Source organism: Dendropsophus ebraccatus, chromosome 6 (assembly GCF_027789765.1).
Source record: "Dendropsophus ebraccatus isolate aDenEbr1 chromosome 6, aDenEbr1.pat, whole genome shotgun sequence".
Taxonomy (NCBI): Eukaryota; Metazoa; Chordata; class Amphibia; order Anura; family Hylidae; genus Dendropsophus; species Dendropsophus ebraccatus.
Window position 1 is genome coordinate 152,657,931 of NC_091459.1, and position 63,142 is coordinate 152,721,072.

The following is a 63,142-nucleotide window of genomic DNA, read 5'->3' on the forward strand; positions in this document are numbered from 1 at the left end:
GTACTATACTATACTGTGTGGCTGATATCCCAGGTACTATACTATACTATACTGTGTGGCTGATATCCCAGGTACTATACTATAATATACTGTGTGGCTGATATCCCAGGTATTATACTATACTATACTATACTGTGTGGCTGATATCCCAGGTACTATACTATACTGTGTGGCTGATATCCCAGGTACTATACTATACTGTGTGGCTGATATCCCAGGTACTATACTATACTGTGTGGCTGATATCCCAGGTACTATACTATACTATACTGTGTGGCTGATATCCCAGGTACTATACTATACTATACTGTGTGGCTGATATCCCAGGTACTATACTATACTATACTGTGTGGCTGATATCCCAGGTACTATACTATACTATACTGTGTGGCTGATATCCCAGGTACTATACTATACTATACTGTGTGGCTGATATCCCAGGTACTATACTATACTATACTGTGTGGCTGATATCCCAGGTACTATACTATACTATACTGTGTGGCTGATATCCCAGGTACTATACTATACTATACTGTGTGGCTGATATCCCAGGTACTATACTATAATATACTGTGTGGCTGATATCCCAGGTACTATACTATACTATACTGTGTGGCTGATATCCAGGTACTATACTATACTGTGTGGCTGATATCCCAGGTACTATACTATACTATACTGTGTGGCTGATATCCAAGGTACTATACTATACTATACTATACTGTGTGGCTGATATCCCAGGTACTATACTATACTATACTGTATGGCTGATATCCCAGGTACTATACTATACTGTGTGGCTGATATCCCAGGTACTATACTATACTATACTATACTGTGTGGCTGATATCCCAGGTACTATACTATACTGTGTGGCTGATATCCCAGGTACTATACTATACTATACTGTGTGGCTGATATCCCAGGTACTATACTATACTGTGTGGCTGATATCCCAGGTACTATACTATACTATACTATACTGTGTGGCTGATATCCCAGGTACTATACTATACTATACTATACTGTGTGGCTGATATCCCAGGTACTATACTATACTATACTGTGTGGCTGATATCCCAGGTACTATACTATACTATACTGTGTGGCTGATATCCCAGGTACTATACTATACTATACTATACTGTGTGGCTGATATCCCAGGTACTATACTATACTATACTGTGTGGCTGATATCCCAGGTACTATACTATACTATACTGTGTGGCTGATATCCCAGGTACTATACTATACTATACTATACTGTGTGGCTGATATCCCAGGTACTATACTATACTATACTGTGTGGCTGATATCCCAGGTACTATACTATACTGTGTGGCTGATATCCCAGGTACTATACTATACTGTGTGGCTGATATCCCAGGTACTATACTATACTATACTGTGTGGCTGATATCCCAGGTACTATACTATACTGTGTGGCTGATATCCCAGGTACTATACTATACTATACTGTGTGGCTGATATCCCAGGTACTATACTATACTGTGTGGCTGATATCCCAGGTACTATACTATACTGTGTGGCTGATATCCCAGGTACTATACTATACTATACTGTGTAGCTGATATCCCAGGTACTATACTATACTATACTGTGTGGCTGATATCCCAGGTACTATACTATACTATACTGTGTGGCTGATATCCCAGGTACTATACTATACTATACTGTGTGGCTGATATCCCAGGTACTATACTATACTATACTGTGTGGCTGATATCCCAGGTACTATACTATACTGTGTGGCTGATATCCCAGGTACTATACTATACTATACTGTGTGGCTGATATCCCAGGTACTATACTATACTGTGTGGCTGATATCCCAGGTACTATACTATACTATACTATACTATACTGTGTGGCTGATATCCCAGGTACTATACTATACTATACTATACTGTGTGGCTGATATCCCAGGTACTATACTATACTATACTGTGTGGCTGATATCCCAGGTACTATACTATACTATACTGTGTGGCTGATATCCCAGGTACTATACTATACTGTGTGGCTGATATCCCAGGTACTATACTATACTATACTGTGTGGCTGATATCCAGGTACTATACTATACTGTGTGGCTGATATCCCAGGTACTATACTATACTGTGTGGCTGATATCCCAGGTACTATACTATACTATACTATACTGTGTGGCTGATATCCCAGGTACTATACTATACTGTGTGGCTGATATCCCAGGTACTATACTATACTATACTATACTATACTGTGTGGCTGATATCCCAGGTACTATACTATACTATACTGTGTGGCTGATATCCCAGGTACTATACTATACTATACTGTGTGGCTGATATCCCAGGTACTATACTATACTATACTGTGTGGCTGATATCCCAGGTACTATACTATACTGTGTGGCTGATATCCCAGGTACTATACTATACTATACTGTGTGGCTGATATCCCAGGTACTATACTATACTATACTGTGTGGCTGATATCCCAGGTACTATACTATACTATACTGTGTGGCTGATATCCCAGGTACTATACTATACTATACTGTGTGGCTGATATCCCAGGTACTATACTATACTATACTGTGTGGCTGATATCCCAGGTACTATACTATACTATACTGTGTGGCTGATATCCCAGGTACTATACTATACTATACTGTGTGGCTGATATCCCAGGTACTATACTATAATATACTGTGTGGCTGATATCCCAGGTACTATACTATACTATACTGTGTGGCTGATATCCCAGGTACTATACTATACTATACTGTGTGGCTGATATCCCAGGTACTATACTATACTGTGTGGCTGATATCCCAGGTACTATACTATACTATACTGTGTGGCTGATATCCCAGGTACTATACTATACTATACTATACTGTGTGGCTGATATCCCAGGTACTATACTATACTATACTGTATGGCTGATATCCCAGGTACTATACTATACTGTGTGGCTGATATCCCAGGTACTATACTATACTATACTATACTGTGTGGCTGATATCCCAGGTACTATACTATACTGTGTGGCTGATATCCCAGGTACTATACTATACTATACTGTGTGGCTGATATCCCAGGTACTATACTATACTGTGTGGCTGATATCCCAGGTACTATACTATACTATACTATACTGTGTGGCTGATATCCCAGGTACTATACTATACTATACTATACTGTGTGGCTGATATCCCAGGTACTATACTATACTATACTGTGTGGCTGATATCCCAGGTACTATACTATACTATACTGTGTGGCTGATATCCCAGGTACTATACTATACTATACTATACTGTGTGGCTGATATCCCAGGTACTATACTATACTATACTGTGTGGCTGATATCCCAGGTACTATACTATACTATACTGTGTGGCTGATATCCCAGGTACTATACTATACTATACTATACTGTGTGGCTGATATCCCAGGTACTATACTATACTATACTGTGTGGCTGATATCCCAGGTACTATACTATACTGTGTGGCTGATATCCCAGGTACTATACTATACTGTGTGGCTGATATCCCAGGTACTATACTATACTATACTGTGTGGCTGATATCCCAGGTACTATACTATACTGTGTGGCTGATATCCCAGGTACTATACTATACTATACTGTGTGGCTGATATCCCAGGTACTATACTATACTGTGTGGCTGATATCCCAGGTACTATACTATACTGTGTGGCTGATATCCCAGGTACTATACTATACTATACTGTGTAGCTGATATCCCAGGTACTATACTATACTATACTGTGTGGCTGATATCCCAGGTACTATACTATACTATACTGTGTGGCTGATATCCCAGGTACTATACTATACTATACTGTGTGGCTGATATCCCAGGTACTATACTATACTATACTGTGTGGCTGATATCCCAGGTACTATACTATACTGTGTGGCTGATATCCCAGGTACTATACTATACTATACTGTGTGGCTGATATCCCAGGTACTATACTATACTGTGTGGCTGATATCCCAGGTACTATACTATACTATACTATACTATACTGTGTGGCTGATATCCCAGGTACTATACTATACTATACTATACTGTGTGGCTGATATCCCAGGTACTATACTATACTATACTGTGTGGCTGATATCCCAGGTACTATACTATACTATACTGTGTGGCTGATATCCCAGGTACTATACTATACTGTGTGGCTGATATCCCAGGTACTATACTATACTATACTGTGTGGCTGATATCCCAGGTACTATACTATACTGTGTGGCTGATATCCCAGGTACTATACTATACTGTGTGGCTGATATCCCAGGTACTATACTATACTATACTATACTGTGTGGCTGATATCCCAGGTACTATACTATACTGTGTGGCTGATATCCCAGGTACTATACTATACTATACTATACTATACTGTGTGGCTGATATCCCAGGTACTATACTATACTATACTGTGTGGCTGATATCCCAGGTACTATACTATACTATACTGTGTGGCTGATATCCCAGGTACTATACTATACTATACTGTGTGGCTGATATCCCAGGTACTATACTATACTGTGTGGCTGATATCCCAGGTACTATACTATACTATACTGTGTGGCTGATATCCCAGGTACTATACTATACTATACTGTGTGGCTGATATCCCAGGTACTATACTATACTATACTGTGTGGCTGATATCCCAGGTACTATACTATACTATACTGTGTGGCTGATATCCCAGGTACTATACTATACTATACTGTGTGGCTGATATCCCAGGTACTATACTATACTATACTGTGTGGCTGATATCCCAGGTACTATACTATACTATACTGTGTGGCTGATATCCCAGGTACTATACTATACTGTGTGGCTGATATCCCAGGTACTATACTATTGTCACAGCCGCGGCGGCGTCCCGCGTTCCGGGCCGCCGCCGCGACCGCTTCCTGCCCCATGCAGCAGCCGGTGTCCAGAGTCGGGGACCCGGCGCTGCTATCACCTCGGCCCCGGGGGGCGCCTCACCTCTCCACGCTCCTGTCTCCCGCTGTGCCGGCCGGCGCGCGCGTCCCCGCCTCCTCGGGCGCGCGCGCGCCGGCTGTCTCAGATTTAAAGGGGCAGTGCGCTCCTAATTGGTAGTTGCACCTAATCACTTCCCTATAAATCCCAGCATGCCCTGTCCCCTGTGTTGGAGCCTCTACATGCTTCCCATAGCGTTTGGCCCAGCTCCCTGTTGTTCCTGTGTCCTGTCCGTTACCTGGTCCCAAGTCCCTGTTCCTGAGTCCTGTCCGTTACCTGGTCCCAAATCCCTGTTCCTGGTTCCTGTTCCCCTGTCACTCCACCTGTTCCCGTGTCCAGCCTGTCACGTGCTCTCTCATCTGCAGACTATTGCCTGTGCCATCTCCTGCCACGCCTCGCCTGCCGACACCAGCAACCAAGCCAGGGGTAGCGACCTGGGGGTCGCCTGCCGCAGCAAGTCCATCCCGCCTTGCGGCGGGCTCTGGTGAAAACCAGCGGCCCCTTAGACTCCGCTCCCTGGTGAGGTTTGTGCCATCGCTGGTGCCGGTCCAGTGGATCCACTACTCCGGGCGTTACAGTAGGCTCCAACCATGGATCCCGGCGAGGTGCCTGATCTCCGTGACGTCGCCAGAGTGGTCGCGCAACAGGCTCAACAAATCCAGCAACAGTCGCAGCAAATCCAGCAATTGACTGCCGCCCTACAGCAGCATGCTACAGCCCAGCGCTCACCACCACCAGCAGCTACCTCGAGACTTCGACTGGCCCTCCCGACTAAATATGGAGGCGATCCCAAGTTGTGCAGGGGATTCCTGGCTCAGTGCACCATGCATATTGAACTTTTAAGTAGTCAGTTTCCCACCGAGCGCTCTAAAGTGGCTTTCATCATCAGCCTATTAGAAGGTAGAGCCCTGGCCTGGGCCACGCCACTGTGGGACCGTGATGATCCAGTTGCTGCCAATCTCCGGGCCTTCCTATTTGAGTTTCGCTCCGTCTTTGAGGAACCTGCCCGTGCTTCTTCAGCCGAGACTGCTCTCCTCAATCTCTCTCAAGGCAGCTCCTCTGTTGGTGACTACGCCATCCAGTTCCGCACCCTGGCAGCCGAATTGGACTGGAACGAGGCCGCCCTATTGGCCACCTTCAAGAAGGGCCTGTCTAGTCGTGTGAGAGACGTGCTCGCTGCCCGAGACCTGCCTACCTCCCTGAACGAACTCATTCTACTGGCCACCCGAGTTGATACTCGTTTTTCGGAGAGGGAGGAGGAGGTTCGGCATGAACATTTACTAACCCGTTCCCGTCGCCATCCCCAGCTGGCGCCAGTTTTCCAGAATCCTGACCTTTCGATGTCCCAACCCTCTCCTGAGATTCCTATGCAGGTGGAACGGGCTCACCTGACGCCTGATGAAAGAATCCGGCGCCTGGAGCAGAATCTCTGTCTCTATTGCGGTGGTTCCGATCACTTCCGGCTGGGATGTCCCCTACGTCCCCAAACATCCGGAAAATGCTCGCACCTAGGTCCGGTGGGACAGGTGTCCCTAGGTGTGAATGCCACCATTCCAAGTCTGTCTATGCCAGTTTCCATCCGGACTCCCTCAGGACAAAATCATCAGACTACTGCCTTCCTCGATTCTGGGTCAGCAGGCAGTTTTATTGCGGCAACATTGGTCCAAAGATGGCGGCTACCCGTGACCCGACTAGCCAGGCCCCTGACTATCTCCTCGGTCACAGGCGAAATTCTTACCGACCGTGTGTACTACCAGACCGCACCTTTAGTCCTCCAGGTGGGTCCTTTACATCAAGAAGAGATATCCTTCTACGTCCTGCCCCATTCTTCCCCCGCGGTCCTCCTGGGACTCCCGTGGCTGCAAGAACATGCCCCTCAACTGGACTGGAGAACCGGGGAGATTCTCAGTTGGGGTCAGGACTGTTCCAACCAGTGTCTCAGGTCACCTCAGACCAAGTGTACTATGTCGTTTCCTGTCCCAGCCAAGCCTCTACCCGACCTACCGGCAGAAGACCAAGACTCGGCGGATGCCTTCTCTGCCGAGGTGTACCCTCTCTCCGTACCCAAGACTAAGGTCGTGTCCTGTCACCACCGGGAGAACTTACAGAAGGTCCTCGTCCACAGACCCACAGTCCCCTGCCATGTTTTACCGCCTGATCGCCTAGCACCAGTCGTCACCTCCTCGCTTCGGAGAGTACCCCCCGGAAAGACTCATGTTCACCCTGCGCTTCGAAGAGGTATTTTGAAGTGGGGTCATTCCTCGTTGGAGGCCGGGCACCCTGGAGTCCGTAAGACCGGCCAACGGATCTCTCGCCACTACTGGTGGCCCAGTCTGTTTCAAGATGTCAAAGACTTTGTGGCTTCCTGTGCCATCTGCAGGCAAGAAAGAGGGGGAGGCCAAAGGGGGGGGGTACTGTCACAGCCGCGGCGGCGTCCCGCGTTCCGGGCCGCCGCCGCGACCGCTTCCTGCCCCATGCAGCAGCCGGTGTCCAGAGTCGGGGACCCGGCGCTGCTATCACCTCGGCCCCGGGGGGCGCCTCACCTCTCCACGCTCCTGTCTCCCGCTGTGCCGGCCGGCGCGCGCGTCCCCGCCTCCTAGGGCGCGCGCGCGCCGGCTGTCTCAGATTTAAAGGGGCAGTGCGCTCCTAATTGGTAGTTGCACCTAATCACTTCCCTATAAATCCCAGCATGCCCTGTCCCCTGTGTTGGAGCCTCTACATGCTTCCCATAGCGTTTGGCCCAGCTCCCTGTTGTTCCTGTGTCCTGTCCGTTACCTGGTCCCAAGTCCCTGTTCCTGAGTCCTGTCCGTTACCTGGTCCCAAATCCCTGTTCCTGGTTCCTGTTCCCCTGTCACTCCACCTGTTCCCGTGTCCAGCCTGTCACGTGCTCTCTCATCTGCAGACTATTGCCTGTGCCATCTCCTGCCACGCCTCGCCTGCCGACACCAGCAACCAAGCCAGGGGTAGCGACCTGGGGGTCGCCTGCCGCAGCAAGTCCATCCCGCCTTGCGGCGGGCTCTGGTGAAAACCAGCGGCCCCTTAGACTCCGCTCCCTGGTGAGGTTTGTGCCATCGCTGGTGCCGGTCCAGTGGATCCACTACTCCGGGCGTTACAACTATACTATACTGTGTGGCTGATATCCCAGGTACTATACTATACTATACTGTGTGGCTGATATCCCAGGTACTATACTATACTATACTGTGTGGCTGATATCCCAGGTACTATACTATACTATACTATACTGTGTGGCTGATATCCCAGGTACTATACTATACTATACTGTGTGGCTGATATCCCAGGTACTATACTATACTATACTGTGTGGCTGATATCCCAGGTACTATACTATACTATACTGTGTGGCTGATATCCCAGGTACTATACTATACTATACTGTGTGGCTGATATCCCAGGTACTATACTATACTGTGTGGCTGATATCCCAGGTACTATACTATACTGTGTGGCTGATATCCCAGGTACTATACTATACTATACTGTGTGGCTGATATCCCAGGTACTATACTATACTATACTGTGTGGCTGATATCCCAGGTACTATACTATACTGTACTGTGTGGCTGATATCCCAGGTACTATACTATACTGTGTGGCTGATATCCCAGGTACTATACTATACTGTGTGGCTGATATCCCAGGTACTATACTATACTATACTGTGTGGCTGATATCCCAGGTACTATACTATACTATACTGTGTGGCTGATATCCCAGGTACTATACTATACTATACTGTGTGGCTGATATCCCAGGTACTATACTATACTATACTGTGTGGCTGATATCCCAGGTACTATACTATACTATACTGTGTGGCTGATATCCCAGGTACTATACTATAATATACTGTGTGGCTGATATCCCAGGTACTATACTATACTATACTATACTGTGTGGCTGATATCCCAGGTACTATACTATACTATACTGTGTGGCTGATATCCCAGGTACTATACTATACTATACTGTGTGGCTGATATCCCAGGTACTATACTATACTATACTGTGTGGCTGATATCCCAGGTACTATACTATACTATACTGTGTGGCTGATATCCCAGGTACTATACTATACTGTGTGGCTGATATCCCAGGTACTATACTATACTATACTGTGTGGCTGATATCCCAGGTACTATACTATACTATACTGTGTGGCTGATATCCCAGGTACTATACTATACTGTGTGGCTGATATCCCAGGTACTATACTATACTGTGTGGCTGATATCCCAGGTACTATACTATACTATACTGTGTGGCTGATATCCCAGGTACTATACTATACTATACTGTGTGGCTGATATCCCAGGTACTATACTATACTATACTATGTGGCTGATATCCCAGGTACTATACTATACTATACTGTGTGGCTGATATCCCAGGTACTATACTATACTGTGTGGCTGATATCCCAGGTACTATACTATACTGTGTGGCTGATATCCCAGGTACTATACTATACTATACTGTGTGGCTGATATCCCAGGTACTATACTATACTGTACTGTGTGGCTGATATCCCAGGTACTATACTATACTATACTGTGTGGCTGATATCCCAGGTACTATACTATACTGTACTGTGTGGCTGATATCCCAGGTACTATACTATACTATACTGTGTGGCTGATATCCCAGGTACTATACTATACTATACTGTGTGGCTGATATCCCAGGTACTATACTATACTATACTGTGTGGCTGATATCCCAGGTACTATACTATACTGTGTGGCTGATATCCCAGGTACTATACTATACTGTGTGGCTGATATCCCAGGTACTATACTATACTATACTGTGTGGCTGATATCCCAGGTACTATACTATACTATACTGTGTGGCTGATATCCCAGGTACTATACTATACTATACTATGTGGCTGATATCCCAGGTACTATACTATACTATACTGTGTGGCTGATATCCCAGGTACTATACTATACTGTGTGGCTGATATCCCAGGTACTATACTATACTATACTGTGTGGCTGATATCCCAGGTACTATACTATACTATACTATACTGTGTGGCTGATATCCCAGGTACTATACTATACTATACTATACTGTGTGGCTGATATCCCAGGTACTATACTATACTGTGTGGCTGATATCCCAGGTACTATACTATACTATACTGTGTGGCTGATATCCCAGGTACTATACTATACTATACTGTGTGGCTGATATCACAGGTACTATACTATAATATACTGTGTGGCTGATATCCCAGGTATTATACTATACTATACTGTGTGGCTGATATCCCAGGTACTATACTATACTATACTGTGTGGCTGATATCCCAGGTACTATACTATACTATACTGTGTGGCTGATATCCCAGGTACTATACTATACTATACTGTGTGGCTGATATCCAGGGTACTATACTATACTGTGTGGCTGATATCCCAGGTACTATACTATACTATACTATACTGTGTGGCTGATATCCAGGGTACTATACTATACTGTGTGGCTGATATCCAGGGTACTATACTATACTGTGTGGCTGATATCCCAGGTACTATACTATACTGTGTGGCTGATATCCCAGGTACTATACTATACTGTGTGGCTGATATCCCAGGTACTATACTATACTATACTGTGTGGCTGATATCCCAGGTACTATACTATACTGTGTGGCTGATATCCCAGGTACTATACTATACTGTGTGGCTGATATCCCAGGTACTATACTATACTATACTGTGTGGCTGATATCCCAGGTACTATACTATACTATACTGTGTGGCTGATATCCCAGGTACTATACTATACTATACTGTGTGGCTGATATCCCAGGTACTATACTATACTGTGTGGCTGATATCCCAGGTACTATACTATACTGTGTGGCTGATATCCCAGGTACTATACTATACTATACTGTGTGGCTGATATCCCAGGTACTATACTATACTGTGTGGCTGATATCCCAGGTACTATACTATACTGTGTGGCTGATATCCCAGGTACTATACTATACTGTGTGGCTGATATCCCAGGTACTATACTATACTATACTGTGTGGCTGATATCCCAGGTATTATACTATACTGTGTGGCTGATATCCCAGGTACTATACTATACTATACTATGTGGCTGATATCCCAGGTACTATACTATACTATACTGTGTGGCTGATATCCCAGGTACTATACTATACTATACTGTGTGGCTGATATCCCAGGTACTATACTATACTATACTGTGTGGCTGATATCCCAGGTACTATACTATACTATACTGTGTGGCTGATATCCCAGGTACTATACTATACTGTGTGGCTGATATCCCAGGTATTATACTATACTATACTGTGTGGCTGATATCCCAGGTACTATACTATACTATACTGTGTGGCTGATATCCCAGGTACTATACTATACTATACTGTGTGGCTGATATCCCAGGTACTATACTATACTATACTGTGTGGCTGATATCCCAGGTACTATACTATACGGTGTGGCTGATATCCCAGGTACTATACTATACTATACTGTGTGGCTGATATCCCAGGTACTATACTATACTATACTGTGTGGCTGATATCCCAGGTACTATACTATACTATACTGTGTGGCTGATATCCCAGGTACTATACTATACTATACTGTGTGGCTGATATCCCAGGTACTATACTATAATATACTGTGTGGCTGATATCCCAGGTACTATACTATACTATACTGTGTGGCTGATATCCCAGGTACTATACTATACTGTGTGGCTGATATCCCAGGTACTATACTATACTGTGTGGCTGATATCCCAGGTACTATACTATACTATACTGTGTGGCTGATATCCCAGGTACTATACTATACTATACTGTGTGGCTGATATCACAGGTACTATACTATAATATACTGTGTGGCTGATATCCCAGGTATTATACTATACTATACTGTGTGGCTGATATCCCAGGTACTATACTATACTATACTGTGTGGCTGATATCCCAGGTACTATACTATACTATACTGTGTGGCTGATATCCCAGGTACTATACTATACTATACTGTGTGGCTGATATCCAGGGTACTATACTATACTGTGTGGCTGATATCCCAGGTACTATACTATACTATACTATACTGTGTGGCTGATATCCAGGGTACTATACTATACTGTGTGGCTGATATCCAGGGTACTATACTATACTGTGTGGCTGATATCCCAGGTACTATACTATACTGTGTGGCTGATATCCCAGGTACTATACTATACTGTGTGGCTGATATCCCAGGTACTATACTATACTATACTGTGTGGCTGATATCCCAGGTACTATACTATACTGTGTGGCTGATATCCCAGGTACTATACTATACTGTGTGGCTGATATCCCAGGTACTATACTATACTATACTGTGTGGCTGATATCCCAGGTACTATACTATACTATACTGTGTGGCTGATATCCCAGGTACTATACTATACTGTGTGGCTGATATCCCAGGTACTATACTATACTGTGTGGCTGATATCCCAGGTACTATACTATACTATACTGTGTGGCTGATATCCCAGGTATTATACTATACTGTGTGGCTGATATCCCAGGTACTATACTATACTATACTATGTGGCTGATATCCCAGGTACTATACTATACTATACTGTGTGGCTGATATCCCAGGTACTATACTATACTATACTGTGTGGCTGATATCCCAGGTACTATACTATACTATACTGTGTGGCTGATATCCCAGGTACTATACTATACTATACTGTGTGGCTGATATCCCAGGTACTATACTATACTGTGTGGCTGATATCCCAGGTATTATACTATACTATACTGTGTGGCTGATATCCAGGGTACTATACTATACTATACTGTGTGGCTGATATCCCAGGTACTATACTATACTATACTGTGTGGCTGATATCCAGGGTACTATACTATACTGTGTGGCTGATATCCCAGGTACTATACTATACTGTGTGGCTGATATCCAGGGTACTATACTATACTATACTGTGTGGCTGATATCCCAGGTACTATACTATACTATACTGTGTGGCTGATATCCCAGGTACTATACTATACTGTGTGGCTGATATCCCAGGTACTATACTATACTATACTGTGTGGCTGATATCCCAGGTACTATACTATACTATACTATACTGTGTGGCTGATATCCCAGGTACTATACTATACTATACTGTGTGGCTGATATCCCAGGTACTATACTATACTGTGTGGCTGATATCCCAGGTACTATACTATACTATACTGTGTGGCTGATATCCCAGGTACTATACTATACTATACTGTGTGACTGATATCCCAGGTACTATACTATACTGTGTGGCTGATATCCCAGGTACTATACTATACTGTGTGGCTGATATCCCAGGTACTATACTATACTATACTGTGTGGCTGATATCCCAGGTACTATACTATACTATACTGTGTGGCTGATATCCCAGGTACTATACTATACTATACTGTGTGGCTGATATCCCAGGTACTATACTATACTATACTGTACTGAGGACATTACAGGAGATATAAGAGGAGGACTATAACTTCCAGCATCCCCATTGTTGCTAGGAAACTACAGCACAGCATCGATCATTGGTTACAGCTTAGCTCCTCCCCTAAGCCTTGATCACATGATTGTGACATCACCGCAGGTCCTTCTTGCCCTGCTTTGCTCTGTAATCCTGAGCTCCGCCCTCTGTTGGTGACGTCACTGCAGGTCCTGTGCTCGTTCGGTGTTTGTGTTGTAGCGGATAACAGAGCGCGGGGGTCAGAGGTCACCCGGGACGAGGTATCGGTACAGTCATGTGTCTATATACCCGCTGTATGATAGTGGGGAGGCCACAGTCATGGGTCCATGTACCTTACAGTATATATATATACCTGCTCTTCCAGGTGCATGGGGAGACAATGGATGCGGCCGCATAGACGTCACCCGGTCTGCTGTGCGGAGGAGACGAGGGGGGGTGATGTGAGGAGACGCGGGGTGATGTGAGGAGACGAGGGGTGATGTGAGGAGACGCGGGGTGATGTGAGGAGACGCGGGGTGATGTGAGGAGACGAGGGGTGATGTGAGGAGACGCGGGGTGATGTGAGGAGACGAGGGGTGATGTGAGGAGACGAGGGGTGATGTGAGGAGACGCGGGGTGATGTGAGGAGACGCGGGGTGATGTGAGGAGACGCGGGGTGATGTGAGGAGACGCGGGGTGATGTGAGGAGACGCGGGGTGATGTGAGGAGACGCGGGGTGATGTGAGGAGACGCGGGGTGATGTGAGGAGACGAGGGGTGATGTGAGGAGACGCGGGGTGATGTGAGGAGACGAGGGGCGGGTGATGTGAGGAGACGCGGGGTGATGTGAGGAGACGCGGGGTGATGTGAGGAGACGCGGGGTGATGTGAGGAGACGAGGGGCGGGTGATGTGAGGAGACGAGGGGTGATGTGAGGAGACGAGGGGCGGGTGATGTGAGGAGACGCGGGGTGATGTGAGGAGACGAGGGGCGGGTGATGTGAGGAGACGAGGGGTGATGTGAGGAGACGCGGGGTGATGTGAGGAGACGAGGGGTGATGTGAGGAGACGCGGGGTGATGTGAGGAGACGAGGGGTGATGTGAGGAGACGAGGGGTGATGTGAGGAGACGCGGGGTGATGTGAGGAGACGAGGGGCGGGTGATGTGAGGAGACGAGGGGCGGGTGATGTGAGGAGACGCGGGGTGATGTGAGGAGACGAGGGGCGGGTGATGTGAGGAGACGCGGGGTGATGTGAGGAGACGAGGGGCGGGTGATGTGAGGAGACGCGGGGTGATGTGAGGAGACGAGGGGGGGGGGTGATGTGAGGAGACGCGGGGTGATGTGAGGAGACGAGGGGCGGGTGATGTGAGGAGACGAGGGGTGATGTGAGGAGACGCGTGGTGATGTGAGGAGACGCTGGGTGATGTGAGGAGACGAGGGGCGGGTGATGTGAGGAGACGAGGGGTGATGTGAGGAGACGAGGGGTGATGTGAGGAGACGCGGGGTGATGTGAGGAGACGAGGGGTGATGTGAGGAGACGCGGGGTGATGTGAGGAGACGAGGGGTGATGTGAGGAGACGAGGGGGGGGTGAGGAGATGCGGGGTGATGTGAGGAGACGCGGGGCGGGTGATGTGAGGAGACGCGGGGTGATGTGAGGAGACGCGGGGTGATGTGAGGAGACGCGGGGTGATGTGAGGAGATGCGGGGTGATGTGAGGAGACGCGGGGTGATGTGAGGAGACGAGGGGTGATGTGAGGAGATGCGGGGTGATGTGAGGAGACGCGGGGCGGGTGATGTGAGGAGACGAGGGGTGATGTGAGGAGACGCGGGGTGATGTGAGGAGACGCGGGGTGATGTGAGGAGACGAGGGGGGGTGATGTGAGGAGACGAGGGGCGGGTGATGTGAGGAGACGAGGGGTGATGTGAGGAGACGCGGGGTGATGTGAGGAGACGCGGGGTGATGTGAGGAGACGAGGGGTGATGTGAGGAGACGAGGGGCGGGTGATGTGAGGAGACGCGGGGTGATGTGAGGAGACGAGGGGCGGGTGATGTGAGGAGACGCGGGGTGATGTGAGGAGACGCGTGGTGATGTGAGGAGACGAGGGGTGATGTGAGGAGACGAGGGGCGGGTGATGTGAGGAGACGCAGGGTGATGTGAGGAGACGAGGGGCGGGTGATGTGAGGAGACGCGGGGTGATGTGAGGAGACGCGGGGTGATATAAGGGGGGGTGATGTGAGGAGAAGAGGGGTGATGTGAGGAGAAGAGGGGTGATGTGAGGAGAAGAGGGGTGATGTGAGGAGAAGAGGGGTGATGTGAGGAGAAGAGGGGTGATGTGAGGAGACGAGGGGCGGGTGATGTGAGGAGACGAGGGGCGGGTGATGTGAGGAGACGAGGGGCGGGTGATGTGAGGAGACGCGGGGTGATGTGAGGAGACGCGGGGTGATGTGAGGAGACGCGGGGTGATGTGAGGAGACGCGGGGTGATATAAGGGTGTGTCATCTGAGGAGACGCGGGGTGATATAAGGGTGTGTCATCTGAGGAGACGCGGGGTGATATAAGGTGTCATCTGAGGAGACGCGGGGTGATATAAGGTGTCATCTGAGGAGACGCGGGGTGATGTGAGGAGAAGAGGGGGTGATATAAGGGTGTGTCATCTGAGGAGACGCGGGGTGATGTGAGGAGAAGAGGGGGTGATATAAGGGGGTGTCATCTGAGGAGACGCGGGGTGAGTAGAGGAGAGGAAGGGTGATGTGAGGAGAGTTGACGCGAGATATCATCAGTGTGGGGGGGGCATTTGAGGAGACCCAGGGCGATCTGAGAAGACGCTGGGTGATATCAGGGGGAGGGCCATCTAAGGAGACATGGGGCGATGAGAGGAGAGGCAGTGTTATCTGAGTAGACGGGTGATATCAGGGGGAGGGCCATCTAAGGAGACACGGGGCGATGAGAGGAGAGGCAGTGTTATCTGAGTAGACGGGTGATATCAGGGGCGCGGTGATGTGAGGAGCCATAACGCGGGGTGATATTGGGGGGCAGGGGGGTCATCTGATGAGATGCGGGCGAGTAGAGGAGGGGTGATCTGAGGAGATGCTGGGGGCGGGAAGATCTGAGGAGACAAGACGTGGTGTGATGTAAGGGACGGTGATCTGAGAAGACGTGGGGTGATGTGAGGAGAGGAGGGATGATCTGATGAGATGCTGGGTGATCTAAAAGGGAGATGCCACGCAGGGTGATCTGTGGAGATAAAATGCAAGTTGATCTGACGAGATGCGCTGCTGGGTGATTTAAGGTTACAAGACACGGGGTGATCTGTGGAGATGCTGAGTAATCTGAGGCGATACACGTGATCTGAGGAGAAGCGGCGTGATCTGAGGAGACGAGATGCGGGGTGATCTGAGGAGACGAGATGCGGGGTGATCTGAGGAGATGAGATGCGGGGTGATCTGAGGAGCGGGTTGATCTGAGGAGAAGCAGAGTGATCTAAAGAGATGAGACCCGGGGTGATCTGAGGAGACGAGACGCAGAGTGATCTGTGGAGACAAGATGCGGGGTGATCACATGATGTGAATCGATCTGTGGAGTAGGGATGCACGATGCACTGAAAAATCGATACTACTATCGATTTTCAGGGGCAAAAAAACGGTTCGATACCAGGATTTCCTGGTGTCGATACTTTGTTAAACTACAAAATAGCGTAGTTTAACATATAGTGCCGAGAACATGACAGGCGGCTACCTGAGCACCTGTCATGTTCTCTCTGTGCCACCCCTGCGGACACAAACCCGGGACCCTGCGCGCTCACTCGGGCCCAGATCATCCACCTACCATGCAGCTGCCGCCGGCAAATTTAAGGTCGCCGCTCCTGCCTCTGACATCGCCAGCCCCGGGACACGTGTGTGTCACTGCGGGTCCTATGGGCTAAGATGAGGACCTTCCCCCCCCCCTCCACAGGCACCGAGCATGAGACACAGCTGGGCCGGTGAGTGTCTGACAAGGGCAGAGGGGCAGCACAGGGTCGGCGGCAGGAGAGGGGGGAGATCGGCTGAGAGCTGCACGGTCCGGGAGAGGAGAACGCAGGAGAAGGCTGGAGGTGGGGGAGGCGAGGAGGAGATCTGACAGGAGTTAGCTGTGAGGCCCGGCCGTCAGGACATCCCCGGGGCCGGCATCAGCAATGTGGGGGGTGAACAAAAGGTCGGCCTGGCTGCGACTGTGAAGGGAAGGGGGAGGGGGGCGGTAGCCTGCACATTACTCTGCCGCCCGAATCCAGCTGGAATATTGCAATTACAACCCTCATCATCCCCCCGATAGCTGGTGTGTTACATGACTACAGTTCCCATCATCCCCCTGATAGCTGAAGTGTGTTACATGACTACAGTTCCCATCATCCCCCTGATAGCTGAAGTGTGTGTTACATGACAACAACCCCCATCATCCCTGATAGTTGAAGTGTGTGTTACATAACTATAACCCCTACCATCGCCCTGATAGCTGAAGTGTGTGTTACATGACTACAGTTCCCATCATCCCCCTGATAGCTGAAGTGTGTGTTTCATGACTACAGTTCCCATCATCCCCCCTGATAGCTGAAGTGTATCACATGACTACAGTTCCCATCATCCCCCCTGATAGCTGAAGTGTTATTGTGCATATTATAAGATTATCACCTTCCTGATGACGCACGGTAAATGGTGCAAGCGGAGAAACCACCAAATTCGGTACCACATAAAAACGTGCTACTAAATAAAACTACAGATTGCCCCATAGCCATGTTAAGAATCAGAATGGGGCTATTTTTTTAAGAACATTTATTTTAAATAATGGAAACTTTATTTATAAAGTAATATGGTTCGTACAGACCTGACAGTCGGGGGCGGGATCTCTACTCTTGTGTTTTTTTAAAAAAAAATATATAATTTATTAAGTATCGAATTGGTATCGAGCATTAAAAAAAAAAAAAGTTGGTATTGGTATAGAACTCAAAATTCTGGTATCGTGACATCACTACTGTGGAGACAAGATGCGGGGTGATCACATGATGTGGCGGTGATTTGCAGAGACAAAACACGGGTTGATTTGCAAAGACAAGATGTGGGGTGATCTGTACAGATGAGACGTGAGGTGATCTGAGGAGACGAGGCACAGGGTGATCTGCGGAGTTGAGATGTGCAGTAGAAGTGATCTCAGAGTTGGGAGGGAAGATGCGGGATGGAGGTGATTTCGGAGGTTAGAGAGTTGGGAGGGGAGGTGCAGGTTGGCGGTGATCTTGGAGGTTAGAGAGTTGGGAGGGAAGATGTGGGATGGAGGTGATTTCGGAGGTTAGAGAGTTGGGAGGGAAGATACGGGCTGGAGGTGGTCTTGGAGCTTAGAGATTTGGTCCCTATTACATGAAACAATTATCGGACCAGATTATTAGGCGTTCAGGCTAGGGCTGGGCGATAATGGCCTAAATCAATATCGCGGTTTATCGTACATGTAGCCGCGGTAACGATAAATTGAACGATAATTATGACACGCCCCTTTTAAAAGCCACACCCGTTTTGAAAACCCTATTTTCCGATGGTAATACAAACGTGAATTTATTCCATATAACAATGTGCAGCAAACTTCACAAGTAATATACAACGTTTTGGCCTCTCCTACACCATTTTCAAATGCCACTTGAAAATGGTGTAGGAGACGACGAAACATCGTATATTACTTGTGAAGTTTGCTGCACATTGTTATATGGAATAAATTCACGTTTGTATCACCATCGGAGTGCTGCAGAGTATTTTTTACTAGCTGACTTGGTATTCGACTGCTGGCCTCCACAGTTTGTTTAGTGTGCTGCCTATATTGTTTGCTTTATCTATCTATGTATCTATCTATATATACAGTGTATATGTGTGTATATATATATATATATATATATATATATATATATATATATATATATATATATATATTAGTGTGTGTGTGTGTGTGTATGTATAGACAGATAGGAGACAGATAGTATAGGAAAATCCACAGCACTCCTAATGCAATTCAAGGTGCGATTTATTGAAAAAGCAAGTGCAGCATACAGACACAACGTTTCAGCAGCTATTCGCCGCCATTTTCAAGCTTGAAAATGGCGGCGAATAGTTGCTTAAACGTTGCGTCTGTATGCTGCACTTGCTTTTTCAATCAATCGCACCTTGAATTGCATTAGGAGTGCTGTGGATTTTCCTATACTATTTAAATACGGTCTCAGGTCTTGACTTCTACCTCTCTTGAAGTGCTGCTACTATTTTCCCATGATTTAGATAGATAGATAGATAGATAGATGATAGATAGGAGATGGATGATCTTCTATCTTCTATCTCTCTCTCTATCTCCCTATCTACCCCCAGTCACTCAGTGGCTGCAGGGGTCAGGTATGGGGTGGACACCTCCTTGCTCCCCCGGGCACCGCTCTCTCTCTCTCCCGCACAGGAATCCTCGGCCCCTGTCACGCAGTGCTGTAGCACATGTATCTGTGTTCCGGACTGAGCGTCGCACACGGCCGCTTCCAGCACTGACAAAACATAACGGGGCTCCAAGGATTCCTGTGCGGGGACAGAGTGCGGTGGCCAGTGAAGCATGGAGGTGCCGACCCATACCTGACCCCAACTATATATGCGGGAGAGGGGGGCAGGGCTCACCGTGCAGCTTCCAGAGAAGCTAGGAGAAGTGAGCCGCCCGGCAGCAGCAACGCTGAGCTCACACTGGAGGGGACGCTGCTGTCTGTGTGCAGCCTGTCACATCTCCAGCCTTCCTCTCCAGCCCACACAGCAGGATCTTCCATCCTCTGCCCTGCAGCAGTGTATGTGCGTCCTGGCTCGGGAGGTAAACCGGAGCATCAGCTTTCCAGCCCCCACCTCTCCACCCGGCACCCCTGTCTCTCCCTGCACCAGAGCATGCGGCCGCCGGGTGGGTGGGGGGAATACCGCAGATACCGTCCTGGCATAGTTGAGGTCGGTTAACCGACGCCAGTGACGGTATCGGTATTTTTGCGGTATACCACCCAGCCCTAGTTCAGGCCGATATTTGCTTAGTGTAGTAGGACATGTTAAAAGGCATTAAGGTTAACATGTTGAAAGATCCTAATCATGTCCGTGATAGTCTTCTGCTCATTGCTCCGTGCAACAGGAGCAGCAGTAACAGACCTCAATGACTGACTTCCATGAGCAGACCGATCAATCTAAGGATTATTCGGGCTGCCCCTTTTGCTGCTCCCCACTTAATGTCTGTGCGTGTAATAGCACAGGCAGCGACTGGGGAACAAGGGGAAAGCAAGCACTGAACTGACAGATCACCACTCACTTCTTGATAAACGCACAGCATAATACAACCTTTAGAAGTGAAGGTGTGGGATGGAGGTGATCTTGGAGGTTAGAGAGTTTGGCCCTGAATGGGGCTGATCTTGGAGGTTGGAGAGTTGACAAGGATGGTTCAGCATGGCGTTGATCTCAGAGTTAGAAAGTTAGGAGGGGCTGTGCGGGATGGAGGTTGTTTTGGACCTAAGGGTACCTTTACACAGAGAGATTTATCTGACATATTTTTGAAGCCAAAGCCAGGAAAAGACTATACTCCAGAGACAGGGCATAAAGGAAAGACTAAGATTTCTCCTTTTTCAAATCCATACCTATGCTTGGCTTCAAAAATCTGTCAGATAAATCTCTCTGTGTTAAGGCACCCTTAGGGTACTATTACACGGAACAATAATCAGCCCGATTCAGCTGGCAGGACTGCCGCAGCCAGTGATTGGCTGAGTGGCCTGTCAGCTGACAGGCCACTCTGAAGCTGGAGCGCACGGGAGCCGGGGTGAAGTACAGAGGAAGAGGAGCCCTGCAACCTGGACAGGTAATGTATAACGTTTAAACAAGGGCAAGGGCTTTCTCAAGACAGCAGATGTATGGCTAGATTACCAAATAACAGGGAAAGGAAACTACCTTGGTGTGTTCCGCTAACAATGTCCATTTGGGCTGTATTTTTGGCACTAACCATTAGTGTTGTGTCGGCTTCTTCATGGTAAATTATGCAAATTTATAAAGCATGTTACAAGCCCAGTCCTGTAGGTTCTTGTATAAAAACACTTGGTAGAAGGCCTTTCTTGTGACAAGGCTGAGCAACATCAGTACAGGTGTATTGGAGCTTAGGGCTCCACCAGTGGCCGCTATTATGCATAATGTCAGGCTATGTGTGTCACATATGCTGTGGCCCCTGTATGATTTAGGGCCCCTGGTTCTGCCATAAAGGTCTCGAGAGGACTAGAACCTCCTTATGTTCCATTTGTCTCCTCTTCTCCAGGTACTCCTTCGCCTGAATGAACCCCCAAGGATGGAGAAGAACAGGAGTGAGATCAGTAAGAGAATATTACACGTCACCTTGGAGATCATCCGCCTGCTGACCGGAGAGGTAACTTCTCTAGATTTCTATCCTTATTATTGTATAGAAGGAGGAATATATAGTAAGAAGAGTCCAGTTTTCTGTATAACAGCCTTGAGATCTTCAAGGTGATGTATTGAGTGACAAGCAGAAAAGGTGAAGGTCAAACAATATGATCAGTCAGGGATTATGGGAACCAGTGGAGCAGAAGTAATGTTATAGGAGCAATGAGAGTGACAGGTTGGCAGTACAGATGAGCGAGTAAAACTCGAGGTGCAAGAGTACCAAAAAATGATCAAATATTGCACTATTCGACATATTCGTTCTCAATTGAGTAGCTGGGTGAAAACGCAGTAAAATTTCCAAACGCCTCCCACTGTGGTGGGTGTTTTTCAAGCCAAGAACCATGCAGGGAGGCTGTGACGGGCCCTAGGACACTCAGACATCGCGAGAACAGTGTCTAAGTTCATTGGACTTACGTCAACTTGAACTATATCACCTCAGCTCCCGTTGCTCGACATCAGATGCCATCTTGATCCTAGTGAGGGAGAGACCTTGGAGTAGGGACAGTTAGGATTTTAGCTGATTTTAGGCAGGCAAGACCCCAAAAGCCTTTCTAAGGGCTACTGCACAGCATATAGCTCGCCGCCATGGCGCTTCACAGCTCCATGCAAACAGTGAATAGGCCGACTACCAGCATATCATCTACTTAGGCTGGCTGGTGCAGTCCTGTAAAAAGAAAAATCACACAGTTTTACGCCCAAGCCGCTGCCATACATGAAAGGTGCTAATTCTCCTGAATATACCTGTGTTGACCTATTTGCTGTTACATGCTAATTGTCACAGGAAAGGTTTTTGCACTCTGTGGTACTTTAACAAAAATAATAAATAAAACCGCACCGTTTCACGCACAAGCTCCTGCTTTATGCAAGGGAGCCTGTTTCTATGTCGACTGTGCAGGAGGAGGAGCAGAGTGAGGAAGTGGAAGAGGAGGTGGCAGATGAGTGACCCAACTTGGCCTGGTGTCATGTCTAGCAGGAAAAGCAGTGCAGAGGAGGAGGCATATGCATCACCGCAATAGACAGGAAGAGGCAGTGGGGTGGCCAGAGGCAGAGGACAGTCCATACAGAGAAGGCAGGCTAAAGCCAGCAGGCCTGCAGCTCCTTCCCTTAGCACCCCCTTGCGCAAAGCTCCCCATTGAGGCCTCATTCTTTGTCGGTGTGGAGATTTGAAAGTATGCAGAGACAACAAATTGAGCTCGGTTTGCACACTGTGCCATTCAGAATTAAGTAGGGGCTCTGAAAAAAACATCCTGACCACCTCGATCATGCGGCAACACCTGGAAGCTAAGCACTGGACTAGGTGGGAGAAAGCAAGCAAACAACAACCTGTGCCAGTGGGTGACACCACTGCCTCTTCCCCTGTAGTACCCGTCCACTCACCCACATGCTTGTAACGCCTGGAGTAGTAGATCCACTGGACCGTCACCAGCGATGGCACTAACCTCACCAGGGAGCGGAGTCTAAGGGGCCGCTGGTTTTCACCAGAGCCCGCCGCAAGGCAGGATGGACTTGCTGCGGCAGGCGACCCCCAGGTCGCTACCCCTGGCTTGGTTGCTAGTGACGGCAGGCGAGGCGTGGCAGGAGCAGTAGGCAGGAGATAGTGCAGGCAGAGGATAGTAGACGTGCTCGCAGGTGGCGGACAGGACTCAGGAACAATGGGAAGGCAGCGGGCAAGGACTAGGGACAAGGTTTGAAGACAGGAACAAGAACAAGGACTAAGGTCAGGAACAACAGGGAGCTGGGCCAAACGCTATGGGAAGCATATAGAGGCTCCAACACGAGGGACAGGGCATGCTGGGATTTATAGGGAGTGATTGGGTGCAACTACCAATTAGGGACGGACTGGCCCTTTAAATCTGAGACAGCCGGCGCGTGCGCGCCCTAGGAGGCGGGGACGCGCGTGCCGGCCGGCCCAGACGGAGACCGGAGCGGGACGAGGTGAGGCGCCCCCCGGGGCCGAACAGACCGCAGCGCCGGGTCCCTGCACAGGGACCCCGGCAGCTGCGTGGGATAGAGGGCGGTCGCGGCGGCGGCCCGGAGCACGGGACGCCGCCGTGGCCATGACAATGCTCAAGCATTAAACATCCACATTTCCAAACTGCTGGCATTAGAGACGTTGCCATTTAGGCTTATGGAAACAAGCTGTTGGCGGTGGCCATCGTTCAGTATTTAGTCCCTAGCCGTCACAATTTTTCACACTCTGTGGTCCCCACCTTGCAGTAGCATGGGCCTCAAACTCTATTATTGTGGCCTCACCTCAAGGGCCTTAAAATTTTTTTTTTTTTAAGTCTAAATTTTATTCATTTTTTTAAAATGTATAAAAACTGGTAATACAACACGCATCTAAAAGATGCAAAACACAGGCCATCCATCACAATGCAACAGTAGTTAGGGAACACAGAAAATACATATTCATTCCAGGTCTGCTAGATAAATGAAAATAATTCACGGCATCCCTGAATCTGAGAATGAGAGCACCAACAAAGGCTCAAACGAACACAGAACCAAAACAAAAAGTAAAAACCAAAAAAGGAAGGAAAAGAAAGAGGGGGCTCCTCGCTGAGCCATGAGGGTTTGATATTCATCCGTGTAAATTGATGCCAGTAAAACCAAGTGGCAAGAAATGGGTAGCACTACCATGTAGTTGTGCAGTGAGGTTTTTAATGTGCTTCATATCCTCAACTTTCCGAATCCACATGGAGGTCTTTGATGGTGCAGGTTGTCGCTACTGTACAGGGATACATGCAGCATTGTTCAGATGTCGGAGGACAGAATGACGGTAACTTCTGAGGGTAATGTCTGAGATATGTAGGAGGAAGAGTGCTGGAGAAAATGGAAAATGGTGATCTGTGAAGGATGAGGCGATACACCACACCTCCTTCCAGAAAGGGACCAATTAAGGGCAGTTTCAGAACGTGTGTAGGAGAGAACCCTCTCCACTACAGTTCCTCCAGCAAAGCGGAGATACCTCAGGGAAAATCTGATGAAGACAGGTATGAACCCGTTACCATAGAGAGAGGACTTTGTACCCTGCCTCCTGGAGACGAGAAGAAATGGGAGAGGAGTGTCTGCAGGAATACACCCGCTCAACTTGTGGAGCAGAAGAGGTGATGTAGAGATCCTCTTCCCAGGCAAGAAGGAAGGGAGGAGGTGGTTGCTCCAGTGGAGAGCCCAACATGGCGTAAAGAAGACGAAGAGGACCAGAGCCAAGACGAAGAGGACTAGAGCCAAGACCAAGGGAGGCATTTATTAAGTCCGGCGTTTTTTACGCCGGACTTAAAAATGCCCCCGCAGCTCCGGCGGTACGGGGATTTATGTAGAGGCGGACTGCCTGTACATAAATCCTGTGCGCGCCGGTGCGCACCGCCGAAAACCTACGCCAGCTGAGGACTGGAGTAGGTTTTCGGCATACATTTGGGCGGAACGGATGATAAATCGCGCGGACTCTGAGTCCGCGCCCTCCGTTCCGCCCACTTCCCGCCTACTTTCCGCCCCCTTTCCGCCCCCTGGCGTACTCGGCGGAAAGTGCCGATTTGCGATTATTTTATTCGCAAATCGGCCATTTGCGTATAAAATAATACGCAAATCGGCACTTTCCGCCAAAAATCATCCGTCCGCCGGATGATACATGTGGCCCCAAGAGTTTAAAACTGAGTAGGAGTCCGAGAGAAACAAGGAGTAGGAAGAGAAAGGAGAAAATGATGGATGTTGTAAGGCTCTCCAGAACCCAAGAGAAGTGCCAGGAAGGTCCTTGAGGTCAGAAAGGGAAACCCATGTAGAACCACCGAGAAAGGTCGTTGCCCGGAAGCTACCAGCTCGGAACCAGGCACGGAAAACTCCCAATCTGGCAGGAAAGGATGGGTTTCCGAGAACAGGTAATAGGGGGAGGGGTGGGGGTGCAAGAGAACCTGAGCAGAGGTGTTTATGCCAGATTTGCAAGGTCGGGGTGATAGTGGCATGAGAGCCAGCAAACCGAGCTGAGGCCAGAATCCATGGAGCAGCAAGCAGAGGGAGGGGAGAAAGCGCCCGTTACAGGCCAACCCATAACTTAGTAGAGACATGGCGATGCCAATCCAGCATACTAAAAAGATTAGCAGCGGAATAGTAGTGATAGAGATTGGGAAGGCCTAGACCCCCGCGTATTTTTGGGCGATACAAAACAGACTTTGCTAAATGGGGCTGCTTATGGGCCCAAATAAATTGACTAAGAAGCGAGGAGAAATAAGACAGGGGCACCGCAACCGAAAGGCCTTAAAAAGGTATAATAGTCTGGGAAGGATGTTCATTTTAAAAATAGAACAGCTGCCGAACCAGGTGAAGGTGCCCCTGTGCCATCTCAGCAAGTCCGCCTCAATCTTCCTAAAGTGTCACTGTCGTTTAAATTTTTTTGTAGAAATCAATAGTACAGGCGATGTTAAGAAACTTTGTAATTTGGTTTATTAGCCGAAAAGTGCATTTTTATCATGAAAAAGCAGTTTGAAGCTCTTCTTCCTGTCTTCGTGGTTCTCTTATGGAGAGGGGAGGGGTTGAGGGAGATGAGGCACCAAAACAGGACAACAAAGAGTTAATTTACAGTTACATCAACGGGCCATCTTTGACCTCTGAATAGCAGCTTTTACACAGGTCCCACTGTGTAATCCTTTGTTCTTTGTTGCCCACTAATCTCCCTCCTCCCCCCTTCCATAGGTTACACAGGGCGACTGATGTAAAAGAGTTAAGATTTCCTGATGAGCAGTGAATGAGAGAGGAGGGAGGGGGAGGGGGGACATGGGGAAAGTCTTTTAGAATGTAGATAATGCCATATTTGCCTAATAAACCCAATTACAAAGTTTTTTAAAATCACCTGGACTATTGATTTCTGCAATACGACAGTGACACTTATGGGTGGGAAGTTCACTTTAAATAAGTCAGAGGGGGAAGGTGTAAGTTGGACCCCCCAGGTAAGACAGGGAAATGCGTGACCAGCAAAAGGGAAAGTAAGACTCATCTAAGTAGGCAACTTAGTGCTTCTAACTTCGGTAGGTTTATCTTATATTGAGAAAGGGCTTATAACCTCGATAGTTGAGAGAGAAGATTTGGAAGGAAGACAGATGGCTGCGGAAGAAAAGAAGGTTGTCTGCGTAGGCCGCGACCTTATGATCACTATAACCCACCTTGACCCCAGAGATATCTTGATTCTGACACACATGACGAAGGAAGGGTTCGAGCATCAGGATGAAGGTGAGAGGGGAAAGGGGGCAGTCCCGTCTCGTCCAATTAGAAATAGGGAATGAAGACGAGAGAAGGCCGTTGACAGACCTGGGCCGAAGGGTGTGAAAATAAAGATCCGACCCATGCCAGCATATGGGGCCTAAGGGCAAGGTGCTGAAGCGTGGCAAAGAGGAAAGACCAACTGACTCTGTCAAAGACCTTCTCTGCGTTGGTGGAGTGCAGCATAGTCGGAAGAGCTTTGGAACAAACATAATAATGTTAATGGCTCTAGTAGTTGTGTCTTGCGCTTCACACAGGGGCATGAAGCCAACCTGATCTAAATGTACAGTGGTTTGCAATAAATTAGAATATCAACAAAGTTTTTTCTTTTTCAGTAATTCAATTCAAAAAGTGACCTCATAAATTCTATAGAGTCATTACATACAGAGTGAATTTTTCAAGCTTTTATTTCTGTTAAAGTTGATTATGGATTACAGTCAAGAACACCAAAAGTCAGTATTTCATAAATTAGAATAATTTAAGCCAAAACACCTGCAGTGGCTTCCTAAGTGTTTATAAGGGTAGCTTCACAAGTACCGTATCGCTGCGTTAATAACGCTGCGATTCGGCTAGGTCCTGGCAGATCACTTTCACTACATACACACAGGGGTCTGAACGACCGCTGCGTGTATGTAATTCTGCCGGCTGCTTAACCCCTTCAGCTCCCGCCCGGCTCCCGCTCCCACTCCGCTGTATACATTACCTGTCCTCGCTGCACGGGGTCCCGGCGTACTGCTCTCCCGCCCGGCCAATCAGTGGCTGCGGCAGGGCAACACACTGGCCGGGACCCCGTGCGGCGAGGACAGGTAATGTATACAGAGCGGCAGCTGAACGGGTTAAGCGTCCGGCAGAATTACATACACGCAGCGGTCGTTCAGACCGCTGCGTGTATGTAGTGAAAGTGATCTGCCAGGACCTAGCCGACTCGCAGCGTTAAATCAGCGATACGGTACATGTGAAGCTACACTAAAAGGTCCCCGTTCCAGTTCAGTATGCAACACAATCATGGGGAAGACTGCTGACTTGACAGATGTCCAGAAGGCAGTCATTCACACACACACTCCACAAGGAGGGTAAGCCACAAAAGTTAATTGCTAAAGAAGCTGGCTGTTCTCAGAGTGCTGTATCAAAGCATATTAATGGAAAGTTGAGTGGAAGGAAAAAGTGTGGTAGAAAAAGGTGCACAAGCAACCGGGAGAACCGCAGTCTTAACTGGATTGTATTGAAAATGCCATTCAAAAATTTGGGAGAGATTCACAGAGTGGACGGCTGCTGGAGTCAGTGCTTCAAAAGTCACATGCACATACAGTCGTCTGCAGGACATCGGCTACTAGTGGTGCATCCCATGTGTCACTCCTGACCAAGATACAAGGCCAGAAGTGTCTTATCTGGGCCAAGGAGAAGAACTGGACTGCTGATCAGTGGTCCAAGGGGCTGATTTCAGATGAAAGTAAATGTTGCATTTCCTTTGGAAATCTCGGTCCCAGAGTCTGGAGGAAGAGTGGAGAGGCACAATCTAAGCTGCTTGAGGTCTAGTGTGAAGTTTCTACAATCAGTGATAGTTTGGGGAGCCATGTCATCTGCTGGGTAGAATCACTGGGTTTTATCAGCACCAAAGTCACTGCTGCCGTCTACCAGGACATTTTAGAGCACTCCATGCTTCCCTCTGCTGAAAAGATTTTTGGAGATGGAATTTTCATCTTCCAGCAGGATTTGGCACCTGTCCACACGGCCAAAAGTACCAATACCTGGTTTACTAACCACAGCATCACTGTGCTTGATTGGCCAGCAAACTCACCAGACCTTAACCCCACAGATAATTTATGGGGTATTGCCAAGAGGAAGATGAAAGACACCAGACCCAACCATGCAGACGAACTGAAGGCCGCTATCAAAGCAACATTGGCTTCACTAACCCCTCTGCGGTGCCATCAGCTGATCGCCTCCTTGCCACGCCGCATTGATGCCGTCATTCATGCAAAAGGTGCACCAAGTATTGAGGGCATTTGGTCGACATTTCTGTGTTAAAATCATTTTTGTTCTGTTGGTTTTATATAATATTGAAATTTTCTGAAATACTAACTTTTGGTTTTTTCTTGGCTGTAATCCATAATCATTAACTTTAACAGAAATAAACGCTTGAAAAAAGTTCACTCTGTATGTAATGACTTTATAGAATATATGAGGTCACTTTTTGAATTGAATTACTGGAAAGAAAAAACTTTTTGTTGATATTCTAATTTATTGCAAACCACTCTATAATGGGTTGGAGAAGAGGGGTGAGGTGGGCGGCAAGGATTTTGGAAAAGAACTTAAGATCAAGATTCAGGAGGAAAATAGGGCGATAATTTTGACATTGGGAGGGATCTTTGCGGTCCTTGGGGATGACAGTAATGTGTGCTCAGAGAGAATCTAGGGGAAAAGAAGAACCTGTAGAGAGAATTAAAAGCTGACAGAAAATGATCGCGAAGGAGAGGGTCAGATGTTTAATAATAGAATAGAGTGAGCCCGTCAGGACCTGGGGCCTTGCCCGAAGGAGAGGACTTGATCGCCCAATTCCATTCCAAAAAGGTGATGGGGGATTCGAGCAAGGAAGTATCTCCTCCGGCAAGGTGTGAAGGCCAGAACTGGAAAGGTAAGAGGAGATAGAAGAAGGAAGGGACCCTGAGTTGGGAGAGGTTAACGCTGGCGACAGACCGTAGAGACCCTCAAAGTAAGAGCAAAAGGTGTCTGCAATTTGGGATGAGAGACAATTTGGTACCTGAGGACGAATAGACATGGGGGAATAAATGAGCTTTCTCTAGACTGAGAGCACGAGCTAAAGTCTTGCTTGTTACCAAACTCAAAATAATGACGACAAGAGAGGCCCTGGTGTCAGCAAAGGTAAGATCTCGCAAGTTTCCACGTAGAGCGGCCAACTCAGCACTTGTTGCTAGCGCAAGGGTCCTCTTGTGTTGCTTATCCAGGTCCGCAATCTGCGAGACCAATGACAATATCTTAGTCGAACGCTCCTTCTTGAGACGTGAAGCTAACTTAATGAGCGTGCCCCTGATGTAGCATTTATGTGCCTACCAGACCACCAGAGGGGAAGAGTTGGGAGTAATATTGGAAGAGAAGTAAGAGGACAGTTCTGTCCTAAGTTCGGCAAGAAACCCTGGGTCTCTCAAGAGGGTCTAATTCAGGCACCAGCACCAAGATCTGGGTTGAGAGGGGTTGAAAGACAAAGAAAGGGACATCAGTGCGTGGTCGGAGAAAGAAATTGGATCAATGGAGGCAGTGAGGACATGGTTTAGATGGATGTGAGAAAGAAACATATAATCGAAACTGGAGTAAAGATTATGAGAATGTGAAAAGAAGGTATATGGGGAGATTTATCAAACATGGTGTAAAGTGAAACTGGCTCAGTTGCCCCTAGCAACCAATTAGATTCCACCTTTCATTTTCCAAAGAGTCTGTGAGGAATGAAAGGTGGAATCTGGTTGCTAGGGGCAACTGAACCAGTTTCACTTTACACTATGTTTGATTATCTCGAGGATAGGAAAGTCGCCAGACATCCATTAATTGAAAAGTGTGTAAAGAATGCTTGGTGTAGAGAAGATAAAGAAAGAGAATAGTGACCAGAAGAGGAGTCTAGTAAGGGGTCAAGAGTCATGTTGAGATCTCCACCGAAGACGACCAAGCCCTCAAGAAAGTCCTCGACCTCAGAGAGACAGCGATTTAAGAAGGCTGGTTGACCAACATTAGGAAGATAAACCGTACCAAAAGTACAGAGGGTGCCAGCCATCTTACCCTTCACAAAGAGATACCGTCCTTCTGAGTCCGACCTCTGATCTAAGAACTCCCATGGAGCTGGCAAACAGAATAGACACTCCCTTGGTTTTGGAGTCTGGGGAGCAGCTATGAAAGACCTCTGGGAAGTTACGCATCTGCATCTGATCCTTGCTCAAGTGTGATTCTTGGATAAAGGCCAACGAGGCACGTTTAGCCAGAAAAGATGCAAAAGGGAAGAACGTTTCTCAGGTAGGTTCAGGCCCTGTGCATTAAAGGCGTTATCCAGCGCTACAAAAACATGGCCACTTTTCCCCCTCTCTTGTCTCCAGATTGAGTGGGGTTTAACACTCCGTTCCATTGAAGTAAATGGAGCTTAATTGCAAACCACACCTGAACTGGAGACAAGAGAGGGGGGAAAGTGGCCATGTTTTTGTAGTGCTGGATAACCCCTTTAACCCTTAGAGCAGGGTTACTCAACCTGCGATACGCGTACCCCAGGGGGTACGCGCCGCAGGCTGAGGGGATACGCTGCTCTCATATCCTTCCCCCAGCAGCAGCTCAGCAGCGTTCTGTGGGGAACGGGGCTTGGTAAGGCTGCTGGGGGAAGGATGAAGTCGGAGGATTGTGTAGCAGCGTCCAGCCGGGGGCTCCAGGAGGATATGCGGCAGTCTGGGGACGAGCCTGGGGGCGGAGAAGAGATGCGGCGGCGGCAGGCTGATGTCTCCGGAGGCGGCCGCCAAAGAAAGTGGCGAGGGGGGTAGTGGTGCGTGAGGCCATCCCGCCCGGTCAGGGAAACAGGTCAGCGAATCTTTCCTCCACCTCCTCTCTCCCCCCTCATCCGTTCTCTTGTCCTCTCCCCATCAGTTGCTCTTTCTCTCCTCCTCTCTCCCCCCTCACCCCCTTGACCTTCTCTCTCTTCCTCTCCCATTACCTCCTCTCTCCTCCATCACCTCCTCTCTCCCCCTCACCCCTTTTTCCTCCTCTCTCCCCCTTACCCCCTCTATCCTCCACTCCCCCATAACCTCCTCTTTCCTCCCCCCTTCACCTCATCTACCCTCTTTACCTCCTCTCTCTTCCTCTTTCCCCTTCACTTCCTCTCTCCCCCTCTTTCCTTCTCTTCCCCCTCGGACCTCACTCTACAGCGCCAGGCCTGGACATGATTTTTCCCATGGCTCAGAGGCTGGAGAAGGGAGGAAGACCCGCTCCATGCCCAGATTATGCGAGTACGACTTTTTTGTGTTATGGTGGACGTGGGGGGAGTTGAACAGTGGGTAATGCTATGGGGGCAGGGCCAGTATTATGTGTATCATCAGGGGGATCTGGGACGGATGGAGAAGAAAACATGGGGAGGTATCTGGCTACATGAGGACATATTTGGCTGCAATGGGGGGAGGTATCTGACTACATGGGGGAGGTATCTGGCTACATAGGAGGCATCTTGACAACATGGGGATATATCTGACTACATGGAGGAGGTATCTGGCTACATGAAGGGGTTCTCTAGCTACATGGGGGGAGTTTTCTGGCTGCAGGGTGACATGTCCAACTCCATGGGACAGATCTGGCAGCAAGAGGCATATCCAGCTTCAGAGAACAAATCCATCTGGAAGAGACATATCCACCTACAGGGGACATACCTTACCTAGCTACAGACAGCATCTGGCTGCAATGGGTATTCCTGACTCCATGGGACATACCTTGACATACCTAGCCAAAAGGGGTGTATGTGGCTGGAAAGGATGTATTTGGCTGCAAGGGACATATCTGGCTCCAGGGGCGTACTTAGCTGAAAGGGACATATCATGCTTACCTGCCCGCACTCCCACCTACTTCTCTGGCTCAAGGCTCACTGACAACCTGCTCAGTACGCTGTCCTGCTGCAGCCACTGATTGGCTGGGCGGGCCGTCAATGACCCACAAGACTGAAAAGCTAGTAGGAGTGCGGGCAGGTAAGTATGATCTGTTTAAGGCCAGGAAGCTAACTAGTTAAATAGGCAATGGCTACATTCTCGCAGTGGAATGAAAATCTGCTGTGAGAAGGCGGAGCCATAGGCCGTAACAGTAGATAGGCAATGTTATTGATGGCATCCTTGGGGGTACTCGGCTGGAGCAGCTTGTGACATGGGGGTACTTGGCTTGAAAAGCTTGAGAAACACTGCCTTAAAGGACCGGGCCAATTTAAATTTTTGCGTTTTTGTTTTTTCCTCCTTGTGTATATAAGGCCATAGCACTTGCATTTTTCCACCTAGAGACTCACATGAGCCCTTATTTTTGGCGCCACTAATTGTACTTTGCAATGACAGGCCCTGGGGTAAAACTGACTAGTTATCTATGTTTCTCAAGTCGTAACGATTACAACGATATGTTACAATAAAAGTTATACATGTATCTGATGGCCTGTAAAAAATTCAAACCATTGTTAACAAATATATGTTCCTTAAAATCGCTCCATTCCCAGGCTTATAGCGCTTTTATCCTTTGGTCTATGGGGCTGTGTGTGGTGTCATTTTTTTGCGCCATGATGTTTACTTTCTATCAGTACCAGTATCAGACTTTTTGATCGCTTTTTATTACAATTTTTCTGGAATTGATGCAACCAAAAATGTTCAGGCGATTACGCATGCGGCGATACCAAACATGTTTATTTATTTATTTTTATTTATAACATGGGAAAAGGGGGGTGATTCTGACTTTTATTAGGGAAGGGGGCTTTTTATTGATAACACTTTTCTTTTTCACTTATACTAGAAGCTCCCATGGGGTTAGGGATATTCCCCTGGGGTTAGGGTTATTCCCCCCCCCCCCCCCCCGGGGTTAGGGTTATTCCCCCCTGGGGTTAGGGTTGGGTTATTCCCCCCCTGGGGGACTTCTAGTATAAGTACACTGATCTCTCATTGAGATCTATGCTGCAATCAGACTGTGCCCGCTAATAGCCGCGGTCCCGGGCTACGAGCGGCACCCGGGAACGCAGCGGTTCAGAGCGCGGCCCCACTCTAAACACATACAGGTGGCCCTGGACGTACAGGTACGTCCAGGGTCGCCTAAGTGTTAAGAGAGAGAGACAGGAGAGATGCCATAGCTCAGGGAGGAGCAACCTAAGAAAAAAGCGGAAAGAGAAAGGGGACGAAAGGAGGGGGTGGGTGGGTGAAAACACCCAAACACTAGAGAGGTCAGGGACCAATAAGGCAGCCGACCGAGAACCTGTGCAGAAGATGTGGAGAGGGCGAAAGAGCTGACCAAGGGTCTCAGCCAAGGGGTGCAAACTTAATTATTATTGAGGCCTCACCTCAAGGGCCTCAAACTCAATTATTCTTATGGTCTCACCTCAAGGGCCTCAAACTTAGTTTTTGGAGAGCTCACCTCAAGGTCCTCAAACAGGATTTCCATGAGACCCACATGCCTTTATGTGTAATGAAGGGCATATGGAAGTGTCAGATGAGTTTCAAAATTTAAACAGGACGTGTCTGACCACATCACACACACACACACATTGACAGTTACGGGTGGCTGCTGTTTGATTTCCCCCTTGCTTATGCCATCTGTGGTTGTCATAGGCAACTACAGACTTAAAGTGGTGCAGGAAACATTTTTTGCTTACAATTTGGCTTTCTGGCGTTTTTTCCACTTGTGTTGTGTTATTGAGAGGCTGTGATAGTGGAGTAATACTGTGGTTTGAGCCAGTGTTGACTCATCTTCGGTTTCAATACTCGATCGAACTGTCAGGCATTATGGAGTATTCAAATCAAAAATCGAGCCTTCAAGTATTTTTGGTATTTTCTCATCTCTAGTAGGCAGGTTATACCCAAGAGGTGAGGAGCAGGAACAAGACGATTTGATGGTGGAGTCTGAAGGAGAAGATCAGGGACAAGAGGATGAGATGGTGGAGTCTGGAGGAGGGGAGCAAGAAGAGATAGAGATGGGGGAGTCTGGAGAAGAGCAGCAAGGAGCAAGAGGATCAGATGGGGAAGTCTGGAGGAGAGGAGCAGGAATAAGAGGATCAGATGGTGGAGTCTGGAGGAGAGCAGCAGGAATAAGAGGATCAGATGGTGGAGTCAGGAGGAGAAGAGCAGGAATAAGAGGATCAGATGGTGGAGTCTGGAGGAGAGCAGCAGGAATAAGAGGATCAGATGGTGGAGTCTGGAGGAGAGCAGCAGGAATAAGAGGATCAGATGGTGGAGTCAGGAGGAGAGGAGCAGGAAGAGGAAGATGAGACGGTGGAGTCTAAAGGAGAGTAGCAGGAACAAGAGGATCAGATTGGGGGGTCTGGTCTGAAGTAGAGTTTTTCTGTGACATTGATGTCCATGTAAACAAAAAAACGACAAAGGATGACCTGGAGATTGTGCTCACCACCAGAAATATTGTAGAAACAGATGTTCACACGAAATGCGATTTATTCAGTCCAATAGTAACGCGTTTCAGGGCTATGACGCCCCTTCGTCAGATTAAGGACAGACATAGTATGCTCATGACACAGAGATGGCAGCAGAGAACACTTTGTCAGACTGGAAAGAATACATCTCTTCAGGCACAGTCTTTATGTAGTCCCCTCTGGGACAGGCGAGAGTGGCGGCGGCTCCTTGTATAAGGAGCCCGGTCTGGACCTGTTGTGAAGACTGCTGCTCCCCCGATCCCCGGGAGGTGTGTTGGACACATCATTACATGTGCTGGTGGGTGTTGTGGCTCTAATTCTACAACCCCAAAAGGCGAGCAGTGATTTCACATTTATCTTTGATCACTATTTAGATCCAGAGGTACTATTCTATGAGGCGCTCTGCCTTTGTTTTTGTTCTTTGTTTCTAATTGATGTCCATGTGTCACTGTCAGAAGAAGGCATGCCGAACATAAAAGGAGTTCTTTATTGTAAGTGCTTTGAGAGTATGGATGATGGTGTTGTGGGGAACTTACTTCAAAAGGTATCAGCGTCCTGAATGTTTTTTTTTAGCTTAATAAGATGATTTTTTTGCAGTCTTGAGAGTCTCCAGATGAATGGTTGCTTCAGGGATTTATTCTCGTTGTCAGATTTAAACTGGAGAAGGATTCTTCACTCCCTAATTGTCTCTCTCCATCCCCAGGATTACACAATAGTGAAGACATGGGGGGAGGGTGTGGCCTTCCCCCAGGAGTCAGGAGGGTGGAGCAGGGCCTGGGGCCCCATCACGGAGCCTCCATCACTGATACATGAGCAGAAGATCCTAGAACTCACCCACAGGATGACTGAGCTGCTGACTGGAGAGGTGACACTGGGGAATGCTGGGAGATCATAGAGTAATCCAGGAGGCAGCAGGCTGGGGGGGATGACTGTGTGATCATTGTGTGTGTCAGGTTCCTATAAGGTGTCAGGATGTGGCCGTCTATTTCTCCATGGAGGAGTGGGAGTATGTAGAAGGACACAAGGATCTGTACCGGGGGGAGCAGCCGCTCATGATGGAGGATCAGCCGCCCGGCCTCACAGCACAAGGTAAGAGGAGACCTTCCTGATGCTAGAGAGCAGGGGGGAGGGGCCCCTACATCCTCCTCCTCCTCCCATTCTCCTTCTCCTCCCCCCATTCTCCTCCTCCCATCCTCATCCTCCTCCCATCATCCTCCTCCTCCCATCTTTCTACTCCTCCTGATGACATGTAGCAGTGTATAATGGACAGTCTCCCTGTGTGTTCCCTACAGATGGAGGCAGTGACAGGAATCCACCAGAGAGGTGTCCCCGTCCTCTGTATTCCCAGGACTGTCCAGAGGGAAATGTCCCAGCAGACAATCAGCAGGTAGATGAGGCTGATGCTATAGCACTATATCTCTATAGCGCCCCCCGCTGGTGGTTTTTGCTCCTGCACTCATCGATGTGATGAGGCTGATAGATACATTTTGCTGGTTTCTTATGTTGATGTGTTAGATTTTCCCTCCTGTCTGCTGGATTGTACTGAATTGTTCTATATGTCCCATCAGGGGGGAGATCAGGTGACTAATATTAAAGTGGAGGATGAAGCAGAAGAAGAGAGGATGAGGGGCGATCCCAAATGTATGAGTGAGGTGAAGGAGGAGATGCCGGGAGCTGCTATACCAGGTAGGGGAGGATGGAGTTACACAGGGATATAACAGGGGGCTCCACCTTACAGCTACATTACAGCTGTGGCTGGCACTAGCACTTAATTTATTATAGTTTATACCCGGAAACGGCTGTAATCCATGGCTGAGATCTGTACCCGTTCTAGATGTCATTTTTTGTGCATGTTTTACGTTCGTAAATCCATACGAGTACGCCTCTTAGTATATGTGGCTTGGGGGGGGATTTATGAGTACACCTCTTAGTATATCTGGTGTGGGGGGGGGCTTTATGCGAGTCCACCGCTAAGTATATCCGTCGGAGGTGGGGGGGGGTCCATATGAGTACGCCACTTGGTAAATCCGGCTGGGGGGGGGCCTTCATATGAGTACACCTCTTGGTATATCAGGCGGGGAGGCAAAACAACAGTGGTAAGGTATGGAACTAAAGCACAGTTTCTTCTAAACTACAAATGGCGGCCTCTAGTGGTCAAATCATAAAATATCAGGATCCTGACATTATTCCCTCCTTAACAGCGGCCTCTGGACTGTGCATGACTTGGTTAATCTGGGTATCTCTTGTGAAATTCCTTAATCAGCCTAGGAGCATTGATATTGGCCAAAGGTTCCCATGAATTTTCCTCTGGCCCATATCCTTGCTATTTAATCAGGCACTGCAACCGATTTCTGAAAATCCTGGAGTCCATGATCTTCTCAACGGTATAATGTTCTTGTCCATCAACTTCGATTGGATCAGGGAGAGACACAAGGCGACCTGGAAATGGATTAATAACTGGTTTTAGAAGAGGTACGTGGAAAACTGGATAAATTCTCATCGTCCTGGGAAACTTGAGGCGAAAGGCTACTGAGCTTATTTGTCCAATAATCTTTAATGGACCAATAAATCTTTGACCCAATTTAGCTGAGGGTAAAAGGAGGTTTAGACTCTTAGTGGAGAGCCATACTTCATCCCCCACCTTGAAGTTTGGAGATGGTCTGCGAGACTTATAAGCTGCTTCTTTGTATCTTTTTTGGGCGATCCCTAACGTGTCCTTTAGCACTTCCAGATTCTGATGAAATGATTGTATGTTGTCAGAGACTGCAGGGATAGAAGTTTCTCTTGGAAAATTAGGAAGGATACTTGGGTGGTAACCCAAATTGGCAAAAAATGGTGTCTGTTTGGTGGAGGCATTCTGAGAATTATTATAAGAAAATTCTGCCAAAGGATGCAAATCAACCCAGTCATCCTGTAAATAGCATATGTAGCATTGAAGATATTGCTCCAGGGTCTGGTTTGTACGCTCTGTTTGCCCATTAGACTGGGGATGAAAAGCAGATAACAAATTAACATCAATGTCCAGCGCTAAGCAAAAATTCCTTCAAAATCTTGAGGTAAATTGTACTCTGCGTTAGGAAACAACCTCCTCAGGTACTCCATGAAGGCAAAATACATTCTGAATGACGAGATCAGCAGTTTCTTCAGTACTACAGAACCCAGCGCATGGGATGAAATGTGCCACATTTGTGAACCGATCAACAACACTAAGATGGAATTCTTTCCTTTGGAGACTGGTAGGTCAACAATAAAGTCCATTGAGATAGATCTCCAAGGATGAGATGGAATTGACGGAGACTGCAACAGTCCCATAGGTGAGGCACAGGGAGTCTTGCATCTGGCACGTGCTACAGGAGGAAACATATTTCTTTACATCTCTAATAATTGGGCCACCAAAAGAAACATGACAAAAGTTCTTGTGTCTTCTGAATACCTTTGTGACCTGCTAATCTGGAATCTTGAATTAGTTTTAACACCTTCAATCTGGCAGATTCTGGAACATAAATGCAGTGCTTGTATGTCCACACTCTATACCACATCATCTGGTGGATTCTGAAGAACTGGGTCTGTCTCATATGCTTCTCTTATCTCTTCAAGCAAGTTCTTGTTGTGAATTACCCCAAGGAATTTGGATTCAGAAAGGATGGTTGTTGGTTGTGTTGCCATGGAAGAATCGTTAGAGAACAGTCTAGATAAGGCATCAGCTTTACCATTTCGTGAACCAGGCTGGTAGGAGATCACAAATTTGAATCGATTAAGAAACAAACTCTACCGTACTTGGCGAGGAGACAAACATTTGGCAGATCTGATGAATTCAAGATTACGATGGTCAGTCAGAACCACTATTTGCTGTGCTGCTCCTTCTAAATGATGTCTCCATTCTTAGGAGGCAGTAATGATAGCTAGAAGTTCTTTGTTCCCCGCATCATAATTCCTCTCTGAAGAAGTCAGTCTACGAGAGAAGTAAGCATAAGGATGTAACAAGTCCTTATCTCCTGTTCTTTGGGATAGAATACCGCCTATTTCAGAAGCATCCACTTCAACAATAAAAGCATATTCAAGGTCAGGATGAATTAGTAGAGGAGCTGTGGTAAAGCTGGTCTTTAGACTGGTAAAAGCATTCTGAGCCTCAGGAGACCAAACAAAGCGATCACGCTCCAGCGTGTCATTAACTTCTTAAATGCTGCAATCGCAGCGTAGCCGCGGTGTTTAAGTGTGACAGGGAGAGTCCCCTGTCACTTACCGATCGGGACCCCCGCAGTGTGACTGCGAGGGTCCTGATCGTTAAAACGGACCGCCGGAGGTCTCTTACCTGCCTCCGTGTGGTCCGATCTGCTCCCTGAGCCTATGGCATAGCAATGATCAGTGGGGAAATAAAAGTAATTTATGTAAAAGTCCCCTAATTTATGTAAAAGTCACTAATACACTATCCAAAAGGCCCTCCCCCAATAAAATTTGAAATCGCCCCCCTTTCCCATTCTATAAATACAACATATAAAAATAAATAAACATATAATATACCGTAGCGTGCGTAATTGTCCGATCTATTAAAATATAACAAGCATCATTGTGAACGGTGAACTGCGTAGACAAAAAGAGGGAAAAAAGTGGGCGGATTACAAATTGTTACATTATACATTAAAAAAAATTAATAATGATCAAAACGTCCGATCTTCACAAATGTGGTATTAATAAAAACTAGAGATCATGGCGGAAAAAATTACATCTCATACAGCCCCGTAGGTGAACATTAGAGAATCTGTGTAAACCTGCATATGGTTGTGTTCGGGCTGACCTATAGAATAATGGTATCATGTCGCTTTTACCATATAGTGCATTACGTAGACACAGGAACCCCCCAAACGTTACCATATTGCATTCTTTTTTTACAATTTCACCTATTTATATCTTCATAAAGAATAACTTTGGGGGTTCCATCATACATGTTATGGTAAAATGAAAGACACCATTACAAAGTACAACTATTCCTGTAACAAACAAGCACTTACATGGCCCTGTAGATAGAAAACTGAAAGTGCTAGAGCTCTTAGGGGAGGAGGGAAAAACGAAAACGCAAAGATCAAAATTTGGGCGGTCCACTGGGTCATTTTGGGCCTGGTCCTCAAAGGGTTAAAGATGTCATTGATAAAATGCTGGAATGTTGCTGGAGCGTTACAGAGTCTGAACGGCATTACAAAATATTCAAAATGTCCATAACATGATCGGAATGCTGCCTTCCATTCATCACCTGCTTTAATCCGCACCAAGTTATAGGCACGCCTTGATCTAGGTGAAAATCTTTGCATGACAAACTCTGTCCAGTAACTCAGGAATCATTGGCAGTGGGTAATGATTCTTTATGGTAACCTTATTTAGTTCTCTGTAGTCCACACAAGGTCTTAAGCTGCCATCCTTCTTTTTAACAAAAAAATATAGGTGCCCCTGCCGGGGAAGTAGATGATCGGATGAAGCCTTTAGCTAAACTCTCATCAATGTATTCTTTAATGCCTTCTGTTCTGGTTCAGCCATCAGGTAAATGCTTCCAAAGGGTATAATTGCGCCAGAAAGTAGTTCAATGGGACAGTCATAGGGTCGATGTGGAGGCAGTTTGTCGGCATTCTTTTGGTCACATACTTCTGCAAATTTAGCATATATAGATAGTAGTTTAGATGATAATTCAGGTTCTTCTGTCACACTGTTGTTTTGGTACGTTCTCCAGTAGAAAGGACACTTGTTTGCATTCCCAGTTAATTGTGGGGTTTTAAGCTTTCAACCATGGAAGTCCCAAGGTAATAGGAAAATGTGGAGAAGAAATAAGTAAGAAAGAGAAGACCTCGTGATGATTAGGTTCCATAATTATTTCTAGTGGTACGGTCTCTCGGTCCACTGGGCCTGAACTTGGTGGAGATCCATCAACAGTTTCCATAAGAATGGGTCTCTTTTGAAATCTTACTCCCTGTTTCTTCTCAAAAGGAATGTCCATAAAGTTCCCATTAGCTCCAGAATCCAACATGGCAGAGGTGGAAATCCACTAAGAATCAATCCGAAACTTCATGTGCAAAAAGCAGTGTGAATTTTTGTCTTCTTTTCTAATATTTGGTGCTATAGAATAGATGGGGCAGATGACTGCATTCACTAGTGGCACAGGTTCTGAGGAAACTGACTCATCTTCAGAAAGATCAGGATCTGTTATTACTGCCACCGGCTTGGACAGTTGCTAAGGAAATGGTCAGGTTTACCACAAAAAAAGCACTGGTTATCCCGAACGTTCTCTCCTATCAGCACTCTCACGCTTCTGCATACTGTCACTCTGCATAGGTTCAGTGTCAGGTTCATGATGACTCTTTGTCTCAAAGTCTTTAGAGGTAGCAGGAGCTGATAGATAACGGTTGCTATTGCGTATCCAGGTAGAACCCCACTTTTCTTGTCTGCGTCCTGATAATCGAGTCAATTCAGATACAATGGTGTACAAAATCATCAAAATTCAATGGGACATCTGCACGTGCTAACTCATCATCAGTGTATTAGACAGTCCATTTTTAAAGAGAGCCAGTTTTGCAGTATTATTCCACTCAGTATCTATGACCCACCTTCTGAATTCTGTGGCATATTCCGCAACAGAGCACCTGCCCTCAGACAGAGCAATAATGTTGCTTCTGCTGTAGCGGATCAGTTGGGGGTCATCAAATACTTGACTCATGGCAGCCAGGAAGGCATCCAGATCATCAAGACAAGCATCGTTGGTCTCAGTAAGGGGGTTTGCCCAGGCCACAGCCTTATGTGTCAGTAGCATGATAATACAGAGCACCTTTGATTTATTAGTAGGGAAGTGAGTAGTATGTGCACCAAAGTATAACTTGCATTGGTTAATAAATCCTCGGTTCTTGTCACGGTCCCCACAAAACCTGAATGGTGGAAGTGGCAGAGTAGATGAAGGTGCTGGAACCACAGCTCGTTCCCTAAGTTCCCGGATCTGCTCTGTATGTTGAGTCACAATGTTTCGTAAGTCCTGTGTAGCTTGTCCAAAAATTTGAACATTATGAGATGTCTGATTCTCAAAAGCCAAATACTTTCTTAAAAGTTTGCATCTCTGCATAGATGTAAGTCAACAATTCATACGAGTACACCTCTTAGTATATCCGGGGGGGGGGGGGGGCTTCATACTAATACCCCTTTTAGTATATCCAGGGGGGGGGGCTTCATACGAGTACACCTCTTAGTATATCCAGGGGGGAAAGGGGGCTCCATACGAGTACACCTCTTAGTATATCTGGGGGGGTGAGTGTCTGCTTTAGGCTATGATCACATCACGTTTTCGACCCCACGTTGGGAATCTATGGTAAAAGGAAGCTGATGTGCGTCCGACAGCCCCAGTGACTTGGATGGGCAGGATGGAGTCCCGATTCCCGACCTGTGGCCAAAAGCGTGATGTAAACATAACCTTACACTTCTCCTCTTCCTGGGGCCGGTTTGGTGTCCGTGTTTCCACAAGAAGAGAAACAATAAATCTATTTATAATCCTAACAGGGAATCCCAGCAAGGACCCTGAGGGAAGCGTCATGGTGTCAAGGAATTGTACTGAGGAAGATGAAGGTGTCCTGCTGCACTCCTCCGTATCCAGCCATCTAGGACCGGACAGGACACGGCTGTCATATCCTCCTCCTCAGCTGGAGGAACCTTCTCCTCACCCGTCACACATGGTCACCACGGGGAGAGGTCTATCATATCATCCTGCTCAGCTGGAGAAATCTTCTCCTCACCCATCACACATGGTCACCACAGGGACCGGGCTATGCTATCCTCCTCCTCAGTTGGAGGACCCTCCTCTTTACCCATCACACATGGTCACCACAAGTTCCGGTTCAGAAGGGGAGAAGATGTTTCAGTGGGATGGATGTGGTATAGAATTTACAAAAACTTCCCCTCTTTTTATACACAGACAAATACAGGCAGGGGAGAAACAAAAAATCTCTTCATTCAGTGCTGGAGGCGGCACAGAGTCTTCAGATCTTGTTATTCCGGTTAAAATTCACATAGGAGAGAAGCCGTATATGTGTTCAGAATGTGGGAAAAGTTTTAGCAAAAAGTCAGACCTTTTTACACATGTGCGAATACACACAGGAGAGAGGCCATATGCATGTTCAGAATGTGGGAAATGCTTTACTAGTAAAGCAAGCCTTACTATACATGAGAGAGTTCACACAGGAGAGAAGCCATATTCATGTTCAGAATGTAAGAAATGTTTTGCAGATAAATCAAGTCTTGCTAAACATAAGCGAATTCACACAGGAGAAAGGCCACATTCATGTCTAGAATGTGGGAAAGCTTTTATTACTAAATACAAACTTAGGGATCATCAGAAAATTCACACTAGAGTTAAGCCATATTCATGCTCAGAATGTGGGAAAGGTTTTTTACAGCGATCAAGTGTTATTAAACATCAGCGAGTTCACACAGAAGGAAAACCATTTTCATGCTCGCAATGTGGAAAATCCTTTATAAACAAATCAAGTTTTGATAAACATAAGAGAAGTCACACAGATCTACCATATCCTACACCTCAGCTGGAGGAACCTTCTCACCCATCACACATGGTCACCACAGGAACCGGGCTGTCTTATCCTCCTCCTAAGCTGGAGGAACCTTCTCACCAATCACACATTGTTACCACAGGGACCGGGCTATCATATCCTCCTCAGCTGGAGGAACCTTCTCCTCACCCATCACACATGGTCACCACAGGGACAGGTCTATCCTATTCTCCTCCTCAGCTGGAGAAACCTTCTCCTTGCCCATCACACATCATTACCACAGGGACAGGTCTATCCTATCCTCCTAAGCTAGAAGAACCTTCTACTCCCCCATCACATATTGTTACCACAGGGACCGGGCTATCATATCCTCCTCAGCTGCAGGAACCTTCTCACCCATCACACATTGTCACCACAGGGAGAGGTCTATCCTATCCTCCTCCTCAGCTGGAGGAACCTTCTCCTCACCCATCACACATGGTCACCACAGGGGGAGGGCTATCCTATCCTCACCCATCACACATGGTCATCGCAGGGATCGGGCTATCATATCCTCAGCTGGAGGAACCTTCTCCTTGCCCATCACACATTGTCACCACAGAGAGAGTTCTATCCTATCCTCCTAAGCTGAAGGAACCTCCTCACCCATCACACATGGTCACCACAGTGACCGGGCTATCATATCCTCAGCTGGAGGAACCTTCTCACCCATCACACATTGTCACCACAGGGAGAGGTCTATCCTATCGTCAGCTGGAGGAACCTTCCTCTCACCCATCACACATTGTCACCTCAAGTGTCCACTCAGAAAAGGAGGAGATGTTTCAGTGGGAAGGATGTGGTATAGAATTTACAAAAACTTCCCCTCTTTTTACACACAGACAAATACAGGCAGGGGGAGATTCGAAATTCTGTTCATTCAGTGCTGGAGGCGGCACAGAGACTTCAGATCTTGTAATGCAGGTTAAAAATCACATAGAGAAGCCGTATATGTGTTCAGAATGTGGGAAAAGTTTGAGGGAAAAATCTGAGTTTTTTAGACATATGCGAATACACACAGGAGAGAAGCCGTATTCATGTTCAGAATGTGGGAAATGCTTTGCTGATAAAGCAAAGCTTATTATACACGAGAGAGTTCACACAGGAGAGAAGCCATATTCATGTTCAGAATGTGAGAAATGTTTTGCAGATAAATCAAGCCTTGCTAAACATAAGCGAATTCACACAGGAGAAAGGCCACATACATGTCCAGAATGTGGGAAAGCTTTTATTACTAAATACAAACTTAGGGATCATCAGAAAATTCACACAGGAGAGAGGCCGTATTCATGCTCAGAATGTGGGAAAGGTTTTTTGGAGAGAAGACTTGTTATTAAACATCAGCGAGTTCACACAGGAGTGAAACCATTTTCATGCTCACAGTGTGGAAAATGCTTTATAGACAAGCCAAGTCTCGATAGACATAGGAGAAGTCATACAGGGGAGAGGCCGTATTCATGTTCAGAATGTGCTAAATGTTTTGCTACAAGTAGTACACTGAACGCCCATCAGCGTCTTCACATAGGAAAGAAACCGTTTTCATGTTCAGAATGTGAGAAATGTTTTATGAGTAATGCAGACCTTGTTAGACATATGACAAGTCACACTGGGGAAAAACCATATCCATGTTCAGAATGTGGAAAATGTTTTACAGGTAAATCAAATCTTGTAACACATGAGAGAATTCACACTGGAGAGAAGCCATATACATGTCCAGAATGTGGGAAATGTTTTGCAGACCAATCAAGGCTCAATAGACATAAGAAAAGTCACTCGGGGGAGAAACCGCATGCCTGTTTAGAATGCAAAAAGTGTTTTTCAAATAAATCAGATGTGCGTAGACATCAGAGAGTTCACACAGGAGAGAAGCCATATTCTTGTACCGAATGTGGGAAATGTTTTTCAAATGCATCTTACTTTATTAAACATAAGAGAACTCACACAGAGAAGAAGTCGTATTTATGTTCAGAATGTGGAAAATGTTTTACTACTAAACAAAAACTTAGAGATCATCAGAAAATTCACACAGCGGAGGAGCCATTATAATGCTCAATTAGAAATGATTTATAGATATATCACATCTTTTTAGGCATTAGTCACACAGGAGGAAGCTGTATTTGTGTTCAGAATGTGTGGAATGTTTTACTGAATGATACCTTATCAGATGTTATCACAGCCACTGGTATAGATGGCGTCTGCCTGGAGCTTCTATGACACCAGCGGATCCTAGGCCCTGTCATCTATACATCGATAGTACAAGTACACATATTGGATACCATGTAATATATCTTACCATACGAAAATGCCTCCTCCTGTTATCAAGCAATTCGGCTACACTCTCATCCACTGTAAAAGTCAGCTCAGGAATCCGGTTTCTTCTCTGGTTACGACCTGTAGCAGCTCAGGGATCAGATGTATAGTGGCCTCATGTAGACGCAGGACGGCTTCTCCTTAGGACAGGCGCCTCACACCCTGGTGCCTGTCACTAAGTTCTCTCCACGTGTAACATAAATTCTTGTAATAAATTCTTTATGATAACTCTGTGTGATTGTTCATATCTGCTGAATGGTTTCCTACCTATAAGGAGTCATCTGTGCGTCCTCGCGGCAGCAACGTCTCATCCCATGGTGGAGACTGTCTGACCTGGTGTCACCGTATGACCGCAGAATGGAAGGAACGGAGCCGTCCAACTACCGTGCACAGCTGTGACACCCCAGGGGATGGGGCCGGTACTATTAGTGATTATATATATATATTTATCCTGGGGTGATCACACAGATGGGGCCGGTACTATTAGTGATATAGATATATATACAAACACACACACTACCATTCAAAAGTTTGGGGTCACATTGAAATGTCCTTATTTTTGAAGGAATTGTACTTTTCAATGAAGATAACTTTAAACTACTCCTAACTTTGCTAATGTGGTAAATGACTATTCTAGCTGCAAATGTCTGGTTTTTGGTGCAATATCTACATAGGTGTATAGAGGCCCATTTCCAGCAACTATCACTCCAGTCTTCTAATGGTACAATGGTTTGCTCATTGGCTCAGAAGGCTAATTGATGATTAGAAAACCCTTGTGCAATCATGTTCACACATCTGAAAACAGTCTAGCTCGTTACAGAAGCTACAAAACTGACCTTCCTCCTCAGCCTTCCAGATTGAGTTTCTGGAGCATCACATTTGTGGGGTCAATTAAATGCTCAAAATGGCCAGAAAAAGAGAACTTTTATCTGAAACTCGACAGTCTATTCTTGTTCTTAGAAATGAAGGCTATTCCATGCGAGAAATTGCAAAGAAATTGAAGAAGAAGAAATGAAAAGATGCTGGAAGAATGCCTGACGCCATCTGTTAAGCATGGTGGAGGTAATGTGATGGTCTGGGGTTGCTTTGGTGCTGGTAGGGTGGGAGATTTGTACAGGGTAAAAGGGATTCTGAATGAAGGCTAGCACTGTGCACCGCCATGCCATACCCAGTGGACAGCGCTTGGTTGGAGCCAATTTCATCCTACAACAGGACAATGACCCTAAACACACCTCCAATTTGTGCAAGAACTATTTCCAGCAGAAGCAGCAGCTGGTATTCTATCGGTAATGGAGTGGCCAGCGCAGTCACCGGATCTGAACCCCATTGAGCTGTTGTGGGAGCAGCTGGACCGTATGGTACGCCAGAAGTGCCCATCCAACCAATCCAACTTGTGGGAGCTGCTTCTAGAAGCGTGGGGGGCAATTTCTCCAGCTTACCCCAACAGATTAATAGCTAGAATGCCAAAGGTGTGCAATGCTGGAATTGCTGCAAAAGGAGGATTCTGGGACGGAAGCAAAGTGTGATGGAAGAACAATGTTATTTCACATACAAATCATTATTTCTAACCTTGTCAATGTCTTAACTTTATTTTCTATTCATTTCACAACATATGGTGGTAAATAAGTGTGACTTTTCATGGAAAACACAAAATTGTTTGGGTGACCCCAAACTTTTGAACGGTACTGTAATATATACACACTCACCGGCCACTTTATTAGGTACACCATGCTAGTAACGGGTTGGACCCCCTTTTGCCTTCAGAACTGCCTCAATTCTTTGCGGGATAGATTCAACAAGGTGCTGGAAGCTTCCTCAGAGATTTTGGTCCATAGTGACATGATGACATCACACAGTTGCCGCAGATTTGTCGGCTGCACATCCATGATGCGAATCTCCCGTTCCACCACATCCCAAAGATGCTCTATTGGATTGAGATCTGGTGACTGTGGAGGCCATTGGAGTACAGTGACCTCATTGTCATGTGCAAGAAACCAGTCTGAGATGATTCTAGCTTTATGACATGGCGCATTATCCTGCTGAAAGTAGCCATCAGATGTTGGGTCCATTGTGGTCATAAAGGGATGGACATGGTCAGCAACAATACTCAGGTAGGCTGTGGCGTTGCAACAATGCTCAATTGGTACCAAGGGGCCCAAAGAGTGCCAAGAAAATATTCCCCACACCATGACACCACCACCACCAGCCTGAACCGTTGATACAAGGTAGGATGGATCCATGCTTTCATGTTGTTGATGCCAAATTCTGACCCTACCATCCGAATGTCGCAGCAGAAATCGAGACTCATCAGACCAGGCAACGTTTTTCCAATCTTCTACTGTCCAATTTCGATGAGCTTGTGCAAATTGTAGCCTCAGTTTCCTGTTCTTAGCTGAAAGGAGTGACACCCGGTGTGGTCTTCTGCTGCTGTAGCCCATCTGCCTCAGAGTTGGCTGTACTGTGCGTTCAGAGATGCTCTTCTGCCTACCTTGGTTGTAACGGTTGGCTATTTGAGTCACTGTTGCCTTTCTATCAGCTCGAACCAGTCTGCCCATTCTCCTCTGGCATCAACAAGGCATTTCCGCCCACAGAACTGCCGCTCACTGGATGTTTTTTCTTTTTCGGACCATTCTCTGTAAACCCTAGAGATGGTTGTGCGTGAAAATCCCAGTAGATCAGCAGTTTCTGAAATACTCAGACCAGCCCTTCTGGCACCAACAACCATGCCACGTTCAAAGGCCTCAAATCACCTTTCTTCCCCATACTGATGCTCGGTTTGAACTGCAGGAGATTGTCTTAACCATGTCTACATGCCTAAATGCACTGAGTTGCCGCCATGTGATTGGCTGATTAGAAATTAAGTGGTAACGTGCAGTTGGACAGGTGTACCTAATAAAGTGGCCGGTGAGTGTATATATACATACACAGGTAGGATATATATATAGTAGGTTCGACAGGAGCATGAACAGAACCGGTCCCGTCGCACGTTCCATTTGGCACCCACTTTCCAGAGGCCAGTGTCTCCTGTGAACCTGTCAACTCCTGAAGAACCTATGCAGGTGGAGACAGTACGACTGACTCCTAAAGAGAGAACTCTTTGTCGGGAGCAGAACCTTTGTCTTTACCGCGCCACTCCCGATCACTTCCGCCTGAACTGTCCTCAGTGCCCACAGCGCTCGGGAAACTCCCGCATCTAGGTACGGTAGGAGAGGCCTCCTTAAGTGTGAATACTTCCTCCCCACGGCTGTCCTCACCTGTTACCATCCTGACTCCATCTGGACAGTGCTTTCAGTCGACTGCCTTCCTTGATTCCAGCTCAGCAGGCAATTTCATCACAGCATCCCTGGTCAAAGACTGGCATTTACCAGTGACTCAGCTCTCCAGATCCCTGTCCATTGCCTCAGTCACTGGCAAGAAGCTCAGTGAGACTGTCTTGTTTCAGACTAAGCCAGTGACTCTTCAAGTGGGGGCGCTACACACTGAGAAGATCACCTATGTGTTGCCCAGTTCTTCCTCGGCCATATTGTTGGGTCTTCCTTGGCTGCAACTTCATGCCCCCAACCTGGATTGGAACACCGGGAAATCTTGCGATGGGGTCCAGATTGCCCAAGCCGCTGTCTAAAGACCCTTCAGATGCTGCCTTCTTCTTCACTGCCAAATATCTCCAAGATACTTACTGGTCTACCGGCCGAGTACCAAGATTTGGCGGACGTGTTCTCAGAAAAGGAGGCTGACACACTACCACCTCATTGGCCGTATGATTGCCCCATTGACCTCCCTCCGGGTGCTACGCCTCCTCGGGGTAGAGTGTATCCGCTTTTGGTCCCAGAGACTGAAGCCATGGCCGCCTATATCAAGGAGAATTTGCTGAAGGGCTTCATCCGTAAGTCCACTTCTCCAGCTGCCGCCAGGTTCTTCTCTGTCCAGAAGAAGGATGGGTCCCTTGGTCCCTGTATCGACTATAGGGGACTAAATAAAGTGACAGTGAAGAACCACTACCCCTTACCCCTGATATCAGAGTTAATCAATAGTCTCCAGGGACCTCGAGTCTTCACCAAACTGGACCTCAGGGGAGCTTACAACCTGATCAGGATTCATGAGGGCGACGAATGGAAGACCGCCTTCAACACCAGAGACGGGCACTTCGAGTGTTTGGTCATGCCATTTGGTCTGTACAATGCCCCTGCCGTCTTCCAAGAATTTGTCAACAATATATTTCGGGACCTCCTCTATGTCTGTGTCATCATATACCTGGACGACATCCTGATCTACTCCCCTGATTTACAGACCCATGTGAGACAAGTTCGACAGGTGTTGCGACGCTTGAGAGCCAACCATCTGTATGCCAAGTTGGAGAAGTGTCTGTTCCACCAGTCCAGCCTTCCGTTCCTGGGGTACATAGCTTCGAGCCTCGGTCTACAGATGGATCCGGCTAAGCTGTCGGCAGTACTTCAGTGGCCACGCCCCATTGGACTTCGTACCATAAAAAGGTTCCTGGGGTTCACAAATTATTATCGGCAATTTATCCCCCATTTCTCCACCCTGGTTCGCTGATTGTGGCCCTTACCAAAAAGGGAGCTGATCCCAGGCGATGGTCGACCGAGAAGCTTTCTCCAGTTTGAAGTCTGCTTTTGCTTCTGCGCCTGTTCTAGTGCGTCCAAATCCAGCCAGATCATTCTTCTTGGAGGTGGACGCTTCCTCAGTGGGGGCAAGAGCTGTGCTTACCCAGAAGGATTGCACTGAAAAGACAAGGTCCTGTGATTTCTTTTTCAAAACCTTCTCCCCCGCAGAACGTAACTATACCATTGGGGATGGCGAACTGTTGGCTATTAAGTTGGCTCTAGAGGAATGGCGCCACCTCTTGGAGGGAGCTAATCTATACAGATAATAAGAACCTTCTGTACCTCCAGACAGCACAGCGCCTCAATCCTCGACAGGCCAGGTAGTCGCTTTTCTTCTCCAGTTTTTTTTTTTTATTCAAATCTTTATTTTTACAAGTTCATATAAAAAAAGCCAGAATTATTTACTCACCGATAATTCGTTTTTCATGAGTCCATCATGACAGCACCACCTGGAGATTGATCCCCATTAGTCCTAATAGGAACAGGAAGCACAAGAGGTTAAAAGGAGCCCCTCCCCGCTTCACCCTCAGTGTTTATCAATTACTATTTACATAGCACCAATGCCAATATAACACTAAGGGAGGGTAATAAATGGGGTGCTGTCATGATGGACTCATGAAAAACGAATTATCGGTGAGTAAATAATTCTGGCTTTTCAGAGCGTCCAGTCATGACAGCACCACCTGGAGACATACCAGATAATCCATTTAGGGAGGGACTACAGCATGCAGCACTTTTCGTCCGAAGGATAGATCTTGAGACGAGGCCACATTTAGTTTGTAGTGACGATAAAAGGTATGTGGTGATGACCACGTTGCCGCCCTGCAGATCTGCTCAAGTGAGGCTGCAGCTTTTTCTGCCCAGGAGACCGATACTGCTCTGGTGGAATGAGCTTTAAGTTTGTCAGGAGCTTCTTTACCGGAAGATTTATAGGCTTCTGATATGGCGGATTTCATCCACCTGGCTATGGATGCTTTAGAAGCCTTTTTACCTCTATTCGGACCCTGGAACTGTAGGAGTAGATTCGAGTCTTTTCTCCAATCTTCAGTAGCTTGAAGATAGGCAATTACTGCTCTGCGAACATCCAGAGTGTGGAGGCGAGCTTCTTTAGCGTTCTTAGGCGGATCGCAGAATGAAGGGAGAACTATATCTTGTGATCGGTGGAAATCTGTGACAACTTTGGGTAAAAAGGAAGGGTTTAGTTTGAGGATTACCCTATCCTCTAGGACAGTTAGGTATGGTTGCTCTATAGAGAGTGCTTGTAGTTCCCAGACTCTCCTTGCAGAAGTAATTGCAATTAGAAATACAGTTTTTATAGTCAAAAATTTTGTAGACAATTCACTAAGAGGCTCAAAGGGTTGCTGAGTCAAAGCTTGAAGTACCAGGTTGAGGTCCCAAGGAGGAGTAAGGTTGGAAATCTTGGGTTTTAGCCTCGATACGGCCCGAAAAAACCTCTTGACCCACCTATGGTCTGCAATAGGGGAGTCAAAAAAACATCCTAACGCTGATACTTGTACCTTAAGCGTACTTAGTGAAAGTCCTTTGTCAAGACCTGCTTGGAGAAAATCCAAGATTTGGGGTATATTTGGCTTGAGAGGATCGGGAGTTGCTTCTTTACACCATGAGCAAAATCTCCTCCAATATTTAAGGTAAATCGAAGAGGTGACTTCTTTTTTACTCTTCAACATGGTATCAATTACCTTCGAGGAAAGGCCTTTACGGGTCAGGAAGGACTTTTAAATAGCCATGCTGCAAGATGGAGTTGTTGTATCCCTTGGTGATTGAGAGGGCCCTGGACGAGGAGATCTGTCCTTTGTGGCAGTCTGATGGGACCTTCTACTGCTAGTCTTTTTAACAGGCAAAACCAGCTCCTTTTTGGCCAGACTGGAGCGACAAAGATCACTTGTGTTTGGCTTATCAGGATCTTTTGAAGGGCCTTCCCTAGCAGGGGAAACGGAGGGAATGCGTACGCCAGATGGAACGACCATGGTTGTATTAGAGCATCCACTGCCTCTGGTCTTTCCTCTGGATTTAGGGAGAAGAAACGGTCTGCTTTCTTGTTCTTTTGTGTTGCAAAGAGGTCCACTTCTGGAACTCCCCACCTTTCTGTAAGGTTTAGAAACACCTCCTGATTTAGGCTCCATTCTCCTGGAAGGACCCTCTTCCGACTGAGATAATCTGCCTTCACGTTGTCTGAGCCTTTCAGATGGACCGCTGAGATGGACTGAAGATGGAGTTCCGCCCAGTTGAAGATCTTTTGAGACATCTTTTGTAGGAGAGAGTGGCGTGTTCCGCCCTGGTGGTTTATGAAGGCTACTGTTGTCGCATTGTCGGAGTAAAGTTTTACGTTTTTTTGATGAAGGAGATGTTCCGCCTGTTTCAACGCTTTGAAGACGGCTTTTAGTTCTCTCAGGTTTGAGGAGGCGCATCTCGTTTTTTCCGACCACTGCCCTTGAAGATAAAGGTCTTGCACGTGGGCTCCCCATCCCCACTGACTGGCGTCTGTGGTGAGTGTCACTATCTGCGGAGGAAACCATAGAAGACCTTTTGTTAGATTTTTTTCTTTTAACCACCAGGTTAACGACGCTTTCACCTGTATTAACACCGACATCTTTGAATCTAGGGATGATTGTTGTCGATTCCAGGATTTCAGGATATGCGCTTGGAGGACCCTTGAATGGCTCTGACACCAGGGCACCGCCGGTATGCAAGATGTCATGGACCCCAGTACCGACATTGCTTCTCTGATTGTTGTTGTTTTCTTTCTGGAAAATTTCCTGAATTTGTCCAGGAGTGACACTACTTTTTCCCGAGGGAGAAAGGTCATCTGTTGATTTGTATCCAACAACATTCCGAGAAACTTCTTCAGGTGGGAAGGGACCAGATCTGACTTCTGTAGATTCACAATCCACCCTAAATCCTGGAGACAAGAGATGGTGAGTGAGATGTGAACATTTAACTGATCTTTGGACTGTGCTACAAGGAGCAGGTCGTCGAGGTAAGGGATTATTGTCACCCCCTGAAGTCTGAGGTGAGCTACGGCCTCCACCATTATCTTCGTAAAAATACGAGGAGCCGAGGCTATCCCAAAGGGTAGCGCCTTGAATTGATAATGGTGAGTGACTCCTTTGTGAACAACAGCAAACCTTAGATATTTTTGGTGGTTTTCGTGAATGGGAATGTGGAAATACGCATCTTTGAGATCTATTGTGGCCAACCAGGCTCCTTTGGTTATCAGGGGAATAGCTGATTTCAGAGTCTCCATCTTGAACCTCTTGTAAGTAATAACTTTGTTGAGAGGTTTGAGGTTTATGATTGTCCTGAAAGCTCCATTTGGCTTTTGTACTAGAAATAAGCGAGAATAATGGCCCATTTTTAATTGAGCCTCGGGAACTTGGACAATGGCATTCAGGGATAGAAGCTCTGATACCCCTTGCCACAGACGCTCGTTTGACAAGTCTGATCCGAGAGAGGTAGTACAGAATTTTAGAGGAGGGAGGTCTGAAAATTCTATTTTGTAGCCCCATTCTAGTGTTGACAATATGAAGGGGTTTGATGTTATCTTTTCCCATTGATGGTAAAAATGGGATAGCCTCCCCCCTACAGGCAACGTGTCATTGTTTTTTGTCTGAAGGTTTGGGGTTGTGAGAAGACTCTCTCCCCTTACCTCCTTTGGGATAGCTCCACCTTCCTGTCTTGCCTTTACCCTTGAAGCTTTGGTATGTGTTTTGTCTGAAGGAACGAAAATTTTGTTTACCTTTCGGCTTCTTCTCGTTCGGGAAATCCTTTTTCTTGTCAGCGGCCTTCTCTAGGATGGAGTCAAGGGCGGGACCAAACACAAACGAACCTTCAAATGGAACAGCACAAAGTTTGGTTTTAGAAATATTGTCTCCTTGCCAGCTCTTTAACCAAAGTGCTCTCCTAGCAGCATTGGTTAAAGCGGCTGCTTTAGCTGCGAACCTAATGGATTCTGCTGACACATCCACTAGAAAAGCTGTAGCAAGCTTTAACATGGGAACCGCTTTGAGAATTTCTTCTCTAGGTGTTTTGTTTTGCAACTGGCCTTCCAATTCTTCCAACCATTCAAAAAGAGACCTAGCTGCACTAGTGGCAGCTATATTAGGGTTAAGGGCTGCCGCAGAGGAATCCCAGGCCCTACGCAGTAAACCATCCATCTTCCTGTCCATGGTGTCTCTAAGCTGAGAGGCATCCTCAAAAGGAAGAGAGATCTTTTTAACCACCTTGGCTACCTGGACATCAATATTTGGAGTCTCAGTCCATAGTTTCACATCACTTTCATCAAAAGGGAATCTTGCTCTAAATTCTTTAGGAATTTGCAGCCTTTTTTCGGGGTCATGCCACTCATCTAATACAAGATTCTTTATACTCTCATGGACAGGAAAGACACGCTTTTTCATGGGCCTGAGCCCTGCAAACATCTGGTCTTGTTTATTTGTAGGGACCTGCACATCTTTGATATCCATGGTATTCCTTATAGCAGTCAGAAGAATATCAGTATCTTCAGCAGAAAAATAAAACCTTTTAGGCTCTTGGTAGGTTTCTTGTACTATTTCTAACTCCTCATGATCAGATTTGTCTTCTGCAGATAATATTTGTTCATCTGAATCAGAATCAGATATTATAATGCGTCTAGATTTTTTAGGGGGAGGCTCAGGGGACTGAGACCTGTCTTTCGCCAGGGCCGCAGAAACCGTGGCTTTAACCTCCTTATTGATCATCTCCCGGAGTTCGTTCACCAATGATGGTGACTCCTGTCTCAGGATATTAGATGTGCATGCCTTACAAAGGGGTTTGTTGTAACCTTCGGCCAGACTCTCCTTACATATACCACAGTTTCTTACAGGTGGCTCCTTGTCTCCCTACGGGAGAGAAGGAGTACATTAGTACATGCTACATCAAAAAAAAAAGTAAGTGAACCCAAGGGTCAGTTACTCACTGGGCATGCCGAAGAGGCCCACACCACAGATTCAGGGCGGGAGGCGTCCATCATAGCAGTCAGGACAGACAAAGAGGATGCAGGAGTGTTCTCTCTTACCTTAAGTAGTCTATCAGCCTCAGACCAGCTTGAATCTGGTGCCAAACACAGGCGTTTCCACGCCCCCCGGCATCCCCAGTCACTGGCTGGCCGGTGTGCGGCGCCATCTTGGGGGCGGGACTTCCGGTCCCGGCATGCCGTGCGTGACGCGAAACGGCGTGACGTCATGCGTCACGCACGCCGGCACGGCCCGGAACCGGAAGGAGCCAGGGGAGACACACGCGTGTACCCGAGGCCCGGCAAACTTACCTACCCGCCGCCTAAACTCCCAGAGCGCAGCAGCGGGCAATCATGGGACCAGGAGGCGCAGGCATCCATCATCCGCGCGACCCGATGCGAGCAAACGAGGAGGGGAGAAGACAGATTCGGCCGACCCCGCTCGCCTGGCATCCACCACACTGATCCAGTAGCCAGCCCCCCGGACCAGGAGAGGTAAGAACCTCTGTGTGCTTCGTCCTGAATAGGAACAGGAAAAACACTGAGGGTGAAGCGGGGAGGGGCTCCTTTTAACCTCTTGTGCTTCCTGTTCCTATTAGGACTAATGGGGATCAATCTCCAGGTGGTGCTGTCATGACTGGACGCTCTGAAAAGACAAAATATACTTACAAAAGAGCTTCAAGTACAAATACAGAGTCAAAAAAATGTACATTTCAAATACACATAACAATGACCATTCCGGCCAAAAAGATCATCAAAATCTACAAAAAACAGTATCAGTCACCACGCCACCAGACAATCTCCTGGCAATCATTCTAGCAAATAATTTAACATCTGTGTTAAGTAATGAAATGGGGCAATATGACCCCATTTCAGTAGGATCTTTATCGTTTTTACTAATAACGTATCTGTGCTTCGCTCATGGAAAGCAAAAGTTTCCCTCTCTTACAGGATTCATTGAGGACCTCAAACAGCATGGGAAGGAGAGAGCTAGAGAAGTTTCTATAAATCTGGAAAGGAAGACCATCACTGCCCGGGGAGGAGTTACCAGAAACAGATGTAAGTGCCTCTTCCAACTCCTAAAGAGAGATATCGCGATCTAAAATGGCACGGGAATCCTCCTGAAGATCCACAGAATTTAAAAATTCATTAAACTCCCTCTCCCCGGCCAAGCTGCCAGAGCTATACAGTAAAGTGAAATGATTCAGAAACTCCTTTTCTATCTCTTCTGTACCTGTCACTAAGTGACCATCCCTCCCCTTTATACTAGTTATATCTTGCCTGATTCTTTAATCCTTAAGAATATTATCAAGTATTCTATTAAGTTTACCTCCTTCTACATACTTCTTCTGACCCTGAAAAAATTGTTTATGTTGCACCTTTTCCTTCGGGAATTCGGAATAGTTCTCCTGGGCAGACTGCAACCCCAGCCAGTCAACCTGCTATTGGGTTTGGTTATATCTTTGGGCGGCCACCTCGACCCCCTGAGGAGCTGTGATTCTTTTTGGGAAAAGGATTTCTTTTTACAGAAAATTTGCTTGAATAGGACGCCCCTCAAAAAAGCCTTTAAGGCGTCCCATACAACCAAAAGGTCTGCAGAGTTTCTATTAATCCTCCAAAACACCTAAAAATCGTTTTTGATAAACTCATCGCAATTAATAACAGACAACCAGTACGGATTAACTTTATATGGGAGGGAGCTAGCAATCCCCATTCCATTACTTATTTCCACCAGCATAGGGGTATGGTCAGAAATTGTTCGAGGTTCGATCTTAATTTTGTTTACCATCTTCAGGCCCACATTGTTACAAAGAACCAGATTGATTCTCGAAGCTGCTTCTTAAGAGGTACTATAGCAGGTAAACAAATTTTTCTGTGGGTAGAGGCAGCGCCACACGTCAAACCATCCCATCTCAGAACAAAATCTTTGAAGGGGGGATCCACCAGAGCGCTGCCCCAAGCCAGAATACTTCCTGTCCCAATATTATTCATTACACAATTAAAGTCTCCCACGATAAACAACGCATCATAGAAGATATGTTTCAGGAACTGGACCAGTATTAGGAGCACATCATTTCTAAAAAGGGGAGCAATATAAATACATGCCAAAACAATATTATTTCTATCCAATTTACCATGAAGAAATATAAATTGTCCCTTATCGTCCACCTTTAGGCTGGGTTCACACACAGTATATTTCAGGCAGTATTTGGTCCTCATGTCAGGTCCTCATAGCAACCCAAACCAGGAGTGGATTGAAAACACAGAAAGGCTCTGTTCACACAATGTTGTAATTGAGTGGATGGCCGTCATTTAATGGCAAATATTTGCTGTTATCTTAAAACAATGGCTGTTGTATTGAAATAATGGCCGTTATTTACCGTTATATGGCGGCCATCCACTCAGTTTCAACATTGCGTGAACATAGCCTTTCTGTATTTTTAATCCACTCCTGGTTTTGGTTGCTATGAGGACCAAATACTGCCTAAAATATACTGTGTGTGAACCCAGCCTTACTATGTGTAACAGAAAAGTTAATCTTATCATGAATAAATACTGAAATGCCAGAGGAATAAGAGGAGTCAAACGAGTGAAACTCTAGTTTTGCCCACTTCCTTTTAATAGAGCCAACCATTTCATTCGTTACATGGGTTTCAAAAAGTATGACTATAGCCGGAAGATGTTTATTTATAACCTCCATAACCACCCCTCTTTTTACTCTATCTGCCGTTCCTCGGACATTCCAGCTCAGCAGCCTAATACGTTCTGCCATTTAGTGATAGAAAGGGGAAGAAAGAAAAAAACCCTTAAACATAACGGATGGGGCGGGGCTAAGTGGCGCTAGGGGTGGAGCGATGTGGCACATAGGCCGCAAGGCCCTGTCCACATATACCAATCCACAGGTGATAAAAACGACTTACCAGAACAAGCACCATGAGGTAAGTAATGAAAGCTGTAACATTTACCTTTACACCTGTGGAGAGAAGTCAAAATGCAAATAGGGGGTGACAGTGTCACTTTAAAATCCTGTCTCATAAGAGTAATATTAGAAGACACTGAACCTAACTGAGTAGTCAAATCTGATACAGAGAGATTGCATTTCCTAATTTCAGCCAGAATAACCTCCAGTCCACTGGCCTGCCCCTCCACCCCCATGGAATTATCACTGCTAGTCTCCTCCTCTGGTCCCGAAGGCCGAGAACCAATAGACGTTATCTGACCGGCTTCGCAACCTGAGGAGGAGTCTTTAAAAATGTCTCCATTCTAGGCGAATTCGTGTTATTACTTGCCCCTCAGTTGCCAGTTTTACGATTCGTTGACTTAGTGGACATGTTATACAGTAGGAAATAAAAATACACAGACTGTAGATTATTCTCAATTCCAAGAAGTACTACCCAAGCACCCTCCTTACTCAGGATATATAGTATATATATATATATATATATAGGTAATATAGATGACGACTGCCAATCAGGGCGCCTTTTACCAGTATTAGGAATAAACAATACCACCCAATATGGAGCAGAAACAAAAAACTGAGAAGTTCCACTCGGATGGCCTCTTAGCACATGATAGATAGTGTTATTTTTAGATAAATCACCGATACAGGAGAAATAGCCATCTGTTATAATGAAACCTGTTTTCCTGTGTGAATTCTCTGATAATTGAGAGACTGCAGGAAAGTCCAATTTGGTCAGTAGTCCATGTAATTTTCTCTCAAGGCTGGAAGCACAGGCAGATAGATCTTCAAATACTGCAGGGTATAGCTCCCTTTCAGAACACTTCCTTCTAGGGAAGGATTACCCTAATCCAAGGGAGGAAATGAAAAAATAGAAAACAGCAAGGGCTGTTTTTATCTCCTTAGGCAAAGAGAATCCAGCAGCTAAAAGTCATTATGTCCAACAGCCTAACTTACCAGGCAACTGATAAACGGGGAGATTATTCAGAGGCCCTCATTCCAGTCACAATGTTCTAGTCAGAACGGAGGGGGAGAAGTTTTGCTAAAGATAAAAGCAGAGGGGAATAAGGCAGAGTCAAACTGTATCATAGACAGCATTGCAAAGACAAAGGGGGAGATTTATGAAAGGGTGCAAATATAGACCTGGTGTAAACTGCCCACTGCAACCAATCACAGCTCCTCTTATATTTTCCCAGAGCTGAAAGCTGAGCTGTGATTGGTTGCTGTGGGCAGTTTACACCCTTTCATAAATCTCCCCCAAAATGTCGACCCTAGCTGTGCAGCTGGTATAGGTAGTAAAACACAGACTACCTTGTGGAAAGGTGCAGCAGTGGAAGAGTGCGGCTGGATAAGTATAACAGCGCCACGAGGTGCCAGCGTCCTGTCGCCATGTTAGATGCTCTCTTCCAGGCTCCTTTTATGGGTCAGCCCAGCCCTGGCCGCTTCGACCAATCAGAGTGGACCTATTGTGAACACTCACTCCCGGATCTTTGCCAAGTCTTTGGGGCCTTCCAGGGCTGCCCATCCACCAAGCCTGTTCCGGCGGCTCCAAGCCGCCTGTATCCACTGGCCAAATCGGGAATCTCTTCCTCTGCAGACCTGCCGGATCAGCCTGGCAACCTCGCACCTTCCCTATGTTGGCCTCCCGTCTCTCCGTGGTCCCCCTCTCTCTAAAACCGGGTCAACAGCATTCCTGCCACTCCTCACCAGGCGGCCGGCATCCCGTTGGGCAGTACGCCAACCCACATTGCGGCGGGAGCAGAGGAGCAGCGAGGTGCAAGCAGCTAGCGTCACATGTTGCTAGCTCCGCCTCCAAGCTGACCTCCCTTTCTTCAGGTTTAACTTTGTCCTTCATTTCCGTATAGCAGACAAGAACACAAGAGCCAACGCTCTCTCACGGGCATCAGATATCCTGGGGCAAGAGGATGCTCTTCGTCCCATCATTCCACCTGAGCGCCTGGTTCCTATGGCCACTTCCGTCCTTCGAGACCTTCCTCCTGGTAAGACTTATCTGCGCCCAGTACTCAGGAGGAGAATTCTGAACTGGGGTCCTTCCTCCTTGGTCGCTGGCAATCCTGAAGTCCTCAAGACCAGGCAATTTATCTCTCGTCATTACTGGTGGCCTAGTCTTTCTCAGGACATCAGAGACTTTGTAGCATCCTGTTCTACCTGTGCCCAGAACAAGACCACTCATCAGAGCCCAGCCGGTCTACTCCTGCCCTTGCCAATTCCAGAGTGTCCCTGGAGACATATCGCCATGGACTTTGTTACTGATCTCCCTCATTCCACTGGTAACACAGTCATCTGATCGCTTTTCCAAGATGTCCCATTTTGTGCCCCTTCCCAGTCTGCCTTTGGCTCCTCATTTGGCCAGTCTTTTCGTACAGCACATCTTTAAACTGCATGGTCTTCCTCTAACTATCGTCTCGGACATAGGACCTCAGTTTGTTTCCAGATTCTGGCGTGCCCTCTGTTCTCAACTCCAGGTGAAGTTGGACTTTTCTTCTGCCTACCATCCAATGGGCAGGTCGAGAGAGTTAACCAGATTCTGGGGAACTACCTCCGGCATTTTGTCTTGGCTCGTCAGGATAACTGGTCCAGCCTACTTCCCTGGGTAGAATTTTCCTATAATCACCAGTCGCCGTTCTTTATTGTGTATGGTCGACATCCACGTCCTCCTTTGCCTTTATCCTCATCCTCTGAGGTACCAGATGTGGACGAACTGGTTTCTGACTTTAAGTCCGTCTGGGAGCAGGCAAGGCAATCTCTACTTTGTGCAACAGGTCGAATGAAGGTCCAGACTGATAAGAGGAGGAGACCTGCCATAGCTTTTGCTCCTAGTGACAAGGTTTGGCTTTCCGCCAAATACTGTATATACGCCTCAAGATCCCCAGTTACAAGTTGGGTCCACGGTTCCTTGGACCATTCATGGTGCTAAAGCACATCAATCCAGTCACCTACAAGCTTCGCCTGCCTTCCACCATGCGAATTCTCAACTCCTTCCATGTCTCCCTCCTGAAACCTGTGGTCCTCAACCGTTTCTCTAAGAAGGCCATGTCTCCTCCTCAGCAAGCAACATCTTCTGACATTTATTCTGTTAAAGACATCTTGGCAATGAAGACGCTTCTTTTTGGCTGACTGGAAAGGTTTTGGTCCTGAAGAGAGATCCTGGGAAGCCAACATCTTAGGCTCTCTCTTCAGGACCTGATCTAAGGCCAACATCTTAGATCAGGATCTCATCAAGAAATTCCTTCAGGCAAGAAAGAAGGAGAGGCCAAAGGGGGGGGGGGGGGGGGGGACTGTAACAGCCTCTTCCCGTGGACGCGTGTGTCTTCCCTGGCGGCAGCCGGGCTCGTTCCCCTGGCTGCACATGGTCCCGAACGTCCCCAGTGCATCCCCCTCTCCTAGGGAGCGCGCACGCCGGCTCTGCATAAACTTAAAGGGCCAGTGCATCCCTAATTGGGTGTGCACATAATCACCTACCTATACAGCTGCACCTTTGCTCACATTCCCTGTTGGAGCCTCTACATGCTTCCTAGTGTGTATAGTCCCAGCTGCCTGTTGTTCCGCTCGTGACTGTTATCCGTGTGTCCTGCTGCCTATCTGCCCTCCTGCCTACTGCTCCTGCTACAGCTCGTCCGCCGTCACTAGCAAGCCAAGCCAGCAAGTCCATCCCGCCTTGTAGTGGGCTCTGGTAAAGACCAGCGGCCCATTAGACTCCACTCCCTGGTGCGGCTTACGCCATCGCTAGTGACGGTCCTGTGGATCTACGACTCCAGTCATTACAATATATATATGGGGTTGGGTAATGTTATATATACGCTCGGTGTGTGATCGCCTGTAGTTAGAGGCGGCATTAGTGAGTGCTGATGGATCCGCTCTATGGGCTGTAGCTGTATCCATCTTCTACAGCTGTGGGGAATCAAACACTGAGCTTTTCAGATACCTGAACATTGTGATCACTGCTCATAGAGTGTAAGCTCTTGTGATCAGGGTTCTCACTCATCCTATGGCCTCACCACTGCTAAGCTCCGCCCCTCATGTCACATGATCACATCACAGGTCCTTTTTCCTCCACTATCCCATATACTTCTGTGCTCCACCCACTTATGTCACATGATCAAAGGTCCTTTTTCCTCCACTATCCCATATACTTCTGTGCTCCACCCACTCATGTCACATGATCACAGGTCCTTTTTCCTCCACTATCCCATATACTTCTGTGCTCCACCCACTTATGTC

At 47.0% G+C, this 63,142-nt stretch overlaps 1 protein-coding gene across 1 annotated transcript; it reads left to right on the plus strand.

Annotated features, from left to right (window-relative positions):
• The first annotated feature begins 13,784 nt into the window (after positions 1-13,784).
• Positions 13,785-46,528, plus strand: LOC138794566 (zinc finger protein 585B-like). Its single transcript, XM_069973311.1, has 7 exons — positions 13,785-13,893; positions 21,917-22,024; positions 36,150-36,311; positions 36,400-36,535; positions 36,739-36,833; positions 37,015-37,132; positions 42,974-46,528. The coding sequence occupies exons 2-7, from the start codon at positions 21,947-21,949 to the stop codon at positions 46,060-46,062; spliced, it is 3,678 nt and encodes a 1,225-aa protein (XP_069829412.1). The 5' UTR covers positions 13,785-13,893; positions 21,917-21,946; the 3' UTR covers positions 46,063-46,528.
• The last annotated feature ends 16,614 nt before the right edge of the window (positions 46,529-63,142 follow it).

Coding starts and splice junctions, on each gene's coding strand:
- LOC138794566 (XM_069973311.1), top strand. CDS start 21,947: ATGGAGAAGAACAGGAGTGAGATCAGTAAGAGAATATTACACGTCACC. Junction 36,312..36,399: donor CTGAGCTGCTGACTGGAGAG/GTGACACTGGGG, acceptor TGTGTGTGTCAG/GTTCCTATAAGGTGTCAGGA. Junction 36,834..37,014: donor TCCCAGCAGACAATCAGCAG/GTAGATGAGGCT, acceptor ATGTCCCATCAG/GGGGGAGATCAGGTGACTAA.